This window comes from Dromiciops gliroides, chromosome 2 (assembly GCF_019393635.1).
Source record: "Dromiciops gliroides isolate mDroGli1 chromosome 2, mDroGli1.pri, whole genome shotgun sequence".
NCBI lineage: Eukaryota > Metazoa > Chordata > Mammalia > Microbiotheria > Microbiotheriidae > Dromiciops > Dromiciops gliroides.
This window is the reverse complement of record NC_057862.1, coordinates 24,679,171-24,751,259: the sequence shown is the minus strand read 5'-3', so window position 1 is coordinate 24,751,259 and position 72,089 is coordinate 24,679,171. Positions and strand designations below refer to the sequence as shown.

General features: G+C 42.8%; 1 protein-coding gene across 1 annotated transcript; it reads right to left on the bottom strand.

Moving 5' to 3' along the window:
• Positions 1–31,471: 31,471 nt before the first annotated feature.
• Positions 31,472–61,096, bottom strand: ZNF365 (zinc finger protein 365). The gene is given in 6 exon segments (XM_043983981.1): positions 31,472–32,226; positions 34,071–34,108; positions 39,017–39,171; positions 39,174–39,196; positions 55,433–56,167; positions 60,942–61,096. Coding segments are annotated over 5 exon segments (1,200 nt in total). The 5' UTR covers positions 56,155–56,167; positions 60,942–61,096; the 3' UTR covers positions 31,472–31,964.
• Between the last annotated feature and the right edge of the window lie 10,993 nt (positions 61,097–72,089).

Sequence of the window (72,089 nt, the reverse complement as noted above, 5' to 3'; positions counted from 1 at the left end):
ATCTGGCCAAGCTCTAAGCACATCAGAGAGTCTGTTTCAGCCGCCCTTGTGGCAGCTGGAACAAGTTTGCATGCACCCATTCTACCAAGGAAAGTCATCACAGGCTTAGGGTAGACATCCCCCTAATTCACTGATGGGTTGGAGACCTGCTGGTTACCTGAAACTTGGTTTAGTTCAAATGGAGTATTAAGGGAGGAGTAGCACTTCTGGTGTGAGGGGTTGCTGAGCCCTTCTCAGGGCTACTCATCTACCTTATATGTCCAACTGGTCACCCAACTCTCACCTGTGGCTCCAAGAAGTTGTAGTATACACAGACACCACCATAAAACTGTACCCCAGGACAGTGACTATGCAAAGTCATCAGTCCCAAGCAGAACTGTCTCTGATATATTATAAGAATGGGGCACAATTGAACAATTCAATTCACCAGAGGTGAATCATGTGTGAAAGGGTACCAGTCTTCTGGCCTTGTATCCAGATTACCAACCTTATATGCAGAGTACCAGATGACAAGACAGAAACCCAAGATAAAACTTATCCTTGGGTTTCAGTTTGTACCCACCATTTCAGACAAAGGATTTAAACTGGTTAGAGCAGTAGATATGCAATTGAGAGATGTCAGATTAAATCCCAGGTCCTGTACTTCTTAGGTGTCTAACCATGGACAGGTCATGAAACTCAGTTTCTTCATCTGTAAAATGGGGATAACTATAGTTCCTACTTCCCATGATCAAATGAGATAATGCACATTTCAAACCTTAATATATTATGTAAATATAAGTTGTTATTAATCATAACAATAACAGCAATATTCCTCATTGCTGGTAATGTGATTATATCCTGGTTTCTACCTGAAAAGGTAGATAAAAGCATAATTGAATCAGAGATGAGACCAAGCCCATCCCCACACAGTTTGGCTCAGGAGAGCTAAGGGCAGCCTAATTGGGGAACTTCAGTCCCTGGGGCTACAGGGCGAAAAGGAAAGAACAGAATGATTTTGATTAAGACTGGTTAGATTTGTCTGTTTATATTTAATGTAGTTGACAAGTAAGACTCATGCTCTTCTCAGAAGTGAGAACATGCCCATAAATGAGCACTTGTGGTAAAATAATGACAAGATAGCTTTTCCCAGTCTTAATAATAAATGTTTATCATCATTCAGGATTTTAATGAGAAAAATGCTTTGAGATCTTCAAAGGCAGGTATTAAAGAAGTAAAGTCCCTGATATAATGCTGAATAGTGGAGGCAGTGTGGTTTAAGGGAAGGAAGGGAGGAAAGAAACAAAGAAAGAGAAAGAAAGAAGGAAGGAGGGAAAGAGAAAGAAAGAAGGAAAGGAAGGAAGAAAGGAAGAAAGAGGAAGGAAAGAAAGAGAAAGAAAGAAGGAAGGAAAGAGAAAGAAAGAAAGAAGGGAGGGAGGAAAGGAGGTAGGGAAGAGAGAGGGTGAGGGAGGGAGAGAGGAAGGAAGGAAAGAAAGAAGAGGGAAGGAAGGAATGGAGGAAGGAAGGAAGATAGGCAGGAAGGAAGAATGAAGGAAAGAAAGAAAGAAAGAAAGAAAGAAAGAAAGAAAGAAAGAAAGAAAGAAAGAAAGAAAGAAAGAAAGAAAGAAAGGAAGGAAGGAAGGAAGGAAGGAAGGAAGGAAGGAAGGAAGGAAGGAAGGAAGGAAGGAAGGAGGAAAGAAAGAAAGAAAGAAAGAAAGAAAGAAAGAAAGAAAGAAAGAAAGAAAGAAAGAAAGGAAGAAAGGAAGGAAGGAAGAAAGGAAGGAAGGAGGAGAGAGGCAGATAGATGAAAGAAAGAAAAGAAGCAAAGGAAGAAAGAAAGAAAGAAAGAAAGGAAGGAAGGAAGGAAGGAAGGAAGGAAGAAGGAAAGGAAGGAAGGAGGAAAGAAAGAAAGAAAGAAAGAAAGAAAGAAAGAAAGAAAGAAAGAAAGAAAGAAAGAAAGAAAGAAAGAAAGAAAGAAAGAAAGAAAGAAGAAAGAAAGAAAGAAAGAAAGAAAGAAAGAAAGAAAGAAAGAAGGAAGAAAGGAAGGAAGGAAGGAAGGAAGGAAGGAAGGAAGGAAGGAAGGAAGGAAGGAAGGAAGGAAGGAAGAAAGGAAAGAAGAAGAAAAGAAAGAAAGAAAGAAAGAAAGAAAGAAAGAAAGAAAGAAAGAAAGAAAGAAAGAAAGAAAGAAAGAAAGAAAGAAAGAAAGAAAGGAAGAAAGGAAGAAAGAAAGAAAGGAAGGAAGGAAGGAAGGAAGGAAGGAAGGAAGGAAGGAAGGAAGGAAGGAAGGAAGGAAGGAAGGAAGGAAGAAAGAAAGAAAGAAAGAAAGAAAGAAAGAAAGAAAGAAAGAAAGAAAGAAAGAAAGAAAGAAAGAAGGAAGGAAGGAAGGAAGAATGAAAAGAAGGAAGGAAACAGAAAGAAAGCCTGTGTATATTAGGCAATGAGAATGGAGGGCTTTATGGGAAAGCTCCAGGGTGTCAGAAACCCACTGAGTGAACCTTGGAAGTAAATGAGGGTGTCAAGCACTACCAGCCCAGGCATAGCAGCTATCAGACCAGAATATCCCATGCCCAGATCTCTGAGATTCCTAGTGCTTTGTTCTGAGACAGCAGTGAAGGTCCAGCACTCTGTTCCTCAGAATTCAATGAGGTTGAAATCTAGTGAAGCTAACCACACACACACACACACACACACACACACACACACACACACACACACACACACCCCAGGAGTCAGAGCTTGGCCCTGTTACAGATCCTTAATTCAGAAACTAAGGCTGACAAGATGAGAAAATACAAGAAGATAAAGGCCACTTAAAGAATTATAATCTAGTGAGTTTTAAAAAATGAAACCTAGAAGAAGAGAATAATTCCCTAACAACTGCAAGCAGAGGCTCAACAGAAAAAAATCTATTTTTCTCCAGCAACTGAATAGCTTGGAGAACATTTTAACAAGAAATTTTAAAAATTATATTAAAGTCCTGGAAGGAAGAATAGGAAAAAGATTAAATTGTTCATAATAGAAAGTGGTGAATAATTTGGAGCCCAAATAATGGACTCCCTGAAAATTAGAATAGACCAAACAGAAATCAATGACTACATCCAACATGAAAAATATTAGAAGTAGATAGTTCCCAATCGCTCTCCAGAATGGTTGGATCAGTTCACAACTCCACCAACAGTGGATTAGCGTTTCAGCTTTCACACATCCCCTCCAACATCCAATATTTTCCATTTTTGTTATATCTGAAAGGCGTGAGAAGTATGCTCTTTTTCGCTTTCTTTCATTTTTTTCTTTTAATCAAGTTTTCTTGTATGAAAACACAAATATGGTGATGTTTTACATAATCATACATGTATAATCCATATTTGATTGCTGCCTCAGGGAAAGGAGTGGGGAGGGAGGGCAAAAGGGTTAAAAATTGGAACCCCAAACTATAAAAATATGCTTATTACAAAATAAAAAAGAAGTAGATAGATAGATAGATAGATAGACAGATAAGTGAATAGATGACAGATGCTAGAATGATAGGCAGATAGAACATTCACTGAGCACTCACTATGTGCAAGGTAGTATGCAAAGAGCTGGGGGATACAAATAAAAGCAAATAAAACAGTTCCTGCCTTCAAGGAACTTACATTCTAATAAGGAAAGATAACATCCAGAGACTTGCCCAAGGTCACATAAGTAATAAAGAGCAGAGTCCATTTCCTCATGTGTATGGAGGTGTTCAATGTAGGGGGTGGGGGTGGACAAGATGTGCTTTGAGGTCCCCTCAAGATCTAGTTCTCTGATGTTATGATGCTATTGAAAGGATGGGCTTCAAACCCATTCCAACTAACATCATCATAGAAGACTCAGATACCTTGATATAGCACAGAGCACATAGCAAGTGCTTATTAAATGCTTTACACAGTGATCTATCTTGTTTGAATCAATCTACCAATAAACCGAAAGTATAAGTTAGGTGTGGATTTGTCTTTAATGGTTTGAGGGGATGATGGAATTTTGACTGTTGGATTAAAGGCAGATATATAGCATCACACAGGAAATAGTGTATGACTAAAAGAATTGGACACAGCCCTGGGTCTATGTACAAAAATAGCAGCCAGGCCATCAGTGAGTTGAATTAAGTGGTAGAACAGTCTATTAGTAGAAAAGTTCTAGTTTGGAGGTTTTCAGTTGAACAGCTAGAGCCAAACCTCTGAAAGGAAATCTCTCCCCCACCTCTGTCTCTGTCTCTGTTTCTATCTCATTGTCTCTCTTTCTATGCCTCTGCCTCTTTGTATCTCTGTCTCTGTTTCTCACTGTCTCTGTCTCTCTCATTGTTTCAACTAGTTTTTTAGTTAATTCTCTAGTGTTCTCTAAGTAGGCCATCATCATCTGTGAAGAGTGATAGTTTTGTTTCCTCATTGCCTAATTTGATTCCTCCAATTTCATTTCCTTGTATTATTGCCATAGCTAGCATTTCTAATACAATACTGAATAATAGTGGTGATCATTATTATGTCAGCTTCAGAAATTACAGTGGCATCTGTTCCTTCACTCTCAGGACCTTCGGCCAAAGCAATGAGGGAGCCATCAACAGTGCCCTCTGTCCTGCCGATGATCTTCCCCTCCTCCTCCTCCAATCACAGCCCATTCCTGAGTTCCCTGATTTGTGGATCGTGGAGAGCTTCTCACTGTTGAGGCTAAAGTCCTAGGAGATGATCATGGCAGTGAATGGGGAGGGGGGTGTAACACTAGCCTGGGGGAGGATCAGGGCTATTCCAATAGAACAGCATTTGGGTTCTTTTTTTTAATGAGGCAATTGGGGTTAAGTGACTTCCCCAGGGTCACACAGCTAGTAAGTGTTAAGTGTCTGAGGCTGGATTTGAACTCAGGTCTTCCTGAATCCAGGGCCGGTGCTCTATCCACTGTGCCACCTAGCTGCCCCTAAAGAGATGAGGGTTTTTTTTTTTAATGAGGCAATTAGAGCAGCATTTGGGGCAAGGGGAAAAGGGGAGAGGGTGGGAAAAAGCCAAATCTTCCCTCCTATAAGTACTATCTCATGTGATCTTCATGGCAGCCCTATTGAGATGAGTATGGTAGGTCTTATCATTCTAGGTTTCAGAGATCAGATTTTAAAGATCAGAAAAGTAAGCCTCAGACAGATCCAGTGCCTTGAATATAAATGTTTGTCAAATGGAATCAAATTAACTGGCTGGGGCAGGATCCAAACCTGGGTTCCCAATGCCAAGGCTAGAAAATCAATCGAGTAATGAATGAGCATCTACAAAGTGCCTACTCTGTCCTGGGCACCGTTCTAGGTGCCAAGGGCACAACGACAGATGAAACAATCCCTGCCCACATGGGGCTTATATTCTGTAGCTCAGTGTGCTCCTTCTGCTGCCCAAAAAACCTTCCAAGAGGAATTCCTTGTTTTCTTCATCAGTGGTGACTCTCTCCATTGATTCTTTTCAATCCCTTTTCCCTCTCAGGATATCTTCCCTTATAACAACATGTGCATCTCCATGGCAACTCCATAGCTGACTCTGCCTCCTATGCCTTTCTCTCAGCATTCCCAGTCTTCTCCAGGGAACCCTTACTGGGTTTCTCTTAGGCAGGGACTTTCTTTCTTTTTTTTTTTTTTTTTTTTTAGTGAGGCAATTGGGGTTAAGTGACTTGCCCAGGGTCACACAGCTAGTAAGTGTCAAGTGTCTGAGGCCGGATTTGAACTCAGGTACTCCTGAATCCAGGGCCGGTGCTTTATCCACTGCGCCACCTAGCTGCCCCCAGGCAGGGACTTTCAACCCCAAGATGCAGTCATCAGGAAGGCTTAACAGATTCCCTCCCAATAGCCGTCAGAGAGTCATACGCAGAGAAAACTAGTGTGGGCCGGTAGCATTTTGTCCCATCTCTGAGATGTTGACAGTCCTCTTCAGGGAAGCGCTTCCTCCCCATGACCCTTGGACCTGGTACCTCCAAATCCTCCAGTCTCGCGGCCCCAGAGTACCATTGCCAGGGTGCCTAGTTTTAGACCCAGATTCTTCCATCTTGTCCCAAAGAAAACTCAAGTCTTTTGGCATAGAAGCAAGACTCCCTAGCTATGATTATGGCCATATGGAATCCTAAAGTTAGAATGGACCTTAAGAAGTCACTTCGTGTACCCTTTTGTCTTGAATGGTATATATATATGTGTGTGTGTGTGTGTGTGTGTGTACACACATCTATATATACAAAGATCTCTATACACACATACATATGCATATCGTCTATCTACCTTCCTATCTAATGTACTTTTTTGGTGTATGCCTTATCCCCTCCCCCGGTTGACCCAAGAAAGTCATCTTCCCAGGTCTAAGTTTCCTCTGCTGTTAAATGAGGGAGAAGGAAGGAAGGAGAGAAGGAAGGAAGGAAGGAAGGAAGGAAGGAAGGAAGGAAGGAAGGAAGGAAGGAAGGAAGGAAGGAAGGAAGGAAGGAAGGAAGGAAGGAAGGAAGGAAGGAAGGAAGGAAGGAAGGAGGGAAGGAAGGACCCTGGGTGATTCATTTAACTCTGTTTGTCTCAGTTTTCTTATCTGTAAAATGAGCTAGAGAAGAAAATGGCAAACCACTCTAGCATCTCTGCCCAAAAAATCCTGAATGAGGGGGCACAAAGAGTAGAGCATGACTGAAACAACAAGAAGAATTGTCTACAATACATTCAATGCTTTTAACACTCAATGCTATTAACACACACACCAAAAAAAGATGCTTTTGTTCCCAGAAAAAGCAGAAAACAGAAATAGGCATACACAAGGGACAGCCACCCAATAGCTAGCAAAAGCCAAACTGAAACAAGGCAATGACAACAAAAGGGAGAACTTCCTCACTGAATTATTTGGCCGAAAATGTTTGTCTTCAATATAAACTTTCACCAAGGTCTCATCAGAGCCTAGGCATGACTCTGGACCTATGCCAAGAGAGCCCAAGAGAGCTCTGGGAGGTGGGCCCGGCAGTAAATATGCTGGGAATGGACTAAACAGCGGGATTCAGAGAGTGTCATCATCAGAGTGCTGGGGAGGGACTTGTTCAGTAGAAAGAACCCTGAACCTGAAGATGCGCATCTTGAATTCAAATCCCAGCCTTGGTGCTGAGTGCCTGAGGGCCTGCAAGTCTCAGCCTCAGTTTCCTCATCTGTAAAATGAGGAAGTTGGAATAGATGATCTCCAAGGCCATCTGGTTCTAAGTTTATTTTATGGTTTGATGAACTCATGAGGACCATGTACTACTAATCCAGAGTTCTAACCCCAATTCCAGTAGCATGTTGGAAAAGGACAAAGGGAGAAGAGAATCAACCAATCAAGTTACAAAAGGAAGCCACATAAAGGTATGATGTAGGTCCATAAGGAGATAAAGTCTCTACTGGCCCACTTTTAACTACAGCTCTTTTGCCTTCTAGACTCAGTGCTGACTGAGGGAAAGATTTGCGGCAAGATGGTTGCCATCTCTTAGAATCTGGATTCATGCTCCTGAGATACGGAAAATAATAAAAATGCCAGAGCAATGAAAATGCTCACATTTCTCCCATCATTTAAGATGTAGCTAACTAAGCAGTCATTTAGTAAACAACCCACAGCCACTCCAATGCTAGCTATGGAGGATGCAAATAGAAAGGGGAGACAGGTCCTGCCTCCAGGGAACTTCCAATTTAATGTCAAGGTACCCGACCACCTAAGTCTGAAGAAATAATGCTAAACATCTCCCCTCCCTCTTTTTCTCCCTCCACTTGGTTTTTGTTTTTTTGGTTTTGTGTTTGGTTTTTTTGTGGGGCAATGAGGATTAAGTGACTTGCCCAGAGTCACACAGCTAAGTGTCAAGTGTCTGAGGCCAGATTTAAATTCAGGTCCTCCTGAATCCAGGGCTGGTAATTTATCCACTGCACCACCTAGCTGCCCCCCCCCTCCATTTTTTAAAATTATCTTCTGTATTATCATCTTTTCCACCTTTCTCATGATCATATCCTTCATCTTCTTGGCTCCTGAACAACATAGTCCACACTGCCCAAGTGTTTGAAGTCTTTCCAGCGTGGTAGGACCCTGCCAAAACCTGAGATCCCATAATATAGCTGCTAAGAACCCAAAGTCAGGGCATAAAAAAAGAAAAAGAACCCAAGGTCAACCACGCAGCATAATGAGTCTTTCAAGGAAGACTTCATGAGGCAATGAAGTATGGTGGAAGAACACTGAAGACCTTGAGGGCATCAGAGCCTAGATTCAAGTCTAATACTAACTGTGTAGATTTGGACAAGTTACAACCTCCATGGGTTTTCATTTTATCATATCTAAGAGGATTCAACTGAATGGCCTCTAAAGTCCCTCAGAACTCTGTAACAATGAGCCTAGGAGTCCAACCTAACCCCAAAGACAAAAAGGAATGCCATCTTTGCCTTGGATACTTTCCAATGACTCAGCTTGAGTTACTTTCTATAGAATTCCAACAAAGTTTGATGCTCAGGGATTGGGATTTTTTTTAATGAAATGTTTAAAGGCGATTTAAAAATACACCTATTTTACAACTCAGATCTGAGATTATTATATTCCACACGTGGACTGTGACTCATGCCAAGGACACTGAAACATCCTGGCCATGGTGAGTCAGCCTAAGTTGTTCCAAGCTTGGCCGCAGCACAAATTACCAAAGTTCTGTCATTGTTTTTTTCTGGTATTCCTGGAGTATGGGTTCAGAGGAAGGGCTGTATGTCTATATGTGGCCAGGCACACACCAGAAGCTGCCTTGTGTTGGTGGTGAAGGGAGAACACCGGCAGATGGAGCTTTTGCTCATGTCTTTATGCTCCAAGGCCACAGGAGTCTAGAACATCATCACTGGAAGGAGCTCAGAGAACATTGAGTCTACCCCATCCCTGAACAAGAATCCCCCTGAAGGATCCCTGCCAAGTGATCATTCGGGATTTACTTGGAGTCCTACAATGAAGGACAACTCACTAGCCCCCAAAGCAGTCCATCCCATTTGGAGATCACTCCACTGCTGAGACATTTTTTTCTATCCTGCCTATTTAAGAATTATAGAAGGACTCCATAATAGGAGTCAGGGGACCTGGCCTCGAGACTTGGTATTTCCACTAATTGCTGTGTGACACTGGGCAAGCCATTTAACTGTCAATCCTTTCATCTGTAAAATGAAGGGTTTAGACTACTTGATCTCCAAAGTTCCCTCCAGCCCTACAATTCTGTCCTGAGGGCTCTGTGAGGAGATCCAGTTAGTACCAAAAAATGCAATTTCATTAATTTAATGAGTCTCCTATTGTATACCAGGGGAACAGAATAAGTGAATAATTTCATGTACTAGAAAGCCATAATCCAGGCTTAGACTATGCCTTAAATATACTATTTTTTTAAAGAAAAGGAAGCTAAACAGAAGTACAAGGCACAAACTCACTTAGTGTTTAGTGTTCTTCACCTTAATGTAAATAGTTACAATGTACAGGTATCACAAAATTGAGTGTTTGACCCATCAAATATACTTCTGGAAAACAGTATTCAATACAGTAACTATTCAAACCATCGAGTCAACAAGCATTTATTCATTGCTAACTATGTCCCAGGCATTATGCTAAGGACTGACAATGATGATGTTAATTTTCCAGTTGCATCTGACTCTCCATGACCCCACTTGGGGTTTTCTTGGCAAAGATACTGGAATGGTTTGCCATTTCCTTCTCCTGCTTATTTTACAGATAAGGAAATTGAGGCAAACAGGGTGAAATGACTTGCTCAGGGTCACACAACTAGTAAATGTCTGAGACTCAGGTCCTCCTAACTCCAGGACATGTTCTCTGTCCATTTCACCACCTAGCTACTAAGGATTAGGGATGCAAAGAAAGGCAAAAGACAGTCCATGATCTCAAGTTCACAGTGTAATGGGAGAGACAACATGCATGTTGTCTATGTACAACATCCCATATGGATGGGATAAGTTGGAGATAATCTTAGGGATGGCACTAATATTAAGGAAGACTGGAAAAGCCTTCCCAAAGGAGATGGCTGAGACTTGAGTATTGACTGTGTCCAAGAAACTTTAGTTTCATACTATGTCCTTTGTGTGTGTCCCTATGCTGATACTCTGTTGATTTTCTCTTACTTGTAGCACCTGGCCCAGAACTCCAAGTTCAGGAGCTAGGTTCTCAAGGTTGGGTGAGGACCTTTGGTCCTCAAGGGTTCATCTTGGGGAGTGGCCCTAACACCATAGCTTTGGGGTTTTGTTTGTTTGTTTTTTGTTCTTATCCAGCATTTCCTGAGAAATCTCAGAAAAGAACTCAACTATAATTTCTGTTTGGGTCACTACAGCTGTGAGTGAGAGTCATCAACTCCCATGAAAGCACTCAAGGTAACAAAACATATTAGCTACAGGACAGCCTACACTTCACCACCAAGAAAATGAAAACCTATAAAGGCTTTACAGTAACATAACAAGTGAATACAATTCTTAGATGAATACCAAATCCCGCCTCCCCACTATGGCTTTAGACAGTTAGCTCTGGTCTCATAGTGCCACCTTGTGGTGTGGACTCCCCTTAGAAAGAAAGTAACAATGAGTTTATTCAAGAGGCAATTCTCCCAACATTCCAGTGAGTATCCCTTCCATCCTAGGGATGCACATAGATCTCCAGCCTTGCTGGTATCACCCTAAAAGCTTAGACTTTCTCTAGAAAGGTCACAAGTTGTTGCTAGAAAGGCAATCCACTTTCCCATTGGATTTTTATTGTCCAAATTAACTCCCAGTACTAGCAAAGGGCAACCTTCAAGTCTTTTTATGCTTCCATATGATGAATCAGTTCCTTCCTGCTCTTCCAGCTCCAGGGACAATGATATGACGCTCTTCTCCCCAAAGGCTGGCACTGCCTAGGTACCCCTTCTCTTTCTAGAAGTCTGAGTCCTTAAATGCTCCAAGAACTCAGCATTGTCCATGAAGCTCTACATCTCCTTTAAAAAAGAGCCTGGGTCACCAGACTCCCACCCCTTAGAAACATGGTTCCCCTTCCCTGGGACCACATGATTAAAAACTTGTACAACTATAATGGGCCTCAGCTGCTGGGAACTCAGGACAAGCCAGGGTATGCTGCCATCTCTTGGTCATGAGGCTGTGCCATTTTCCTCCCTGGAGTTGTGGAGAGACAGGTGCTTGCAGAATTATGCACAGCACTCCCTAGAAATCAGTCTACGTTCAGTCCTCTGGTCTCAGCTCCTACTGGATCTCTCTGTAAAGGAGGAAAGAAAGAACCAACTCTTTTCTCATAGGCACAGCAAAAGTGGGGTAGTTTTCATCCAGAACATGAGGAGCAGACCAATTTATTCCCAGTTGAGCCAAAATAGTTGGAGCCAATCAGATAATGCTCAGTTAATGAGACATACAGAGATAGACAGCTTCATCCTCCATGATGTGCTGCTAATGGCTGTGCCCCAGTGGATGTCCCCCAATCTTCTCCAAGTGAATAGCAATGGGCTTGCCCACCCCTTCCATTAATATACAACCAAAGTTCCAACCAAAGACTCACCAACTAAGACCTCCCCATCAACTCCCTTACTTATTCATTGGGGAAGAGTAGCGTGAATTATTTCCAGTAGAGGAACTGCTAACTACCTGTGTGACTGTGGGCAAGTCCCTTTCCCTCTCTGGGTCTCACCTTTCTCATCTGCAAAATGGGGAGGGTTAAACTACATGACCTTTCCAGTTCTATAAGTCTATGATTCCATGGTAATACAAATTCATCAGAGTATTGCTAACTCACACGTCTATAAAGCTTGAAGGCTCAGAAAGTGTGTCACATACCTAAAACCAGTTAGAAATTCCAGGTGTTTCTAGTCTCATACTGCAGAATTGACACCCATATTTACACTAATACAGCACTTGATATATTACAAAGTCCTCTGTGTACATTAGCCAATATCTGATCCTCATAACCACCTTGTTTTGGATTTTTTTTGTTTGTTTGTTTGTTTTGTTTTTTTTTGGTGAGGCAATTGGGGTTAAGTGACTTGCCTAGGGTCACACAGCTAGTAATTGTTAAGTGTCTGAGGCCAGATTTGAACTCAGGTCCTCCTGAATCCAGGGCTGGTGCTCTATCCACTGTACCACCTAGCTGCCCCATCATAACCACCTTGTAAGGTAGAGGGGAATGAATGTATTATTATCCCCACTTTATAGATGAGGCAATTGAGGCACTGAGAGGTTAACCAACTTTCTCAAAGTCACAAAGCTACTTGGTAGCAGAGCAGAGATTCAGACCCAGGCCTTTTCACTCCAAGCCAAGAATTTTTCCACACTAACAAGACACATGCTGGGTATTCTGTAACATACCTGGTTTAGGTCAAACAAACAATTCCGAGTAGTTTGGCCAACTTGACAAATGGATTTATTAAGAAAAGTCAGTTGGGGTTTTTTTTCTCCTTTTCTCATCTATTCTTCAGAGGAGAAGGCAGCTGGCAGAAGAACCCAACACCACATTAGCACATAAATGGGAAAGAACATTTTGTTCATGATTCTAATAGGATCTATTAATAAGAGCCCATTGTGTGCTTTCTCCCCCGGGATTATTTCTGGCAGGAAAAAAACAAACAAACAAGGTCTTGTGGACAAAACACTAAAAAATGCTCCTCTAAGCCGTCCACACAGGATGTACAGTAATCATCAGCATTAGGCTGATGGAAGAGCCAAGAGCAGCCAGTATTGAGTGACGCAAACAAAGGCCTGGAATGGTAGAATTCCGCTCAAGTAGACACAAGAAGTTGACTACCATTGTAGGCGACTTTTAGGAATAACACAAGCGGTAATTTGGTAGGAATGCTAAAAGACACTTACTGATGGCCTTGTCCTCAGATGGGAATAATTCTGCTGAATTATTATCACCAGTGACTCTCAGGATAAACAAATGGCAAAACTGACCTATTAAAGAGCTCCAATAGTCTGAAATTCCCTGGCCGATTGAGATGAAGAGAGGGGTTGTCTCTTTCATTTATACAAGGCACATCATGACGGCGCCTGACCCCATGCACTGTCCTTCACTGCCTACCTCCAACCCTCCAATTTTATACTTTGACTCAAATGTAGCAAGTTGGATGCCTCAATCTCTGGGTATTAGTTGATTTTTTTTTAAATTAGGATATCTCTTATTCTTCTGTCCCCTTCATTTCCCAATGTATACCTCCTCCTTCCCTTCCCCAACAAAGAATAAGAAAGAGGAAGAGGGGGCGTTTTGCCAAAACTAACAAACACCCACCAAGTCTGACAGTGTTCCACACCCATAGTCCCCCATCTCTGGAACCGTCAGGGTCTATGAATATAGACCAGGATAGTCACTGTACCTGTAAGTTCATTCAAATGGGGAACTCCCTCTACCAATTCAGGTCAAAACCTTTTCTTCAATGGATGGTGTTAGAGAGCTCCTTGAGGAATTAAGAGGTTAAGTGATTTGCCCTGAGTCACATAGCCATTCTATATATTAGGGACTGTCTGGAAGCCAAGGCTTCCTGATTAAAAAGCCAGCTCTCTGCCCACTCTGCCATGGCCGCCTCTATGTATGTGGAAGACTGCAGATAATTTGGGACTTGGCTGGCTGTGTTGGTTAATTTTACCAAGTTAATGAACCCCCCCCCCCGCCATTTTATTCTTTGCTATATGGCCCTGGAGTTAGAGGTGGACCTAGAGAGGGTTATGTTGGGAAATACAGCTTGATCCCTATTATTGCAAAGAATAAATCTCCCTAAAACAGTCATATTATTTGAATTCACACTGCATATTCCCAAAGGACTGGAACCAATGACCATATTGTATATCATTTTACCTTCAAATAGTGCAAATTCAAACACATGTGACCACTCAAGGGAATTCATTATTCATACACATTGGAGTCTAGCTCTATAGGTGACGTAAAAAAAAATAGGAGGAAAAAGCAAAGAGGTGAATTTTCTCCTCTCAAGAAGATATCTTAAAAGTCTTTTAACCATCTTGATGAGAAGATTACTGGACTTTGAGCCAGAGGACACGGGCTTCTCTATCACTGTTTTCCTTACTACCTGGGCAAACGATGGCAAGAGTAGAACTGTAGGAAGAGTTCTGACTCCAGACTCAGAGGACAGGAGTCTAATTCCAACTCTGCTATATTCTGCCTCTGTGACCTTGGGCATATCTCTTAGACCCTCTTGGCCTCAGTTGCCTGATGGGGATTGAACTAGATCATCTCTGAGAGGCCTTCCAGATGCCCATCTATAATCTTATTTTCCCTTTATCATCCTGAGCCTCAGTTTCCTCACCTGTAATTTAAGGAGGTTCTAGAATGATCCCTAAGTGACCATCCAGTTCCAAATCCAATGAGAGGCAACATGAATGGATAGAGTGCTAGACCTGGAGACAAAAAGACCTGAGTTCAGATCCTGCTGACAGTTACTAGCTGTGTGACCCTAGGAAAGTCCCTTAACCTGTTTGCCTCAGTTTTCTCCACTGTGAAATGGTGATCCTAAAGTACCCACCTTCTAGGGTTATTGTAAAGATTAAATTAAATAATAATAGTAAAGTACCTAGCCCATTACTTGACTAGTAATAGTTATTTAAACGTTTGTTTCTTTCCTTCCTTCTACAAGTATCCACTCAACCCCACCCTCCTATGTGTGTGAGGCTCAAATGAGATAAGTTAAACAAAGTGTTTCCAAATTTCAAAGCACCATATTGATGGGTTGACTATAAAAATGTCAGTCGGTATCTTTTCTGTCATCTTTTGCCCCTTCTATAATGGGGACATGGACCTTTGACGCAAGTGGCAGGATTGTTACCATAGCTTTGTCCGCTTCTCCCTGTGATGTTTCTAGTATTATCTAGACTGAGACTTGTCACAGTCTCAAGGCAATTTTTAATAACCAGCTGTTATTCACTGAGAAAGGATGATGGGCATTGAATGATCATTGGAAAAGGATATCAAATGAAATACACTCCTGCCTTTCTGACAGAGAGCTATTGGATTAAAGACAAAGAATAAGACCATATAGCTTTGGATATGAACAATGTGAGAATGTTACAAAACGTTTCTTTTTATTTTCAGATTTTTTATTGGGGTAGGAAAGAGATAAAATCAATGTTTAAGTGAAAATAATTTTTAAAAGAGAATTTAAAAATAGAAAAAGATGAAATGTTTTACCCCCCAGCCTTAAAAAAGAGTCAGCAGGAGGTAATTCTTTCCATTAGTCCATTAACATAATATTCGATTAAGACTTGTACTATGTGCAGAGGACCATGCTAAGCTCAGGAGCTACACAGACAGGCAAAAAGTGATCTCTACCCTGGAAGAACTCTATACAAATAATCAGGTGTGTCGAATATATATACATAGTAAATGGAAGTTAATCTTGGAGGAGAAAGGGGGAGGGGTGGGAAAGAGAACCTGGAAAAGTCTGCTGCAGAGGGTTCTAGATGAGCTGAGTTTTGAAGGAAACTGGGGAAAGTAAGAGGCAGAAGTGAGGAAGGGAGGATTCCAGGTATGGGAGAAACCTAGAGATGTTGTAAAGGGAGGAATCATAAGACACAGCAACAGATGGGATGGGCAGGATAAGAACAGATGAGAAATCAAGAATAGTACCAGGGTTGGGGGCAGCTAGGTGGCGCAGTGAATAAAACACCGGCCCTGGATTCAGGAGTACCTGAGTTCAAATCCGGCCTCAGACACTTGACACTTACTAGCTGTGTGACCCTGGGCAAGTCACTTAACCTTCATTGCCCTGCAAAAAAAAAAAAAAAAGAATAGTACCAGGGTGAGCCTGGGGAGGAGGGAGGAGGATGTTGTCCTTGGAAGTAAACTGGAAATTTGGAAGAGGGGATGATTTAGGTGGGGGTGGGGAGAATGAGTTCTATTTGGGATATGTTGAGCTTGAGGTTCCTATGGGACCATGAGATTGTTGGCGATGTGTGACTAGCTCAGGAGGGAGACTGGCTGGATTTCTAGATCAGGTAATCATCTGCACAGAGGTGAGAGCTGATAAGATTGAGAGTGTAAACAGAGGAGCTCATCCAAAGCAGAGATTGAGGACTCTCCATCTTAGTGGCACAGCATGGATGAAGAGCCAGCAAAGGAGGTTGAGGAGTGGCCAGAACCATAGAGGAAATGAAAGAGAGGTGTCATGAAATCCTAGGGAGGAGAGGTTAGCCAGAAAGGGAGGGTGATCTAGAATGTCAAATGCTGAAAGAGGGGAAGGATGAAGTAATGATGATGTATAATGTGATAAACATTTGTTAAGCGCCTTTAGTGTGTCAGGCAGTGTGTTAAGCGCTAGGAAGACAAATGAGAAAAAGCAAGGCAGGCCCTGCCCTCAAGAAGCTTACAATCTGTCAAGAATTAATTGTTATTTGAGGTTTTTATCCCACAAATCTAAAGGTGGAGGCGGGGACAACACATAAAAGGTGAAGGAAAGGAAGATGACCATGATTGTGGAGTCGAAACCAAGCCGAGGAGCCAGTAAATGAAGGTGTGGCCGAGATTTTTGAGCCCTTTTAAAAGGGAACTATGGGAAGAGGTGATTGGTTTTGGTTTTGGTTTTTTGTTTTTCTGGGCTTTTTGGTCTACCTTCCAGCCCTCCAGTCAAAGAGGCAGAAGTGACAGGAAACTGATGAGACCTGAGCTCCCAAACTGAAGCAATCCATATGATGATGAGTTTTCTGGTGATAAGATTAACTGGGAATGGGAGGGAATGATGGTGATGGAGTTGAAACCCAGCAGAGCAATCAAACCTTGTACTGTCTGAAGATCCAGGAAGAGGTAAATGCAATTCAGTCACCCAAACTCATCTAGGAGTAAGGACTAGGGCTATTCTTTTGAGAAGAAGAAAACGTTCAAAGGTCTTATGCCAGCTTGTAGGGCTGCATGGCTGGGAATGTGCTGACTAGTCCCAAGGTATGGTGGCCTAGGGAGGGAGATCTCAATCTCAGAGTGTCTATACTTCCTCAAAAACAACAACAACAAAACAGCAGCATCACTGGTGATAGCAGCAAATGAGAAGGCAGATGGAAGCTGTGGATGAAGGAGCAGCAGAGAGCAATCCATCCTCAACAGAGACATGAACTCAGCCTGTACAAAACATCATCAAAAGATAACAGAAAGCAGTTCACTATGGATAATTGGAGTTATTATCTGGAAGAGCCTAAACCAAGCACTTATAAAATATTTTTTTAAGTCTCTGCTGCCTGATTAGCATGCACAATAAAAGTAGGTTTCCCTACTGTATACAACTATGACCTGGTGTTATTTATTTGCATGCTTGGTCTACTGTATGCAATGCCAATACATGATGCACTATGTGCTATGACATTATATGCTATGCACTATGTTTCTTTTTTTTTTTAAATCAAAAGTATTTTATTATTTTCCAGTTACATGTAGAGATAGTTTTCAACATTTGTTTTTATAAGATTTCTCATTCCAAATTTTTCTCCCTTCCTTCCTTTCCCCCTCCCCAAGACAGCAAGTAATCTGATAAAGGCTATACATTATATACTATGTTTCTGCATGTGTCTCTTGTATCTAGTCTACTGATTGCAAGTCTAATTTGAGTGTTAACTATGTTGAACCTGTATAAGGTCTATACAACTAGGATAATTGTCTAAGATTATATTATGTGCAAATCAATAGCTACCCTGTTGCTGGACAATGAATACTCTGTATCATTTGCAGGACCAATACCTTTTTTTTCTAATTATTGCCTAGAAGATGTAGTAGAAACTAGAAGAATTTTAAGGATGAACCTGAATGAATTTCCCAGTTTTAAAAAAGTCCCATTTTTGTCTTTTTGTTGTTGTCATTTTTCTAGTCATGTCTGACTCTCCCTGACTCCGTTTGGGGTTTTCTTGGCAGAGATCCTGGAGTGGTTTGCTATTTCCTTCTCCAGCTCATTTTGCAGATGAGGAAACTGAGGCAAACAGGGTTAAGTGACAGGGTCACACAGCTAATAAGTGTCTGAGGTCAGATTTGAACTCCCAAGGTTGAGTCTTCCTAACTTCAGACCTGGCAGTCTATCCACTGCACCACCCAGCTGCTCAAAAGAAGTCCCAAAATTCAATTCAATTCAATAAACATTTATTAAGCACTTACTTTGTGCCAGGCATTGCACTAAGTGCTTGGGATACAAATAAGAAAAACAAAGAGACTAGTCCCAAGGTGACTGTCTTCATGGAGTCAGTAATCTAATAGGAGAAGATGACACAGAAAAAAAAAGCAGGGGATAAGGTACCTGATTCAGGGGTATGGTGGCATTGGTGGCAGTGTGGGAGTCCAAGGAATCCCTCCCAAGGCTTTGGGAGGAGTTTTTGGTCTCATTCTCCAGCCCTACAATCAGGGGCAGAAGCTACTGAGGGTACTGCTGAGGTGTGAGCCCCAAAGCTGAAAGGATCTCTGGGATGAGGAGTTTCCTGGTGACGACCTTCTCTTAGGAGCTTGAAGATGGTAGAGTTCAGGGAGTGCTGTTGGTAGGAGATATAGTAAGAATTGATACCTGGGAGTCCAGGATTTCAGCACAAGGAAATAGAGATGCTGGAGCAGAATCACACAGAGACAAGTTGAGTCTGGGGAGTCCTGGAGTAGCCTTGAGCTTCCAAGGTGAGAGGTCAGAACTGGCAGAGCCTGGCATTAAGCAGCATGGTGTGTGGAATGGGGGTCACTGAACCATCAGATGCACTTGCAACATTCCAGTTTGAGAGACTGGACTGGAAGGGAATCCGCGAGTCATGTGGAAGAACATGGCAGTGCCCAGTGCCAGAGAGAGGCTTGGGTCTCATGAGTGCACTTTCCTAACCCTAACCCTAATCCTTATCTTAAAATGCCAGCCAGGTGGCACAATGGTTAGGGTGCTAGGCCTGGAGTTAGGAAGACTGAGTTCAAATCCAGCCTCAGACACTTCTAGCTGTGTGGCCCTGGGACAAGTCACTTCACCTCTGTTTGCCTGTTTCCTCAACTTTAAACGGGGATGATAATACATAGACCTCCAGAGTTGCTGTGAGGTTCAAATGAGATAACATTGGTAAAGTACTTAGCACAGTTGTTGGCAAATATCTGGTGATATACAAATGGTAGTCATTATTGTTACTATTATTATCAGCTTCCAAATTACAACCTCAGTTAAATTAGTCAGTAATCCTGAATTCTAAAGTGAGTGGAAACTGCTCTGCATGCCGTTAAAAGGAATAAAAGGGAATGAACTTAAAAGATCAGACATTTCTACTTCCAACTTAGTGTTAAGAAACATTATGGTTTGGAAAATGAAATAATCTTTTCCAGGTAATGGATTAATCATTACCATTTCCACTTCTTTTCCTGGGGGATATAAAATGTCCTAAGTAGAAATAGCCACCATTTTCTCAAACACATGCATATATCCTGGTGTTTTGATTTTCAGTTTTAATAATAGTTCCTCTGGATCAACTTTATTTGAGATTCATTTACAGACCCACAAACTCCAAGAAGGTTGGATTTTTGTGAGACTTTGTTAACTAACACAGTGAAGATGTCAAAAATTTGAAGTGACTTGAGTGCTAATTAATGAGGATCACGTGCTTGCTTTGGTCTACACAGATGTCTGTAAAACTCTCAGGATCACAAGGACAGAATTAATGAACGAAAAACAAAGTAAAGGAGAGAAAAAAATCTCTACCTGCAAACCTTATGGAAAGAGAGGGAGAGGGAGGGAGGGAGAGAAGAAGAAGAAGAAGAAAAAGAAGAAGAAGAAGAAGAAGAAGAAGAAGAAGAAGAAGAAGAAGAAGAAGAAGAAGAAGAAGGAGAAGGAGGAGGAGGAGGAGGAGGAGGAGGAGGAGGAGAAGGAGAAGAAGGAGAAGGAGAAGAAGGAGAAGAAGGAGAAGAGGAGGGGGAGGAGGAGGAGGGAAGGAAGGAAGGGAGATAGAAAGAGAAAGGAAGGAAGAAAATGAAAGAAAAGAAGAAAATAAATTAAAAAGGAAAGAAGAAAGAAATAAGGAAGGAAGGAGGAGGAAAGGAAGAAGGAAAGGGAAGGAAAGGAGGGAGGAAAATGGAAAAAAAGAGAGGTAGTCTGAATTAACCAGGTTCCTATTATGGAATATTTTTTCTAAAAGGCCATTGGGGAATCTAGTTCACTGCATCCACAGCAGTTTCTTTGAATTACATGCTTTTTGAATAGTTCAATTGAGGTTTAATGAGGTCTCACGATCCAAACACAGCTTTAATGACTGAAAAGTAGGACAAGACACATAACAGCCTTAATACAGGAGAAACGTTTTAATATTAAAGCTGTAAGGACCATAGGCTACACAAAGGAAAAGGTTCTAGCTCAACCAGTAAATAGGATACTTGGAAAGAGCCATGATGTCATCACTCTCAGCTCAGGTCACTTCCTCTCTGTGCATTGACATTCTCTGGGATATTTGTCCATTTTCACCCATTAAGTCACAGGGGATCTGCCCAACGTGCTGGAGACCTTCCTTTGGCTTTTTTTCGTATCTCATGGGTACCAAAGCACTATTCTGGAGGGGGGCCGTCCCTTTCATGTCTCTCATGCTCCCTCTATGAGCGATTGGCTCATCATTTTTTTCATTCTCATTCTCAATCATCTGTTTTAAACTCTTTGCATTCCCATCATCATTGGTAACCTGCTAGACACTGATTGCAGGGTGAAGGAGAATTGAGTAATTAGGAGGGGTCAAAGGATCATCAATTAATTAATAGCTAGAAGATGCCTCAGAGGCCACCTAGTCACTGGATCATAGATTGAGACTTGTAATTTGTCCAAGCCCCTCATTTTAAAGATGAGGAAACTGAGGCTCAGGAACACTTAGGGGCTTATCCAGAATCACAAAGGTGATCGGCATCAGAGACAAGATTTGGGCACAGGTCCAGCTATCAGCCCACTTGCCATTCCTTGAAATTGACACTAGAATTGGTTGTCCATAACCAAAAGGGATTTAAATAACTGGTGGGGACAATGCAAAGGGGAGACCTTTTGTCTATCAGAAAATGGCAGTTGGTTTTAGAAATCTGTGTAATTATATAATTTTATTATCTTGCTGATATGGTACAAAAAAAGTAACTGTCTCCTGTGTCTAGAAGGCTCTTTCCCCATCTTTGTGTCTCAGATTCCCTTCCTTCCTTCATGACTCAGCTGAATTACCACCCCTTCTGTAGGAGTTATCCTTGGTTTCCCTAGCTGCTATTACCTTCCTCACTCAGATTACCTGCCACCCACTATGTATCTGTCTTGTATCTACCTAATTATTTACATATTGTCTCTTTCTCCCATTAGAATGTAAGTTCCTTGAGGGCAGGGACTGTCTTTGTCTCTATTTGTATCCCCAGTGCCTAGCAGCATCTGACACCTAGTAAGTTCTTAATCAATGCTTGTCGACTAACCCAATGACTGACTCCAGAGTCAGGGCTCTCACCACTGTACTATACTGCCTCTGGGGCTCTAAAGAATAAGCTTTGATTCTGTACAAAGTGAAATCTCACCAGGATAAAAATGGCCCAAGACTATGTGAGTTCAAAGAAATAAACCTTTCTTTCATCCAACCTCTACTGACATCTGTTGCAGATCCATCTGGGGCCCAGCTGGGGGGCAGGGTCTTTATTTCTGGTGTTCAGGGAATTTCAGAGCTAGAAGGGACCTTGGAGGTCAGTTAGTCCAACTGAATCTGAACAGGAATCTCTCTATAATCTCTCTGACTTGGGTTCACAGAGCCTTCTCTTGAGGACCGCTAGTGAGATAGAACTCATTGCATCTCAAGGCAATCCATCATCCTTTGGAACAGCTCAAATAGTTAGACATTTTGTCTTTTTATTAAGTCTAAATGTACTCTTGTGACTTTTATCCACTGGTCCTCATTACTTTCTCTGGACTAAGCAAATGAGATCAAAGTAAACTCTTTAAAGTGCTTGCAATCTTGTCTCTGTTTTGTTTTGCTTTTCTGCAGGGCAATGAGGGTTAAGTGACTTGCCCAGGGTCACACAGCTAGTGAGTGTCAAGTGTCTGAGGTCAAATTTGAACTCAGGTCCTCCTGAATCCAGGGCCGGTGCTCTAACCACTGCACCACCCAGCTGCCCCCAAAGTGCTTGTCATCTTTAGAAACCTATTTAAAATGTAGGTGCATATGATCATTACCATGATCATCATCCTTATTGTCGTCAGCCCTGTTACCTTATTCTTGTCTTTTTCAGACCAGAAAAGTCCCTAACTTCTATTTTAAACTATTTTGTGTTCTGTTGACTATCATCCAGGTGGAGAAAGGATTGTTTCTTGTAATCGATGATGAGCATCATCACTATTTGTAGAGGAACTTTGGCACAGTGGATATAGATCTGGCCTCAGTGTCAGGAAGCACTATGTTTCTGTCTTGCCTCAGAGTCATACTGGTGGTATGCCCCTACACAGGTCACTTAGCCACTTACATGTTCTAACCAAGGCAATTACAGGCCTGGCCCTGTACTAGGTTTCTGGAGACAAAATCCAAGCTGTAAGTTGCACAGAAGGTGCTGACCTGCATTGGCCAGGGGAGTTTCCCGACCTGGGAGTTCCCTAGACCAGTGAAATAGGACTGGTCTGGTTCCTATTTTGTTCTCATCTCTATGTTCAGTGGAGTTTAGATAGAAAGGGACCAGGACAATAGGACTGTCCACTCTGCTGTTCTTGTCCTTTCATAGGTGATGTTCAGCAAACCATCGTGCAAGTGGATAAAGTCCATTATTTCAGTAATTGAGTGAAGTCCATGATCCTCTTTTCCTAGGTTTGGGTGTTCTTCATGCCTAGAGGAAGTTTAATTCACATGTCCCAACTCCTTCTGAAAAGGGAAGCCCACGGACACTGATGAAGGTGAGGCCAATTGCATGCTGATGTCACCACTGGCACCTACACAAGTATGTCTGCTGTGTCTGCCCAACCTCAAGGATAATTGGAAAGAGTAGCATCAGACATTGGACTCAGGAGGACCTTGGCCCAAGTCCCAGCTCTGCCCATTGCTAGCTAGGTAAACTGAGGCAGGTTGTTTAAACCCTGCTTGTTCCATACACTTCTTTTTTATTTTCATTTTTTTTTTTGGTGAGGCAATTGGGGTTAAGTGACTTGCTCAGGGTCACACAGCTAGTAAGTGTTAAGTGTCTGAGGCCGGATTTGAACTCAGGTCCTCCTGACTCCAGGGCCAGTGCTCTATCCACTGTGCCACCTAGCTGCCCCTGTTCCATACACTTCTGTTGCTGTGACTTTCTTCTAGCCACAACGTACGTGCTTTTCATCTCTTCCTCTTAGAACCCCCAGTTTTATTTAAGACAGCTCAAACACCCCATTTTCATGAAGCCTTTCTTGATTCCCCACCTCCCAGTTCCCGTCCCCCCCCCCCACTGCTAAGGCAACCCCTTTCCCAACTCCTTCCTATTCATTTTGCATTAATTCTTTTTCTTTTTCCTTTGTTTTTTTTTTTTTTGGCGGGGCAATGGGGGTTAAGTGACTTGCCCAGGGTCACACAGCTAGTGTCAAGTGTCTGAGGCTGGATTTGAACTCAGGTACTCCTGAATCCAGGGCCAGTGTTTTATACACTGTGCCACCTAGCTGCCCCCTGCATTAATTCTTTTTTGTTGTTGTTGTTTTGTTTTTGTTTTTGTTTTTTGCAGGGCAGTGGGGGTTAAGTGACTTGCCCAGGGTCACACAGCTAGTAAGTGTCAAATGTCTGAGGCCGGATTTGAATTCAGGTACTCCTGAATCCAGGACCGGTGCTTTATCCACTGCGCCACCTAGCCGCCCCCCTGCATTAATTCTTAACATGCATATTTTCTATCCCACTACACTATAGATTGATATGATTATATAGACAAATAAATAGATGATAGAGATAAGTATGTTTGTGTTTGAGAGAGAAAGAGAGAGAGAGAGGATAGACAGGCAAATATATGATAGACAGACAGATAGATACATAGATACCTAGAAGAAGGCAAACATGATAAATAGATATAGCTAGATAGGCAAATAGATGATAGATATAGATTGGCAAAGAGATATATAGTTATAGAGAGATAACTAGAAGATAGGCAAACAGATGATCTGTAGATAGATAGATAGATAGATAGATAGATAGATAGATAGATAGATAGATAGATAGATAGATAGATAGATAGATAGAAGATACAGGCAAACAAATGATAAATAGATATAAGCACATAGGCAAACCGATGATAGATATAGACAAGTAAAGAGATAGACATATAGTTATAGAGAAATAGGCAGACAGGCAGATGGATAGAAAACATTCACTAAGTGCTTTAATATCTGTTAAGCACTGTGATCATGGAATAAAAGATCCTTGAGGGCAGGGGCTGTTTTACCATTGTCTTTGTATCCCAGGGCCTGGCACATAATAGGCACTTTATAAATTCTGATTGATTGATTGATTGATTGATTGAATTGGGGTTTTTTTTAATTGATTGAATTATAAACCTGGTGTATTGCCCACCTAAGGGGACTACCCGGAGTAAACCATTTGGTAACCAGACACAGGTCTCTATCCACTGCACCACCTAGTTGCCCAATGTAAGTTTCATGAGGGCAGGGACTGTCTCTCTTGTCAGTGCTCAGCACAGTGAGCCCTTAATGATTTTTCATTCAGTCTTCATTCTTGTTCATGCTATAAATGACCCACCCACCCCAAACAATAGAGGTGTGAGTTGTTATTCTTCTAATAATGGCTTTCTCTTAGTGGTATCATGCAAGATTCCCATTCTTGCGACCCGGGTTTGATTCCTGGGTGGCGCACTTCCTTTGGTTCCAAAGGTTTGTCATGCCAGGGTGGGAGTGGGGATAAGCTCCCACTCTCCATAAAAGGCTCCAATAGTGTGCGTCTCAAATAGCCTCTGACAACCGAAACCCAACTCCTGGCATTCTTGTGGCGGAACTGTATCCACTAACAGGAGAAGGGGCGAAGGCGAGTCACTGGTGCCTTAAAACCAGTCGCTTAGGGCAGGTGGGGCTCGTTAGCCTTGGCAGGCAACCCAACTAAGGGAAGGAAATCCTGATTTTAAACCTTTGCTGCCTTGCGGCTATACCCATATATGGGAAAGGCTTCGGGAGTTAACCCCGAGGAAAAATCAGGAGTCGAGTCCCTTAGGCGGTTGGATGTTGGACATCACAGCCCTCTGGCAACTCCTGCGGCGGCAGTGGTGCCAAACTGTATTGGCTCTGCCTCTCCTTTGGATCCACCAATGTGGAGGAGAGGGAAAACCTACTGCATGGACAACAGCTTGTTTTCCATATTGATCTGCCCAGGCCAGCGCCCTGGAGAGGACACTCCAGCTATTCCTCATGGGGTAGATACAACACAGGATGTGGCAGTTACCGGTTATAAGTCACTCAGGAGCTGCAGCTCCCATATCGGACTGCACAGCCACACTGTGGCCTGTGACTCTTCAAGATGATGATCCATGGTCGTCTGAGACTGGTGGAGGCCTACTACTAATGGTTTTCTCTTTTGTTAGCTTGCTCAGTCTCCTCTGGCCCTTGCTAGGACACAGAACAAATGTCTAAGAGGATGCACACAATGAAACTTGATACTTTTGTGAATGGCCCAAGGCTGTCACCCTAGAATCAGTGTAACCAGGGTCAGAGGAGCTCAATATCCCTGGATTGGAAATGTTGTAAAAAAATATTTTTTTTTTCTTTAGCAAAAGCAACTCGTAAAAGTTATCTAAGACTTGGTGGGGGTTAAGTGCCCACATCAATTAAATCAGGCCCCAAAGGAATCAAATTATGTAAATAATTCTATAGAGGTTAAGGTTTGCAAAGAGCTTTATAAATATTATCGTGTTCTATCCTCCTAACAACACTATCTATCTACTTATATCTATTTATCATTTGTTTGCCTGTATCTTCTTTCTATCTATCTATCTATCATGTAAATGAAAATGCCACTAAGAAGTAGCCAATCTCAGATTAAATATAATAACCTTAGTCTCAGAGGACAAATGATGAGACACATTTCCCTTGCATTGATAGAAAAGTAGGGGACTATGGCTACAGAATGGTGCATCCGTTGTCAGATATGGTTGTTGTGCTACTTCATTTTGCTTAGTTGTTTTTTGTTGTAATGATGAAAGAATGTACGGGCACAGAATCCAAAAGGAAGTGATCGTGGTGTACAAAATAAAGGGAATGAATGACTAAGCGGAGGAGGAAGTTAGGGGAAACATTTTCAAGATGAGGTTTTTACTGAGGACTTTTCAATGTGGACAAACACATGCTTCAAAGTTCCATGATGCCATTGATGTGACATCTTCATTCGTGTAAATGGCAATCCACCCTCTAAGTCTTTTCCATGTCAAATGTCTTATATATGTCACCTTCTTTGAGACTTCTGGACCAAAACTCCATTCCCTGGCCACCATTCCAAATGTGTGTTTTATAAATATTATCTTGTTTTATCCTCCTAACAACACTGGTACGTAGGTGCTATTTTTATGTACGTTTAGCAGATGGGGAAACTGGGGCTGAGGGGTTAAGTAACTTCCCTAGGATTATAAAGAAAGGCTGAGGCCAGATTTGAACTCATCTTCCTCACTCCAGACCCAGGTCTCTATCCACTGCACCACCTAGTTGCCCAATGTAAGTTTCATGAGGGCAGGGACTGTCTCTCTTGTCAGTGCTCAGCACAGTGAGCCCTTAATGATTTTTCATTCAGTCTTCATTCTTGTTCATGCTATAAATGACTCACCCACCCCAAACAATAGAGGTCTTCCACTGGGTCTTTGGTGAGTTCAGAGAATAATGGTCAGACCAGGAGAAGTATGGCTGAAAAAACTGGGGCTAGTTATTCTAGAGAAATCAGGATTTAGGATAGAAAGTGAGAGTTGCCTGCAAAAAGTGGAAGGCAGACAACGGAGGAGGGATGACCAACTCTGCCTGGATCTAGACGACAGGACTAGGATTCATAAGACAAATTTAGGCTTGACATCAGTTTGGACTAGACGACATCTCCCAGGTCTGAATTATGAGTCTGTGGCTTGCCTAGTAGAGCAGAAAATCTAGGTGAATTGGCATCAGAGGATTTAAATCCTCAGTTTAAATCCCAGTTGAGCCACTTATACCCCAAGTAACCTTGGGAAAGTCACTGTGAAAGGGAATGTGCCAACATGGACAGAGCACTCTCTGATAAGTAAAGACCGGGGTTCCAATCTTGATCAAGATATTTACTAGCTCTGTAACCCTGGGCAAGTCACTTCACTTCTCTGAGACTCAGTTTCCTTATTTGTTAAAAAAAATATGAGGTGGCTCCAAGGTCCCTTCTAGCTCTAGAGCTATCTTCCCATGAACTGATACACAGGGAATTAATAGAGAATAATCAGCATAGCTACAATTGTGTAAATGAAAACGCTGCTAAGAAGTATGCTGACCTCAGATTAAATGTAATAACCAACCATCATCTCAGAGGACGAATGAATAAGCGCACTTCCCTCATATTGTCAGAAAAGTGAGAGACTATGGGTACAGAATGGTGCATACTCTGTCAGATTATGGTCACTGTACTAGTTTGTTTTTCTTAGTTGTTTTTTTTTTTTTAAATGAGGAATGTAGAGTCTAATAAGTGATCATGGTCTACAAAACGAAAGGAGTTTTTCTTTCAATTTCATGTATGACACAATTAGATCTGAAAAGAACATTTAGTACAAGCCCCTCACTTTACAGATGAGGAAACTGAGGCAGAGCTCAAGTGATTTGCACAGGGTCACACAGTGTCTGAGGTCAGATTATAAATCAGGTCTTCTTGATTCCAAGTCCACCATCCTAGCCATCACTCCACACTTTTGGGATCCCAGTGCAATTCTTGAGCTAAATATCTTCTATCTTTTAACAGAAATATATGGTAAATTTCACATAAGAAGATAATGACCATCAATGAATACCATTATAAGTTTCAAGACAGCCTCAAGTTTATGGGCATGGGAAATCATAATTATTGTGTATTCAACAAATCTCTTATTCATAAAGAGACAATTCTCTGGGTGTTATGAGACCCAAGATGATAGTGGACTGTGAATAGTTCAAATACTTCATCCATACACCACCACAGTTACTCAGAAATATAGCTTTATTATTAGAATTTCTCATAATCTAAAAACATTTTCTTTTAAAACTCTGGTAACAGTATATTCCAACTTCTCTACAACGGACTGGCCCTGCAGTAGGTTGCAAAACAGTATCTTTAAGTAACCTGAACTTAATTAAGACTTTTGTTAAGCATTAAGACTTTGTAATCCAGTTTAAAAAGAAAAGAAAGAAAGTTCAAGTCTGAACAAATAATAAAAAATAGATTGATTTGTTCAACACTGAACGTTTTCTGCCATGTACCTTTGGTGCCACCTACAAAAAGTATCGAGTTAGCCTCGAATGTCTCCTTTAATATGTATAAACTGGGGCTGGTTACCCTGGGCACAGCCCATAGAGTGACCCCTGACAGGAGCAAGCCAGGCTCCACATTTAAGATTTTTCTTCCTTGGCTAAAATAAAGAAAGAATAGATCCATGGCACCCCACATGCATGACATTTGTCCTTTTAGAGGGCTTAGAATTTAGCTGTAACTTGTTATCCTTTTTAAAAATTCTTAATGAATGTATAGAAGAGACATTATTATATGCCTGTAATACACAAAGTTCAGTTTTGTTCCCCCTAATAGCTGTAGAGAGATGAGGTCTTTCAAGCTGACCATAATGTATTAACTCTTTGATTTGTTGCTGACCCATCCATATAATAAAGCCAGGCAGGAATGTCTCAGAGCAAAGGCCAATATGGAGTCCTGTTGACTTCACTTTGTCCTTCTGTCTTTGCTCTTAAGTTTATTTACCTATCAATCAGTAATAATTATGAGAGCTGAAGTGTTGGGTAGAGTTCATGAAATGAGTTTTAGGTACAAAGACTCACAATCAGGGTTTAAAGGAATTTTCTAATTTTCTAATTCCATGTCAGAGAGTTGGCTGGGGCCAAGGCCTTTTGAGTCAGCACCAAAAGAGAAACAATCAAAAGCATAGACTTAAATCTTAGCTTGTGGATTTCTAAGATTTTTGCTGATCACCTGTCTAGGATTTAGGGGATAGTTTCATGCCAAGAGTAACCTAAAGATCTTTTAATGCTTAGTAGAGGGCTATGAGCACCTCATCTATCCAGACAACTAGCAGAAGCCCATAAGCTCAAATTAAATTTCTCCTGATGCTAACTCCAGTTCCCTTGTCCCTGGTCCCAAATTAGATTTGTAAAATTCCCTTAACTCTCATTAAGTCCCTGATTATTAGTGTAAATCTTCCCAAACCCATTTTAGGGATCCTAGCCCACAAAGCCCCACAGGATTTGTATGGGGGCTGGGGCAAAGATGCCTTCCTCTACTCCAGTAATGCTCCCTGACTATGATGCAATAAACCTAGAGACAAGAAGAAAAAGGCTAGGTAAGACCTACATCCCTGCCTTTAATAAGCAGGCCTGCCAGCAACAAAAGCACTGGTGTTTACTACTTCAGCATGCACAGAGTCACTCACTTCTCTCTACATATGTATGATACTCAGGTGACATTGTGGCACTTTGGGGGATCACTGCTCATCACCTAGAAAGAGAGGGCTATGATTTTCTCTAGATGTGGCGAAAGAAAACTGAAGCTGTTGATTGCCATTAACTCAAAGGGACACAGAGAGATAAGTGTTTCTGGCCGCTCAACCTGCAGCAAAGCATTCATTATGCTGTCATCACATCATACTCACATTACCTGACAGAAAGGAGGGCATGCAATATAGTTGAGAACTCATTGGATCAGTACAGAAATTCTAAAGTGCAATTAGGTTATGAACAGTAAGAATAAATAGTGTCTGGGGCACAACAGAGCCCCAAATAAATATCTATGTTACTTTACCAATTTTTTACAACATGACTTTCAACCTAAACAGTGATACTCATGGGCACTTTATCCACGGGACTCCTTCACAGACACAACATGAACACCCCACCTCCATAACCTCCAAGGTTGAGGGATGGCAACTTTTCACTATGACAGGTGTGAATACCGGGATGTGTAATGTGCACCAACTAGTTACAGCTCTCATCAGACTGCTTTTCCAACTCCAAATGAGGATTTCCAAATCCCCAGTGCCCAATCTCAACTCATGACTAGTCTGGTGTTTATGGCAGTAATGACCAGAGCAAAAGACCCTGACTAATGTTCATTTAGTTAGATTATCATTATAATTATATAGGTCACTTACAAATCACCCCCCCACACACACACACACAAAGACACATATCTTCCCCCTCATCCCCCCTCCCCATGAGTATTTAAAAATAAATTATTCATGTACTTGAGTCATATATACATGGACCTTGGTCTTGTGGACAAGGCTGACCTTGATCATAACTTCAGAAGGATATCAGCACTTATGAGCTCTTTGTGAGGTCTGACACTCTTACTGTGAAAAATTGATGTAAAAACCTGTTTCTGGCAGCAAGGGATGATCCCAAGGGAGCTTCCAAATGGACACACCTTAGGAGAAGTAGAAGTTACTCTCAGAGGGAGGCTCCTAGTGGAATGGAGGGGGCTGGCCTACCCTCATCAACTTCAGGATTACTTCAACAGACAGGCTAATATATTAAGCATATCAAATATTAGGTTCAAGGCAAGATTAGTGGACATACCAATCAAAAGAGTGGGGAGAAACTCTAAGGAATGAAGGACAAGGCATCCTGGGAAAAAAAAAGGGTATCAGAGAAATTCACATCCATTTTCTACGACTGAGAGGGAGCAGGCACTACCGACAGAGTGTGCGCTGTGGGGGACAAAGCCGTGCTGATATTTCTAGCATCTGCAGACCCAGGAAATGGCAATGGTGAAAAAATGCCCACTGGTCAGTGCAGTCAGGCAAACCCCGGGGACTGAGGATTCCAAGAGTTGATTCATTGGACAGTACAGCCACAGGTGACTACGGAGATGCTAGTAAGAACATGCCGGCAGCATCAGGCTATCTGGGTGCAGAATATACAGCCGTGGTAAAGGACAGAAATGAACCCAAACCAGGCTCAATGTGGGGTCAGAGGAGCTGGAAGGTACCTAAGTCCAACTGACAAGGAGAAGTGGCCTGCCCAAAGTCACACAACTCATGAGTAGCAAGGGTGAGATTTGAACCCATATTCTAGACCCCAAATCCTGTGCTTGTATCAACAAATCATGCTGCCTCTCAGCAGAACAACAAGGTTCTGAGATCCAGAAAAATATCACCCTATGACCATTGGTTTCACTTGAGGAAACTAAACAACAGCAAAACCTCAATGAACCAGAAGACTTGGGTAAATAGGGACTCTGGCAAATTGATTTATTCAAATTTATTTTTAAACTGGGAGTTGAGTAGAAATTGTAGGATTGTAGGATCAAAGATGAAGAGCTGGAAAAAACCTCAGAGACCAGCTAGTCCAGACCCCTATTTTAAAGATGGGGAAACTGAGGCCTAGGAGGTTAAGTGATTCCTATAAAGTTAGAAGGTAGTATCACTTTTTTGTTGGCCCAATCTTTCTTGTTAGAGAAAAAAATACTTTATAAAATTCACTTTTTTTCTTAGTAAATCAGGGAGTATAACTGAATATTCCACTGATGGTTAAGACTGCCTTGGGTACAGAAAATCAGTAATCACTGATTAGCACTGGATACTTAGAAGAGGGTGGGGATTAGGTGGAATGGTTAAGAGTCTTCAAGCATATACTGAGAGGAGGGGTTTGGGGCATTAATATGAGTTTGTTTGTTTTTATTTTAGTGATTTTCCTCTAAAGTGATTCGATCCTCAGAGGTGGGTAACTTAATGCTCTGGTTGATAGAGGACTAGTTAACTGAGGTTTTCCTGTTCACACAAAGTTAATCAAGGTACTACAGGATGACTGGCCAAGTGGTTCTTTGATCAAGTTGCTTTCCCTTCCCCAAAGCCCAGGACCTGCAGCTCAGTGACCCCCCACTCTCTTCAGATAATATTCACAATGGCCAGTGGCTTTTTTTTGACCATTTTGGCCTTAACGTTGACTTTCCTGGCTGCACCCAGAGGTTCGCCTTTCTTCAGAGGTCTCCAGAGTTCTCTCGGGGAATCGGCAAGGTCATGGACAAACCTCGATGACTGCGCACTCCCTCGTTCATCCTTGGCTTTCTTCAGGGAATTCCTTCCCTTTGGGTGGAAGTGGGCCTTGAGGTCAGGGTTGTGGCATGCAGGGTGTGGGCCCCCTCGGCACCTGGAGATCAGAGAGAAACATAATGAGGATCCTGCCTCAGAAAACTTTTAGGGATTTTTTTTAACACCTCAGTTCTTAAGTTGGAAAAAGTCAAAGACCATAAGCAGTTAAATAGGGGCTCCAAGTAAAATCAAGGTTTTGATGAATCAAAGAAACTCGGCCAGAATTACACAAAGTAGCAGAGAACTAAGTAAGCAAGACCAGGATAATGATTTACATAATGACCATGATAATGTAAAGCAAAATGAAACTGAAGGACTTTAGAAACTGATCAGTGCCCCAACCCAGGCACAGAGAGTGAAATTCTATCTTCTAGCAGAAAGGTGGGATACTGTATGAGCAGAAGGAAGCCTACCTTGTCAGCTGTGGCCACCACTCTGATTTGTTTCATCCAACAAATGAATTTTGCTCACTTTGTTTTTGTTTAATTGTTAAACAAAATTGCTTTGTTTCTTTCTTACAAGGTACTTTTCTACTTGATCCCTGGCAAGTGATAACAATGTAACACTTAAAGCATCCGTAAAATCTCTAAATAAATAAAGAGTTCCCAGAACTCGGTCAAGAACAGGGCCAGTGCAACAAAGTCCCTTGCAATTTTTCGCAACTAACCTAGGCACTGAGTGGTGCACATGCATTAGACTAAGGCACTGCTGCTGAGGGTGAAAGCTAACATTTTTATACAGTATTTTCAGATTTGCAAACTACCTTCATTAAACATTTTGCCTACTGAGGCTCAGAAAAGATAAGCCATTTGTCCACAGTCTCACAGCTGATATGTCACAGTTAGGACTTGAAGTCCAGTCCAAGTGCTTTTCCCTCTATCCCATGCTGCCTTTCACAGTAAGTACAATAGCAATGAGGACACTAAGAGTGTCTGAGGCAGTACAGTATCCTGAAAGAAAACTGGTTTTGATATCAGAGAACCAGGGTTTGATCCTGACTCTGCCACTTCCTGGCTATGTGACCTTGGTCAAGTCCTTTTCCCTCTCTGGGTTTCAGCTTCCTCGTCTGTTAGTGCCTTCTCTCTGTTGATTATTTCCTCTTATATATCTTACTTTGTATATATTTGTTTGCATGTTCTCTCCCCCATTAGACTGTAAGCTTCCTGGGGGTAGGAGCCTTTAGTACTCTTTGAGGGCATTGTCTTGCTTTTTTTGTATCACAGGGTGCCTGACATATAGTGGGCACTTAATGAATGTTTATTGATAGATCGATTGATGAGATGAGGAGTTTGGACTATTTGACCTTCAGGTTTCCCTTGTTTGGGAAGAAATCTTTCTGAAATCTACTTTCCTGAATAGTATACCATCTGCTAGTATAATATACCTATCACTTTTTCCTGTTTTGGACCTGTACTTTATCATCATAGTAGTTAAATGCTCCCATTGAAGTTTTAAGAAATAAGAAACATGGTGGTAAATTTCTCCCTGATCCCTTCAGTACATGCACTACATGATGGTGTCAATGTGGGTGTTCGTGTATGTCTAATTACACAGAGTTATAACTAGCTATTTTGGTGTCTGAGGGCCCTTGAGACCACTTCTGGGAAAGATATAACCTGGGAGAATGGGAAAAACTCACCGGGATTATAACCACAGGGATGGCCTTCTGTTTGAATTAATTAGCATTAGTGCTGAGCTCAGCTGTTTCTGTGTTGCAAAAGGAAGACTGTGCTTTGAGCACCCTCTAAATTTCAGCACTTGGGGCAGAGGTCTGGTTATTGGATCCTAGTTATGGCTCTGTGTAGACATATCATTTATGTGTCATAAAAAAGGATGCAACATGAAACCATGCTGTATTAAAACCCAAATTAAATGATCAAAAACATAAATATAAGTACATACAGGCATTTGGATTTCCTATTGGAGGCGATGTCTGTAAACTGAAGAAAAACAAATGAGAAAAAAAGCATTATTACTCCCCAGGTGCGCCGAACAGTTCCTCGTTTTTTTGCCTCAAAGGGACTCTGTCCACACTGAGAGGACCCCATTGGGTTGGCCACACTGCTTTCTGTGTGGGTGACTGAGAACATGATTTCTGGCTTGATGCTCTTCTTACATGGGGGTCCAGCCCAATCTCTCTCACCATGCCATGTACCCTTGCTTTGAGACTTATTTCAGAAGGTTATATCATCCCCAGCATGGAGAACTCATAGAAGAACATGGACAAAAGTTATACAGGATGAGAAGGTACAAATGGGTTGCAATCTCCACTGGTGAAGGGACTATCCCATATTGATGAGGTCATATATCCATGGAAAAAAAAATCAAAGTATAGAATCCCCAAGAATAATTCCTACAAGAAAACTGAATTTAAAGCAGAGAAAATGCCCTGTTGCGTTTCTATGGCTCTGGGTTACCTCTACAGACAATTCACTACACTTGCCATGTTCTAGGGAAAAACAGACTACAAGGCTGAGTGTCAGAAATATGGCATTCCTAAAATGAAAACGTACAAAGGCACGTGAATGCTGGGGGTAATGGCCATCTCTCATTCAGGCTGTTTTCTGTTCATCATAAATTACATAAATTGCATTGTTTGGAAGAAGATGAGTCCCATCCTTGTTAGCTCCCGATCCAGCTGGCATCATCCAATGGATGGACACAAGAGCATCGGCATTCACTCCCCTACACCCCTCCCCCAATGTCTTTATGAGGGGGCTCATTCCCACAAGCAGAGACCCATGAGTAGGAGTAAAGTGACAAGAGTGGGTCTGTCTGTATCATCCCCCTTCTCAATAAACCCCAGGGGCTCCCTACCGAGTCTAGCACCAAATAACAAGTCTTCTGATGACTAAAGTTCTCCACAACCTAGTCCCTTCCCACCTTTCTAGGCCCCCCTGAACTCAGACATCCCTCCATATATAATCCGGCTAGACTGGCCCGTGGCTGCTCCACATACACAACACTAGACCTCCTGTCCCAAGGCCTTTGAACAAACCAGATCAACTGAGACATGAGAGGGCATTGGCTCCGTCCCCCCATGCTTGGAATATAATGTGCCCCTCCCTCCCTCTACCTTTCAGAATCCTCTGCTTTCTTCAAGACTCAGCTCATTTCTTTATCACCCAGCTGCTAATGCCTTCCCTGTCAAGGTTCCCTCGTATCTACCTCGTGTGTTTTTATGTACAGGTTTATGTATGTATGCAATACACGTGTGCACATACACTCATACATGTATATAGGTATATGCATGTATGTGTGTTTATGTGCATGTAGAGAGGCATACGTTACCTACATCTTACATTGTGTGCATGTTACATACACAATGCATAAGTATATTACACAGTATGCATTGTACATGCACATAGACATACACATATGTAGGCAATACCTATCTATATTGTGTATATATGTACACACATATGTATGTGTATATACACATGATACATGTATTACAAAGAGGAGAAAGAACCAGTACCTTCCCTCAGGGAGCTTGTATTATAATGGGGCAGGGGGGAGACAACATACTCTTTTTTCTCCTTTGTATTCCCAGTGTCTAACACATAGGAGGTGCTTAATACATGTTTGCTGATGCATGGACTGACATTTGTGGTCGTGATTTCAGACCACAAATAGAGATCCCCATCTAAGGGACATCCTGTCTGCTTGGTATCTTGCACCAATCCATTCGTACATATCTTGTCTCTCCCATTAGAATGGAGGCTTCTTGAAGAGAAGGACCACTTTTGCTTTTTCCTTTGCATCTCCAGCTCTTAGTGCTTTGTCTGGAATAGAGATGCTTGTTGATTGACTGATTGACTGAAGATGAGCAAGGGAGCCTGGAGCAAAGACCACCCCCCCACCCCGGGCATGAGGTTCATACAAGCTAACTGTTAGTTGAAGAGAAGCAGCCTTGTGACACTGTAGTGTTCAGATGCCAAGGCTGCCCTCTGGCAAGATGGGCTGGTCATGCGATGAGAGGGAGGGGTCTGGTAGACAGCCTGTGTGCTTATTGATACGCTCCCACAGCCAAGAGAAATGGAGGACCATGTGGAAGGTCACATAGACGAGTCACACACAGTGGGAAATGGACAACGGACTTCCCCATCATGAGCTCACAGACGCATTTGCACGTGGGAAGCCAGGCTTTGGTTCCACAGATTCATTTGTCCGACCACCCTTGGCTTTGTGGGTCAGGATTTCACTTGGGGAGTATACCAAAAGAAGAAAGTTTGATAAATATGGAGGAATATGCATCAGGAGGAATGGCAGAGATCACAGCCTTCTGATTCCTTCCGTTATCTGTCCGTCATTTTGTCGGCATAGGTGTGCCTTCCCTAATTGGGGAACTCACCACCTCTCAAGGCAGCCTACTCCAGTTTGGCTTCACTATAACTGTTCAGAAGTTCTTCCTGACATCCAACCTAAAACTGCCTTCCTCTGTAACTCCACTCCCCACCCTTGGGTCTCGCTGAACAAGTTTAAACATTCTTCCATGTGTCTGTCCCTCCCCTTTGTCATTTCTTCTCCAGGCTCCATCTCCATCTTCAGATGATCAATGAATCAATCAAAAGCATTTTAGTAAGCTCCTACTATGTTGCCAGGCACTGGGGACATGGCACAAATCACCAGGCAAAATCACCAGGAACCTGTCCCTCAAGAAGCTTACCCGAAAGACAGTGTGCACATACATAAGTGTACACAAATATATTAGAAAACACAAGGTAATTTTGAGGGGCAAAGGCATTACCAGTTTCTTTTGTTTTGGTTGGAGGGTGAAGATAAGGAAAGACTTCAAAACTCAGTTCCTTCAACTGGGTCCTTATAGAGCATGATCTCAGGCACTTTACTACCTCAGAGTTGCCCTTATCTGGCTGTTCTTAATGGAAAGCATACAATCGGCACCTAATAAATGCTTGAATTGAATGAATGAATGAGAATCAGGGCCTTTGACAACCCAGGAAATCTCATGGAGCAATCTCAGACATCAGAGACTTCAGAAGAAACAAGGTCCCTCTTTTTTTAAAAGGACTCGAAAATGAATACGAATCCTTATTTCAAACAAAATCTACCCAGTTATTCCAAGACATTCCATCTGAACAGCTCTGATGTGAGCAGATGGGCGATTAGGTCACTCCTGCCATTTATAACTCCGCAGCATTTTCAGAGGCAAGGAGGAAATGTCCGAGTAAACACATTACATTTTTAGAACAGTCAGGTGAAAAGAACAATGGGGGCTCAGAGGAGACTCCAAGGAACAGAGAAATGGAGAGCAGAAAAGCTCATCTGCAGGCTACAAAAGACTGGAGGAAGGATGCCCAGCCCAAAGTTTCACTTAAGGGTAAAGTTTGGCCACTTGGAGGGAAAGAGAAGACATAGATTATAGAAAGATTCCATATTGCTCATGATTTGGATTTTAATGCAGGTCAGGGGCGGGGAGGTTAGATTGGAGAGAAATTAATTTAGAACTGCCCAGATACTGGCATCCCTCAGCATGATCTATTTGCTAGCCATCATATGGGGAGAGCCAAGAGAGATGTCTTCGAGGGGTTCTGAATAACAAGACTGATACCTTTGGCCTCCAGCGATCACGTTAAGGCAAAAACGTGTCTATTTCAAAGGGAGACTGAAGGGAATAAATGCTCAAAGGGGTGATTGGCCAAAGCTGAGTTTACAAAAAAAAATTGCTGGGGTGGCTATTCCAAGAAATAAATGCCTCCTGCTTTGCATGGCTTGGAAATCTACCTCCTCCAATGATGTTCATTCACATCCAGCCAAGCAGGATTTCTCACTGCCTGTGGGGCACACTCAGCTCATGCCTGCTTACCTTTCTGACCCCTCCCTTTCCCTGGATTAATCTAGGGTTATTTTCTGTGGGTTAATCTTGGCTCCTCAACCAGATGATAAGCTTTTTGAGGTGGGGCCATTTCTTAAACTTTGTTCTTCCCATTCTCAACATTCCCCACCCCCACATGGGCATGGGGCAGGATGCTAATGGTTAGATATTATGCCTCTTTGGGTATCCATTATATGCTTGCTTCCTGCCCTCCCAAGTCTCTATTCCAGATGTCCCTGATTTCTCAAGAATTCCCCTTCCCTGGCTCCACCTCTTGGATCCTCCAACTTCCTTCTAGGCTCAGTTAGTGTACCATCTTCTCCAAGAGGCCATCTCTGATTTTCCTATTGCTTCTTCTCCTCCCCATCCCCATAGATTTGTATTTATCTAGTCTATGAGCACTGCTTACTTATTTGTGGATGCGTATGTTGATTCTCCAGCTTCTGGAGGTCAGAGATGCTTTGCATGTTGGTCTTTTCTATGCCTAGTGGCCCTAGCACAGTGCCTGGCATACAGTAGATGCTTGATGAATGTTGACTTGAATTTTGAGGCATCATCACTGCAGGATTAATCCACTTTTGTTTGTTTGAGGTTTTTTGAGGCAATTGGGGTTAAGTGACTTGCCCAGGGTCACACAGCTAGTGTCAAGTGTCTGAGGCCGGATTTGAACTCAGGTATTCCTGACTTCAGGGCTGATGCTCTATCCACTGCTCCACCTAGCTGCCCTGATTAATCCACTTTTATGTGAAATTATGAGTATATGGGAGAACCAGGGGTAGAGGATGGAATGGAGGGAAGGCTACAAAGAGATTTAACTCACCCACAGGCTTTGGGTTAATAGAGAGAACTTGAGTGGGCTCTAATAAATGATCAGAATTGTCCCCATGATGCACTACTGTTCAGTCCTTCCAGAATTCTCATCTGTTTCTTGTTCACAATCAAAGAGGAGTGATGAGCTGGGCGAGGTGAGGAACATGGTGGGGAAGGGAATGAGGATGACCCTGGGACTCACCAAGTGCTCACTGGTAGCCTTGCCATGGCCTGAGACCTGCTGGCTTTGATAATACTCTAGCTGCTTCTCAGCTAAGTCGACCCGTTGTAACAGGTTCTCGATGAAATTCTGTAGTCTGGCTTTTCCCTGGACTTCCTTCTCGGCGGCCGCTTCAAGAAATGGTTGAACGTGACAACTTCTCTGTAAGGCAAAAATGGCAGAAGAGAGAACAGAGAAATTTGACAAAGTAAATGCTACAGTATCTACCCCGTGGCCTGGTATTTAAAGTCCATCATAAGCTGACTCAAACCTATGTGTTCCCTGTAGGTGACATTTCCTTCCTACCTTCGTGTCTTTGTACAGGCTGTCGTCCAGACATCCCCACCTCTAGGATGTAATACAAACTCCTCCATTTGACATTTAAAGGCCTTCACAGCCTGCCTGCAGCCTACCTTTCCAGATTTATTAGACGTCACTCCCCTTCATGCCTTTTTCAGTCCAGCCAAGTAGCCTCATTGCTTTTTCTCACATACAAAATTCTACCTCGGTTTGTGTTGTTGTTCAGTTGTTTTTCAGTCCTGTCTGGGGTTTTCTTGGCAAAGATACTGGAGTGGTTCACCATTTCCTTTGCCATTTTCCTCTGCCTACCTCAGTTTACTCATATGTCAAATACAAGAATTGGACTAGACTTTATAATAAGGATCTCTTTTCGAAATGGGTTGGGCTCTTTGGAGCTAACAAACACAACACACAAAGCTGGTTGATTAGCAAGTTGGCCTGGGGTCATCTAGGACCAGGGAACAGGCCAGGCAAGTGAAGAACCTGATCCTCCTTAATTCATACCACCTGGGACTTCTGAAGCTTGCAATACTGCAGCCTGGAAACAGTGCCCCACTTTAAGGAGCTAAAAGTCAAGTAAAAGACGTGGGTTGGAGTGCACGGCTGTCGAGGCTCCTTCCAACTGTGGCTCTACAACTTCTCAGTTCCCATGGGTATCATATGGGATTCCACGATTCTATTGGACAGGCTGAGTCAAATAAACGAATAGATTCTCTGAGTTGTACTTACAAGGACACCAAGTTCCAAACCCTCATAAGTGCACCCAAAAGGGCCCAGTTGTTATCCTTCTCTAGTCTTGCTACACGGTTTGGAACTCGAGAAGACGTCACTGTTTGACAACTTAATCGGTGCATGTCCATTTAAGTACTGGAGGCATATTTTTAATCCTGTATTATTTTTTTTTTGCGGCCAAGGTCATTTAAAACAACACCTAAACATTCATAAGAATATACCTTCCAGGGGGCAGCTAGGTGGCATAGTGGATAAAGCACCAGCCATGGATTCAGGAGGACCTGAGTTCAAATTTAGCCTCAGACACTTGACACTTACTAGCTGTGTGACTTTGGGCAAGTCACTTATCCCCGCCCCACCCCCCCACACACAAAATAATATACCTTCCAATTGTAAAGCGTTGTGCCATCCAATAGAAAGAGCTCCTCTTACTCTCACTCAGGCAATTATCTTCTACCCTGTTTCACCCGACTTTGCAAGGGAGCAAATCCTATACCTGTCTGTTCTCCTCAGACACAGTGGCTCAAATGATATACCTGTTGCCCAAGCTGTACTTTTGACAAAAAAGAGTAATGAAACACATCTTGGTTGGAGAGGTTAATAATCCCTGGTGTAGGCATTCTAGATAGTAACAATGTCCCCAAAAGTCACTGAACTGAGCATGCTCTTTGACCTATTGATACCACCAAAGAGATCAAGGTAAAGTCTTTTGGGACAAAAATTTTTAATACACATCTTTTTGTAGTGGCAGAGAATTGGAAACTAAGAAGGTGCCCATCAATTAAAAGTTGGGTGAATAAATGAGGATATGTGGATGTAATAGAATACTGATGTACCATAAGAAATTATGGAAAGGATAAGTTCAGAGAAACCTGAGAAAACTTGTATGAACTGATAAACAGTGAAGTGAGCAGAACCAGGACAATTTATACAAAACAATGTTGTAAAGACAACAACTCGAACAGACTTAAGGCCTACGATCAAGGTAATGATGATGATTCCAGAAGATCCATGATGAAACATGGTACCCTCCCTCCAGAACAAGAGGGCATGGACTCTGGCCATAGGAGGAGAAGACATTGTTGGACATGGGTGATGTAGGACGTTGTTTTGCCTGCTTATGAGTATTTGTTACAAAGGTTTGCAGTTTTCTCTTTTCTTTTCTTTCCTTTTCTTTTCTTTTCTATTGGGAGGGAAGGAGAAAAAATAAAGGCTTAATTGAAATTGTAAAAAATTAAAGAGAGAAGTAAATAATGCTTTGGATATTATTTTAGTTACTTTTAAAATTTTGACCTATAATTTCTTCCAAGTGAGGAATCCCTGGTGTGGGTGTAAAAAGTCTCCACAGATACAGAACAAGTCATCTGTGACTTTTGGTATTAGAGAGCCACAAAATAGTATAGAGGTTAAATGATTTTCCCAGAGCCACCAAGTCAGTACATGTCAGAGGCAAGATTTGAACCCAGGTCTTTCCAACTTCAAGGCTGGCCCTTGAATTCTTGACTCTGGAAAAGTACAATCCATATCAAGAGCCTCTATGATAGGTCTAAAGAAAGGTGTGTGAACACAGCCTTATTTAGGACGGGGGTGAGGCTGATTTGTTTTTTAATAACAAATGCTAGGCAGCTAGGTGGCACAGTGGATAGAGCACCGGCCCTGGATTCAGGAGGACCTGAGTTCAGGTCCAGACTCAGACATTTGACACTTACTAGCTGTGTGACCCTGGGCAAGTCACTTAACCCTCATTGCCCCACAAAAAACCAAAAACAAATTAAAAAAAACAAATGCTAATTTTACACAGTGCTTTAAGGTTGCAAAGTGCTTTATAAATTTTATCTCATTTTATACTCACAACAACTGTGGGAGGGAGGTGCTCTTATTATCTCTATTTTACAGATAGATAAACTGAGGCAGTTAAGTTACTTGCTCAGGATCATAAGCTAATAGATATCCGAGGGTGTATTTGAACTCTTCTTTCTGACTCCAGGTGCAGTGGTCTGTCTATCAGTATTCTGCCTAGAAGTCACTGATACCCACCAACTCATGGTACCTGTTGTCAGAAACTTTTTCATAGATTTCATACGGTCACAGATATTGAGCTAGAAGGGAGTTTGGAGGCCTTCTAGATCAATCACCCCATTTTCAGGTGAGGAAACTGAAGCCCTGGAAGGAGTGAAATTAACCAATGTCACACAGAACTGAAAGTCAAACTCAGGTCCACCAAGCTACCAATCCCTCCCCTGCCCTGGCCCCCCATTAATGCTCTATACCCCGGCTTCTTCCTAGCTTTCCTTTTTGGGCAGCTAGGTGGAACAGCAAATAGAGTCCCAGGCCTGAAGTCAGGAAAACTCATCTTCCTGAGTTCAAATTCGGACTCAGACACTTACTAACTGTGTGACCCTGGGCAAGTCACTTAACCCTGTTTACCTCGGTTTCCTCATCTGTAAAATGAGCTGGAAAAAGAAACAGCAAATCACTCCAGTATCTTTGCCAAGAAAACCACAAATGGAGTCATGATACAACTGAAAATGACTGAACAAGAATAAGCTATAAACACTGTTGTTGTTTGTCACCCTAGCACTTTGCACAATGCTCTGCACACAGTAAGTGCTTAATAAATGCTTCTTGATTGATGGATTGCTCCTGCCATCTTTGATTCCCCAAGGCAAGGCTTTTCTTTTCAAAGTCACATTTTTCAGCAGTTTGTATCCTTTGTTTTTCACTTACAGGCAAATTCTCAGATATATTTAACAAGCCACCCTGGGGATGCTGGTTATTTCTATCATTTGTCCCCCAGAGGTCTTCCTTGCTTGCTGCCACTATAGAGACGCTGAATGGATAGACCTGTTCTCATCCAATCTTCTCTAATCATTTCATCTTCTTTCCCTGTTCAACAACTTTCCTCAATTTCAAGGCTTCCTTATTGATATTGGTTTTCCTTCTCCCACCTGCCTCATTCCGCTTCATCCTAGGCTCTTCTTTGAAATATATACTACCTGGAGTGAGGAAGACCTGAGTTCAATCCTGCAGCACCTCAATTAGTCAGAAAATGCTTATTAGGGGAGCAGTAACAAATAGCATCACTGTTTTCTGACACCTGAGAGATTTTACTCTTTCATTCACTTGTTCGTTTATTCATTCAATCAATTAGGCGCCTGCTGAGTACAGCTCTGTTCTAGGCACCAAGAAGAGAAAGAAGGATTGATTTAAAGGGGAAAAGATCACAAAACCAACTAATCCAACCCCATCATTTGACAAATGAAGATTACTGAAGCTTCGGGGAGCTAAATCTCTTGCCTAAGGTCACAAAGGGAGCGATCAACAGAAGCAGGATTTAACCTCACCACACTGTCAGGGAAGAAACAAGAATGTCTGTCTTTGTGGAGATTCAAATCTAACTGGGGCAGTTGGGGTGGAGTGGAGGTGGGGTGGGAGGGAGATGAAGCAGAATGAGCAGTGTACCTAGAGCCTCAGAGTCAGGAGAGACCCAGTTACCAATCTTATCTCTAACACTTAGCAGGTTTGTGACCACGGGCCAGTAAGTCAATGCCCGGTTCAAATGTCAGTTTCCTTTTGAGTAAAATTGAGGGTGAGAGCCCCTGCCCCGAAGGGCTGTTGTGTGTGATTCAAACAAAAGCCCATCTATGAAGTGCTTCACAAGCCCCGAAGTAGCCCCTGGTGTCAGTGATGACTCAAGCCCATAATTCCTCTGGCAAGACCATGTCCTGAAAACATTCTAGAGAAGAACCCCCAAAGTGCTGTCTCTTCAAAATCTCCAGAGCAATATTGTAGGTAATTATAAAAACAAAAACCAGGAAACTACAAGTGTCCAACAATGGGTAGATAAATTGTGACACATTAATGGAACAGAAAAGAGTAACAAAAGCTGACCCTTCTGGACACTTTCTGAGTGCTTCTGGGCAAATAAGTTCTTTTCTCTCAACCTCAGTTTCTTCCTCTGTAAAATGGAGACAGAGACAATATTCAGAAGCAGATTTTTAAGGAACAGAGTAACAAAGAGAGAGGATGATAGAAGAAAACAGAATAGAGGGAAATGTACAGTTAAAAATCGTAACTGGGAATGGGAATGGGATGAATAAAAGGGAAGCAGATAGAATCCATCAGAAACCAGAATCCAACAATATGTTGTTTACAAGAAACATATTTGAAACAGAGAGATACACACAAAGTTAAAAATAAGGGGCTAGAGCAGAATAAGCTTCAAATCTGTCAGTGAGTTCAGGGGTAATAACTCCCCAAGCATGTAAAGTAAAAAAGGCATGGGTGACAGTCAAATCAAAAGAGATAAGAAGCTAAAATGTATCATAAATAATGAAGTAATATCAATACTAAACATATATGTACCAAATGGCATAAGATCCAAATTCTTAAAGGAAAAATTAAATGTTGAAAAGGTAGAAGTAGATGACAAAACTATATTAATGGGGAACCTCGACTTTTCCCTCTCAGAGCTAGATAAATCTAGCCATAAGATACATCATAAAGAAATTAAGGAGGTAAGTGGAATTTTAGAAAAAATAGATATGATAGGCCTCTGGAGAAAACTGAATGGGAACAGAAAGGGATATACCATTTTTTCTTGGTTATATATGGCACCTTAACAAAAACTGACTCTGTATTACAGCATAAAAACTTCGCAAACAAATGTATAAAAGTAGAAATTAAATGTATTCTTTTCAGATCATAATGCAATAAAAACTATATTCAATAAAGGACCAGGGAAACAGATTAAAAATTAATTGGAAACTAAATAATCTAATCCTACAGAACAAGTAGGTCAAAGAACAAATAATAAAAACAATCAATAATTTCATTAAAGAAGATAATGTAATGATTGGAATGACGCCACCTGCTGAAGACTTACTGTAGAAAAGCTCCGCAATGAAGTGAAGGTCTTTGAGGGCAAGACTAGGAGTCTTTTCTTTGGCGTCAGGAAGTGACGTCTGCTTGTGGGAGGAAGAAGGGAAAAGCCTGGCGCTCTGACTGGAACTTTTTCCTGAGGACTCTGGTGGAGAAGGGAACTAGAAATGCACTCTCCCTTTAATAGATAGATGAATCTAGGCCTTTCTCTCTCTCTTTACCAAATTCTTATTCTCCTTAATAAATGCTTAAAAGTCTAACTCTTGCTAAAGCTTATAATTTATTGGCGACCACTCCTTAGATATTTTAGACAGACTAGCTAGAATTTTAGCCTTAACAATAACAACAATGAAATAACATACCAAAATTTGTAGGACGCATTCAAGGTAGTACTTAGGGGAAAATTTATATCTCTAAAATTGTATATCAATAAAATAGAGAAAGAGCAGATTAATTACAAGTGTAACTTTAAAAAAAACTAGAAAATGAACAAATTAAAAAAGTCCATTAAGCACCAAAATGAAAATCTGGGAAATCAAAGGAGAGATTAATAAAATTGAAAGTAAAAAATTGAATAAATAAAACTAGGAGCAAATTTTATTTTAAAAAACCTATTGGGGCAGCTAGGTGGTGCAGTGGATAAAGCACTGGCCCTGAATTCAGGAGGACCTGAGTTCAAATCCGGATTCAGACACTTGACACTTACTAGCTGTGTGACCCTGGGCAAGTCACTTAACCCTCACTGCCCTGCCAAAACAAACAAACAACAACAACAAAAAAAAACCCTACAAATAGCTAAATTTATCAATTTGGTTTTTTAAAGAAGGAAGAAAACCAAATTACCAGTATCAAAATTGAAAAGACTGAATGTACCATCAATGAAGATGAAATTAAATACAGCTAGATGAGTAAGGAAGAGCTATCTCCAATGCTAGCTAGGTGGTTTAGGGGATAGAGCACTGGGCCTATAGTCAAACAGTGCTAGCAATGTTCACAAAGAATAAGTGCCAAAGGTAAGATTTTCCTTTCTACTTAACCTTTAGAACAGGAATATCTTAAAAGTGAAAATGAAAATTCCCTTAGCATTCAGCACCTAGTTCCTATGCAGATGGACATTAAGTGCAGAAAACCATTTCCTGACCTCTTACCACATTCATTTGGTTAAAAAAAAACAGAGTCAGGGTGACCTGGGTTCAAATCTTGCCTCTGGAATTTATTTATTTATTTGTTTGTTTGTTTTTTCATTCATTCATTCATTTATTTTTTTTATTTTTTGTGGGGCAATGAGGGTTAAGTGACTCGCCCAGGGTCACAGAGCTAGTGTCAAGTGTCTGAGGCCAGATTTGAAATCAGGTTCTCCTGAATTCAGGGCCAGTGCTTTATTCACTGTACCAGCTAGCTACTCCCCTCTGACATTTATTTTTGTATTAGTTGGGTGACCATCGACAGGCCATATAACCTTCTTAAACCTCAGTTTCTTCATCTGTAAACTGGGAATAATAATCCCTTAAGCTTCTTTCTGCCTGACAGAGGCTTAAATGAAATAAAGTAAACAAAGCAGCCATGGGCTTTCAAACATGACATATGTTAGTTCCACTCCCATACCTTAATAGCCCTGGAATCTCATCAGGGAGAGCAGACATCTCTCCAACACTACCCCAAGGCCCACACAAGCCTTTCTGGATTCCACCATTGGTGTTCAGCCCCCCCAAATGACTTTGCATTTACTTATCTGGGTACATATTGTGTTCTCCCTGATCCCCAAGGAATGCAAGCATTTATTAAAGGGCCACTATGGGCCAGGGATTGTGGCAATCACTGGGAATAACAAAGAAAGAAACCAAAAAACAAAACCAACAAACAAAAAATCCAGTTCTTGCTCTCAAAGTTGTTTTCTTTTAAACAGAAAAGCACCTTAAAAATATTCAGCAGCAAACACAAAGGATGCATAGAATGAGACCTATTCATCACAGTTTTGTTACTCCCTTATAACATTTAACACAGCCTTTAAAAACCACACCTAGGTCCACATTTTCTTATGCAGGCCTCTTTCTTGTTCTTTAGATAGTAAATGTGTTGGCTGAGGATTGCTGAATTCCCCAAAATATATTTTTTAAAAGAACGAAAAGTCTGTGGTGGGTGGGGCCCCTTCATTTTTTGCCTTGTCTCTCCACTGCCAAGTATGCTATTAGATAGGTGGCCCTGGATGGATGCTGTTGAACTGAACTGAATACATACCACAGCCTTCCATGGCTGCCGACTGTGGGTAACTTCTGCCTGTGGTCTCTTCTGTTGTAGCCTTCCTACCTTTTCTTGCTATCTGGAAGAGAGCAGTGGACCATGTGGAATGCCCACAATTTAGTCTCCCTCTCACCACTAGGTCCCTAGGTTGATTATTCAGACAATATCAGAGACAGTGTGACACAGTGGTTAGAGAACCAGCCTGGGAAACAGAACACCCTGGATCCAAGTCCTGTTTCTAACACCTATCGGCAGTGTGACCCTGGACAAGTCACCTAACTTTACAGGGCCCCTGGAACTCTCTATGACAGTAAGTTACAGAGCAGGTATCAACCTGTATCAGTTGTTCCCTAGAGTACCTCATACCAATTAAATCATAGGTTCAGACCAAAAATAAAAGAACAAATCATTCAGTTAGGGACTCCCACCCCGCAAAAATCCCTCTTCTCTTTTTATACTAAACTTTGTTAGCTTGCCCCTCACCTCCCTGTAACTAACACATATACACACACATACACAAACATATAAATGGACAAATTAAATAACCACCAAAGTATTTCCAACCTCTTCTGACCCACAGGTTCAAAAACTCGAAACTTAAAAAAAAAATAGGAGAAATCCTGGAGATCAAAATGAATCTGTTTACTGATCACCCAAGTCCTCAGACAGTGGTGAGTTTGGTCACACACTGAAGCTGACTCCTCCCTGGACAATGGAAAGCTGCCACCAAGCTGGTGGCCTCCTCAAGATGGCTAAAAAGAACTGGGGCTCTTGGCCAGTGACCCCTCATAGGGAACAAGTGAATCGTGCACCCTCTTTGTTGATCAGGTTCCAGAAATTCCCTCCGACCCAGAACAATTCTGAAACAAGTCCCACCCCTTTTTTCAGTCAAGTCTGACACTTTAGATCTACCACACTTGTTTGAGGCTGTGCCAAGACGGATCAGATGCAAGATGGAGTTGACGACGCACAATGCTGCCCCATTTGTATAAATACCAGTTAGGAAGAAATAAATACCAGCCCTGCCCAACCAGAGGGGAAGCCAATTAAAAGTGAGATCACTTTTATCACCCTGCTCCCCTGATAGTTACTCTCCACGGGCAGGCAGGCAGGCAGGTCATACCTGCTTCTGTCTTAAACTGATAGGGTATAAATCCAAACTAATTAAGCAGAGAGGGGGATTGGGTGAAACAAGCAAGCTACTCTGTCCAACATTCCCCTGTCTACTCCAGACCCACATGAGCCTGGGTCAGATTACAAAGGAGGGTTTAGTGCTGGGTCCTGGCAGCCGGCCCAGTGATGGAGGCAGAGGACCTGACATGGTGCAGGCAGATACTCTGTGGCCCCATTTGGGGTTTTCTTGGCAAAGACACTGGAGGGGTTTAGTGGGGGATGACTGCGTCTAAAAGAGCCTGGTTCATCATCCTATAATGTGACTGGGTATTGACTGCTGTGAGGATGGCAGTTTAAAGTACTTGTCAGAAAATGAGGGCAATAGCACAACCCAGTCTTCTTTTAAAGTTTCACCTGATGGCCCCACTATTTCTCAACACCTCCGGCATCTACCAGTATCTTCTTCCTCCTCCATCTCTTTCAAAGCATCAGTGAAGGCCATTCTGAAATGAACCAGGCTCAGAATCCCAATTGAGTGCTGGGATAGCAGAGCCAAGGGTCAGCCTCATGGGCTTCTCTGCTCTTCTTCACACTGGGCATTCCACCTCCTGGATCCAGGTGTTTACCCAGGCTGTCCTCGGGCCAGAATGCTCTCCCCTTCATCCTTTGAACCCTTTGTTTCTTCCAAAGCTCAGCTTGGGTGCATGTCCTACTTATGGGAGCTTTTCCTGCTCCCCACCCCCAGCTATTAGCACCCTCCCTCCTAAAACTATCTGGAATTTAATTTGTGTATGTGTGTGCATATCTATTTATCCATCCATCCATCCATCCATCCATCCATCCATCCATCCATCCATCCATCCATCCATCCACCCATGAACCCATCCACTCACTCACCCATTCACCCATCTATCCATCTATCCATCTACCCATGCACTGATGTACCCATCCATCTATCTATCCATCCATCCATCCATCCATGTACATGTTGCCTCTTATAATACAATGGACACTCCTAGAAGACAGAGAATGTTTCATTTTTGTTTTTATATCCCCCAAATTTGGTGCTGTTTAGATGTTTAATAAATGTTTACTGATTGATTTGTAGACTTGAGGTTGTGGTATAAGGAGGTTTAAAGGTGAAAGCCAAGGTTGAACAGAGAATAAGTACCACAATGGGTCTTCCATCCCATGGACTCTGACCTGCTCTGGAAGAGTGGGTTGAAGGACAGCAGGAGAGTAGGAAAAGTCCTGCACTCCCAATCAAGGAAGTCCAGTCCAGGCAGAGCCATAATCAGGGCAGGGCAGCTGGGACCTGCCCCAGGATGGAAAGCACAGTGGGTGCTGTCAGCACCTTTCTGAAGGTGCTTCCTCCCTCAGCCCTGGGGACCTCAGCCACCAGCATCCTCATGCCGTCCCTTATCTCTATCTCTCAGGAAAGGCCCTCACCATGCTTCTCCTCCCTCACAGAGGCCTCAACTCATCCTCCAGACTTTTCCTCCCCCTCCACAGTGACCTTGCTCTCTCACTGCCTACTTCCAGCTTTCTGTGTTTTCTTTTCCCATCGTAATGGAGGCTCCATGAGGGTAAGAACTCTCTTGTCTGTTTGTATTTATATACCCAGTGCTTAGCCCAGTTCATGGTGCATAGTAAACACTTAATAAATGGCCCCTCTGTCATCTGTCTATTTATTATTTAACTATATTGTATCACCATCTATCTATATCTCTATGTTTCTACATATGTATGTATATCTCCATGTATTTCTGTCTTTACATGCATCCATCCATAGATCCATCCATATATCCATGCATCATGCATCCATCCATCCATCCATCCATGCATCCATGCATCCATGCATCCATCCATGCACGCATCCATCCATGCACGCATCCATCCATCCATCCATGCACGCATCCATCCATCCATCCATGCACGCATCCATCCATCCATCCATCCATCCATCCATCCATCCATCCATCCATCCATCCATCCATCCATCCATCCATCCATCCATCCATCCTGTCTGTCTTCCTGCCTATCTATCTCTGCCTGTCATAGTCTTTCTTCCCCTCAGCAGTCATACTACTTTCAGCATAGGATGTCCCAGTTAGAAATTCAACAGCATGCACTTCCTCCTCCAGCAACCAAACCCCCAGTCCCTCCTTGGAGCTCCTGTCTCTCACTCATTGGCCCAGCCCCCACTCTTCCAGCAGTAGAAACTGATCCCCTGAGGTGAGTTACCTCCTCGCTGGCCTTCAGTTTCCTTATCTGTTTATAGACAGAAGGTTGCACTGGATGATCTCTCAGCTCCTGCCTGGTTCTAACATTCGGTGCTATTTCATATCACTTATGCTGCTTGGGTTTTGTTAGGGGTGGGAGGGTAATGATTGGGAGTAGGGGAGAGGGAAGAACTTGCAATTTTATATGAGTGTGGAAATTCTGGTGTAGAAACTCAATCTCTGGATGCTGAACCACAAACCTGTCTTAAAATATTAAGAGAGTTGCCAGGACACTGAAACACTAAACTAACTTGCCCTTGGAACACACTAGTTTGTGTCAGAGGCAGCACTTGAACCCAGGTCTCCCTGATTCCAAGGCCAGATCCCTCGTCTGTGCTGTTGTTCCTCTTTGTCCCCGCCATGCCCTTCTCCCCTGCCCCTCATTAAAATCCTCCCTACCATTTAAGGCCAAGTTCACATTTGGGGGAGAGGAGGGAAATCTGTTATTGAACATTGAAACTGAGAAATCATTTAGCCCAAGACCTTCATCTTATAGAGGGAGAAGCAGAAATTCCAATCAATTTAGGGGACTAGCCCAAAGGCCCATGGCCAGTAAGGGACAGAGGTAAGATCTGAAGCCAGGTCCTGGGAATGTGAGAACAGGGCTCCACACCTTACTCCTTGGAATCTTCTAGTCTACTCCTCCCCAGGGTAACCTCTGCCTTCTTTGAATTTCTCTACCACCAGAACCTGTGGCTCATAACTCAACACAAGTCACATCAAAGCATCAAGGCTTGATAGCTAGAGAGATCCTCTGCGGTCATCCAGTCAAACCCCTCATTTTACAAGTGAGTAAACTGAGGCCCAGAGAGGGAAAGTGACCACTTGCCCAAAGATTCAAAACCAGGTCCTCTGACTTTGAATCCAAGACCCTTCCTGCTACACTCTCAGATGGGGTAAGTTGTAACACTTCCACATCGATCACTTCTCCTGCCCACCTAACAAGTCGGGATGATTCCACCTCAGCCACATCCCTTGTACCTATCCGCTCTCCATTCCTGCTACTCCCAGTTTCGCCCAGTCTCTCAGTATCACCTACCAGCACAATTTCCTCTTAAGATAACTGATGCTTACTAGCTAGCTACATGCTTACTGCTTGGTTGGCTACAGGTGTTCCTGCCACCAAATCTCTGCCTCCTTCAAACCATCCTTTATACATTTGTCTTCCTCCATCACAGCTCTGAGAGTGTCAAAAATCCTATTTCCTTTAAAGAAAGGATTCAAGCATTCAAGGCCACCTTCTACAATCCTGTGCTACTAGTTCCTCCTTTCCCAGCATTATCTACTAACCCTTCTACATGTAACCTATGCTACAGCCACACTCACTGTCCCAATACCTACCCTACACTTCCCCATGTCTGTGCTTTGTCCTTCTTCCTTACACCTGTAATGTTCTCTTGCCCTCTCTTTGTCTACAGAATTCTCACTGAATCTTTAAAGTCCTACTCCCACAGGATCCAAGGATCTAAGAGCTGGAGGGGGGCCCAGGAACCATCTAATTGAACCCATAACTGAGTAAGAGTTCCCTCTGTATCAAAGCCAACAAGGAGTAATGCCATCTTTGCTTGGAATCCTCTAATGAGAGCTTCCCAAGACAGCCCATTCCACCTCTGGTCAACTCAAATGGTAATGAGGTTTTCCTTGTAAATTTCTCCCATTGGATCTGGGACCAAATGGAAGAAGTATAATTCCTCTTCCATATAAGACCACTTCAAATACTTGAAAATAGCTAGCATGTGCCCCCCTCCCAAGTCTACTTTTTTGAGAATGAATATCATTCATTCATTCACTTAGTACCTAACTTGTGCCAGTCTCCATACTATGTATGGGGAATACAAAGACAAAAAATGGAAGTCTCCCCCCACCAAAGAAGATCTGATTCTGTTCTTATGCTCCAGACTAAACATGGTCAATTCCTTTAATTGATCTTCACGTGGCTTAAACTCAAGTTCCTCCGCTATCTTGCTTTTTCTCCTCTGGATAGTGTCTAGTTTATAAGGTCCTTTCTAAAAGGGGCCACCCAGAGGAGCACCAGGTCTCAAAGTATACTCCAAGGTAGGAATCATCAAAATGATGGGAAGAAAAAGAGAAGTTGATGAGCAGAATGGATTCACAACATTCACAAGCAAAGATACTTAGTAGCCTGCTGTGTGATAAGCTCAAAGATTCTGACTACAAGAGTAAGGACCCATTGTCTAACAGAACCTGCTTGGAAAACAAGAAAACAGCATGGCAGAAATCAGGTTTAAATCAGCACCTCACACAATATTTAGGTCCAAAAAATATATATGATTTTTTTTTACAAACAAAAATAATAAAGCTAAAATTAGAAGGGAAAGTCATACTGGGGGGTGAGAACCTTTGCAGCAAGATCTCATTTCCAAAATAGATAAGGAATTAGTTCAAATTTTTAAGAATAAGAGCTATTCCCCAATTGCTAAATGATCAAAGGATGAGAACAGGTAGTTTTAAAAGGAAGAAACTGAAGCTATGAATCAAAAATAATGTGAAAAATTACTCTAAAAATCACTACTGGTTAGAAAAATGAAAGTTAAAGAAATCCTGAGGTCCCACTTCATACTCCTTTAATTAGCAAAGCTGAACACCCCACCCTTAAAAAAACCAAATATTGAAGGGGCCGTGGGAAAATAGTCACACGAATGTTCTTAGAGTAGCTAGGTGGCTCAATGGATAAATTCTTGGGCCTAGAGTCAAGAACACTTGAGTTCAAATCCAGCCTCAGATATTTACTAGTTATGCGACCCTGGGCAAGTCACTTAACCTCTGTTTGCCTAGGAATCACACAGATGATTTAGTGGATAGAGTGCTGGGCCTGGAGTCAGGAATACTTGAATTCACATTTGACCTCAGACACTTACTAGCTCTGTGATCTTGGGCAAGTAACTTTAACCCTGTTTGCCTCAGTTTCCTCATATATAAAATGAACTGGAGAAGGAAATAGCAAACTACTCCAGCATCTCCAAGAAAAGCCCAATTGGGATCAATTGGGATCATGAAGAGTCAGGCACAACTGAAAAACTAATGAACAAAACCAAAATTCGATTGAGCTGAATTTGGATGTCAGATTTTGATTGGCAAAGCTGACCAAAAAAAGAGAAAATGACAAACGTTAAAGGGGCTGTGGGAAAATAGTCACTGTGCTGGTTAGGGCAGCTAGGTGGTTCATTTTCCAGAGAAACCTAATTAACCTAAAGGTCAGTCTCATCAATATAAACTGTTGTACTTTCATGCCTTCTGACTAATCTTGTCACCTGCAGACTATTCCCATCACCTAATTTCATTGCCTGATAACCAATCTCATCACCTGAGGACGGATCTCATCTCCCAATGATGTAATGGGGAGGAACTGAAAGGACAATTATCCTACCTCCTCATTGAACCAGTAAATCAGAAGAAGACACCTATACTGCTTGAGATTTTGCTCTGTCATCTTGTTAATCATTATAAAAGATGCTTTCACCCTTAACTTCGGAGGGTGTGTGTGTGTGTGTGTGTGTGTGTGTGTGTGTTTCTTTGGTCACTGAGAGGCAATTGACCTCATTTATTGACAATTACTAGCTTGGCTAAAAAATGGCTAAAAAATGGATCAGGCTGGGAACTTAGTCTCTCAGAATTTCTTTTTCTATAACCAGTCCAAGCTATTCCAGTGAAACAGTCAGTGGACCGCCTCTACCCCACAATAACATTTCAGAGAGGAGGATTTTTCAAGCACTCTTGAGTGATTCTCAAAGACTATCCAGGAAGCCCCAGAAGTTACAGAATCATAGATTAAGAACTAACAGAGGGCAGCTAGGTGGCGAAGTAGATAAAGCACTGGCCCTAGATTCAAGAGGACCTAAGTTCAAATCCTGCCTCAGACACTTGGCACTTACTAGCTGTGTGACCCTGGGCAAGTCACTTAACCCCCATTGCCCTGTAAAAAAAAAAAAAAAAAGGAAAGAAAAGAGCTAACAGAGACCTCGGGCCACCCACTGTTGGAGGTGGAGGGGGTGTGGATAAGGAACCTGAGGACCACAAATGTATTGAGCAGCAGAAGCAGAATTCTAATCCAAGGTCCCTGACTCCAAACCCAGCTCTCTTTCCTTTGGACCAAACTGGCTATGATTTATGTTAGTAGAAAGAGGACAAAATTATAGGTTTGTTCTCACTATGAGAGATCAAGGGAACCTAGATCTAGTCCCATCTTCTCATTTTAAAGATGAGGAAAATGTTGATGGGGATGGAAAAGCAAAAGGAGAGTGGAACAGTAACTAAGGCAGGGCAACCAGAGCTCTGTTCAAAGGTGTGAAATCTCAAGGCCCTCATGAGTACTACACTGGGAGATGCTTTTGTCCCTGCCCATCTTCTTATTTGAAGCATCAGTCAAGTTGGCCATGTTGCCTCTAGAAAACTCATGATGACCTAGGGGTGTTTTTGTTATTCATTTGTGTCAGTGATGAAAATACCGGTGTGGTTTGCCATTTTCTTCTCCAGCTCATTTTATAAATGAGGAAACGGAGGCAAATGAGCCAACTGAGGTTAAGTGCCTTGCCCAGGGTCCTACAGCTATTAGGTGTCTTGAGGTCATATTTGAACCCAGGTTTTCCCTGACTCTAGGCCCAACCCTGCTCCTGACCTATGAGTATGGGGGATTTATTCCTGCCCACCCCCTCCACCTCAACACTCTGGGTAAATTTACCCATTCCAACCCATGCTAGGTTCAGAAACCGCTAGACTGGGTAGCGTCAAAGAGGCATTGGGTTAACAAGAACATAAAAAGAAAGTCTGCTGGCGGATGCAATTGTCCCTAGGAGCCTGCGCCCTCCCTCTTGCTCCCCCTGTCACTCACTCTTCTTTCCGGAGCAGCTCCTCCTCAGACTCGGTAAGCCGTTGTCTCAGCACTGCTATCATCTCCACCGCCACGTCCACCTGCCGATTCAAAGCCCTCTCTCGCCTCTGCACTTCCTGTTTTTTCTGAGTTAGCTGCACAAAAGCTGCCCGGACTTCCAACAGTTCCGCAGTCTTTTGCGCGAGCTCTTTGGTCAGTTTGTCGATCCTCTTCTCGATGGTCTTGTCCACTGCCTCGACCATCCGATTGAACTTTTCCCTCACGTGGGCCTCAAAGGAAGCTTTGGCATCCGTGGAGGGAAGCCCAGGGCTGGACCGTGGGCCACCCAAGGAGTCAATGGAAGTGTAGACGGGCACGAAAGACACAGGCCTCTCGGCCACCACCTGGAGGGACTTCCTGTCCTTTAGGTTTTCTCGGGACAGGTTACACAAGTTCACATAGCTCGATTTCTGCCTGACCGCTCGGCCGCCGCTCCCCAATTTCAGGGGTTCCGACGATGTGATCAGGTCTGGGTCCTTGAGGGGAGAGAAGAGGCTGCATTTTGTCATGAGGCTCCTCTCTTCATAACTGTGGTTGAACTCCAGATGGGCCCTCAAGGACGACAAGCTTCTGAAGCGGGTATGGTCTCCACACCGTGGGCAGCGGAAGGGGAGGCACACCGCGACATTTTCAAATGACTCCTGCCAGGGGTATCGATTTTCCTCAAAAGCCTTCTGTTGCATTACTCTAAAAATCCTGGAAGGGGGCGGGGAGAAAGACCAGAGAGTTTCTATGTATATTCAAATACCACAGATGTCAGAGCTAGAATAGACAGCAGAGGTTGTCCAGGCCAGGGTTTCTTGAGCTAGAAGCCATGAATTGGATTTTAAAAATAGATTTTGGCAACTATATTTCAATAGAATTGGTCTCCTTTGAAAGCCTAGGTATTTTATGGAATGAATTTAAAAGAATTCTGAGAAGGCCGCCCCTCCCCCCGCCCCAGGCTTCACTAGATTACCTTCGCATCACCATAGGTGTTACCATAGACGTAAAAACAGGTAAGAACTCCCTTATTGATCCTCAGGGGGTATCTAGTCCAGCCCCCTCCATTTGACAAATAGGGAAAAGGCCCAGGGGGTAAAGTGCAGAGGCACAGTTGGGGGTGGGAGGTGTCAGAAGGCTTTGACTTGGGCAGCTGCATAGAATGGATCAACGTCAGTAACTAGAAGCCAGCTTCAGAAACATACGTTTTCCATGTCTCTCCAAAACGGGTTCCTGTTATTGTCTACACAGACATCCTCTCTTCAATTATTTGACTGTTAGGATTATGGCTGGTCCAGACATTTCCCTTATTGGTGCAAGGGGAACTTTACAATTCTGGAAAGCCAAAATGCCCCAGGACAAAGTAGCACACTATGCTGGGGTTATAGCCTTCCTGCTCAAAATGCACCTGTGTATGGGAGACATCAAGGCACACTGGAACTGAGTATGAGACTGAGGATCAGGACTCAAGGTCAAATCCTGGTTCTACTCCTTACTGACTATATGGGGTCCATTGACTAGCCAGTCAGACAATAAACATGTATGAAGCACTTTCTGTGTACCAGATACTTGTGCTGAGCCATGGGGGACACAGAAAAGACGTCAGAGGCAGTCCCTGATCTCAGGGGGCTCACAACCTAATAGGGGACACAACATGCAAACGAGATAAAATGGAAATAATCAACAGAGAGAAGAAAGCACAGGAATGAAGGACCTGGAAAGGCTTCCTGTAAGAGGTGGGATTTGTTGCTGGCACTTGGAGGGAGCCAGGGAAATCAGGAGATGGCAACGAGGAGGGGGCATCGATTTCCTCATCTAGAAAATGTACATTCAATAAATGCCTGCACCTAGAGAGACTAGATGGTACCTTGGAATCAGAAAGACCTGGATTCAAGTCCCGAGTCTGATACATCTTGGCCATAACCTCTACGAGTCCCCAGCTGACTTTCTAAGATGAAAAGTTACAGGTATAGTGGTGAGATCTTACACTGGGGGAATTCCCTACATGGATGAAATCACAGGTCTAGACTTTTCACAGCTTACTAGCAACACCGATATTACAGGGTTATTTTGAGAAGGGATAAGGGACAGGGAGAGAACTGTGGTTTCATTAGGATAAATAGGGAAATCCCAGGGAAGGAAATTCTCTCCACAGAAGGAGGTCAGAACTACTTAGTTCTTAGTGTTTACCCAGGGGACAGAGAAGTGATGGGATTGGCCTCAGGGTGACAGAACCAGCACATGGGAGAGGCAACACCTGAACCCAGGTCTTCTTGGTTTGGAGATTGGTCTCCATCAGCTGCTTCCCATACCCTGATATTTTGAGGACTGAATGAAATGAGGCATATGAAGTAAAATGCATGCTGACTATTATTATTGTGTTGTGAGGTTTTCTCAGTTTTCAAAGTCCTCTTGTTACCATGATCTCATTTTCAATATAAAGGGGCTGTCATCCATCTACCTTACAGATGTGAATGCAGAGGCACTGACCAACAGTAATAATTGTTCATATTTCTATGGCACATGCATATGAAAGGAGGCCTTTGGATGCATACCTTGTTCAATTTGACAAATGTCAATTCAGTATCCATGAACTACTGCAAATAGAGGCAGCCTGCCCACGATCTCAGCAGGGGAATGAATGTAAAAAGGACCCCTTTGGATGGGACACATACTTTGTTCAACTCAGGGCTGGGAGCCCCAGGCTGTGCATGTCCAGGTCCTGGTGTCTTCTATGACACCACCTTGGCAGGGCTGGGATCAGAATCCTAAGTCTCTGACTTCCCAGGTTTCCTTCCTAATAGACAGAAGGCTCCAGCTCACTTTGCTGATCCAGGCTGATAGTCATGCATACGAAGTCAAGAAATATTGGAGTAATGAAGCAGACAAAGTGGGGACAGTTGTCTATGGAAAACACATTTGTTTTCAAAATAGGTCCCAAGAAAAGCAAACCCAGCTGTCTTTTCCAACTGCAAGCAGTGGCTTAAATAATAATAATAAGTAATGAGACAACCAATCAATGGTAATTCCTGAACCTGCAAATTGCATCTTCTCTCCAGCCTCGGGCAAAGTCCGGTTTAGGACAACACAAGGAAAAGCCTTTTGGCCACGAACTTTGAAGAACATCCAAACAGTCTGCCTAAACAGTCCAGAAAGTCCTGATACCCTATTGCTGAATGCTTCAACAAAGGAGACCTTTGGTTGGGGTGCATACTTTGCCCAATTCAACAAATGTCAATTTAATATAGACAAATTATTACAACTACATGCAGCCTAGGATTGAGCACTTTACCTAGAGTTAGGAAGACCTGAGTTCAAATCTGGCCTAGGATACTTACTAGCAGTATGACCCTGGGCAAGTCACTTAACCCTATTTGCCTCAGTTTCCTCATTTGTAAAATGAGCTGGAGAAGGGAATGGTAAACTACTCCAGCATCTTTGCTGAGAAAACCCCAAATGGCGCATGAAGAATCAAATAGGACTGAATGACAACAACAACAACAACAACAACAACAAAAAGCAACCAAAAAACATGCAACCAGCCCAGGATCCTGGCAGGAGAATAAATGTAAGCTTCTTGAGGGATACTCTTTGAATCCTTGGTTCCTAACAGAATGCTTGTGCCATGCAATAGACTTAACAAGTATGCTCATTGAATGCTATGCAAATATTCTGGGAAAAGAGTGCAGTATTTAAAAACAGGAGATGTGGGTTCAAATCTTGGCTTGTTCTGTATGGCTGTAGGCAAGTCACTTAATCTTCTGGAGTGTCAGTTTCCTCATCCAGAAAATAGGAATGACTGTACTGCCTTCTTCATGGGACAGTTGGGAGGGCAGCTATTTGTATATAGAAGTGGTCCTTAACTTCTTTTTGCTATGCATCATTGGGTGAAGTCTATGCACCCTACTGCGAGTAAATATTGTGTATCCTCAATGGTTAAATGCTAATGCCTTCTCCTGGTTGATTACCTCCAGTTCATCCTGCATATCTCTTGTTTCTTCATAGTTATTCCCATTAGACTGTGACCTCCTTGAGGACAGGGACTATTTGGCCTTTTTTTTTTTTTTTTTTTGCTCCCCAGAGCTTAGCAGAGTGCCTGGCACAAAGCAGTCACTTAATAAATACTAGTTGACTGACTGACAAAGGAAACCAAAGATTAGTAATAATAATAAAGTCCTTTTTTAAACCATCTAGTTTCAGGGATCCCCCTGAAACCTATGCACTGAACCTCAGGTTAGGAAGCCAGCGAGGCTTTATAGAAATGGGAACTACCATTAGAAACTCGATGGTTGAATCAGATGACCCCTGGGATTCTTTCCAACTTTAAATATATGCTCCTAATGTAAATCTCCTCAGGTATACAGTTTTTTAAAGGCAGTTCTCCAAGAAGACTCTTAATAACTAGCAGCTCTTGTTTTCTTATAGGAATTAATGGTATTCACCTAGGCAACAATAGCAACCCCAAACTGTTCCCAGACTTCACTGGGCAGGTGAATGGTTTCTATCCCCAATTTAACCTGCATGCAGAGTCTTGGCTAGGGGATGTCATGTTAGAAAAGCACGGATGTTGGGGAGCCCAGCCTCAGCAAGAGTTCCAGAAACACTTAGGGCTGCAAGGGAGCTTCAAACAGCGCGCATGCCACACTCTCCAAACCAACTGACTTCTTGGCATCCAGAGGGAAAGCCGGTAACAAACTCATTTATTGGCTGGCTAGCTTTTGCAAAGGCCCACTGGGACTAATGCCTGGGAGAGGGGAAGGGGGCTGATGATGATAGGGGCGTGATAAGGAAAGTGTCTTCGGACTAAGGGGTGCTCAGGAGGGTACGCGATGGGGGTTAGAGGTTGCTGGATGGAGAAGTAGGAGCTGATGGCTTCTGACCTGACCAGCTGTAGGGGTGAGGGAATGGATTGCTGGTGAAGAAGATAAGCTTAAATAGATGTGCTAAAGGGAAAGCATTCGCTGGAAGGGGGGAAAAAAGGCAGAGGACGTCACATGTTCTGATCCACACAGGAGTGTAAAGAGGGGGGCAGAAGGCAACATCAGTCCAGTGGTTTGATGGCGATTTTTTCCTGGGTTGCTAGAGAAGGGGGAGGAGGAGGAGGGGATGGTGCTGCTGGGAAGGCAGCGGTGACTCTCGGATGCTGGCTGCCCAATCCCCACCTCCTTCCCCCGCGCTGCTGAGTGTGGGCTCGGGTTCTGGGGGGTTGTGAGCCCAGGGGACCCGAATAACCTAAATAGCGCCTTGCCCACGCGTCTGCCGCGACTGTTGCAAGCTGCCCCCAGCCCTGTCCCTCCCCTCCCCCTTCCCCATCAGGGCCCCCAGCTCTCCACCCCACCCCACGCCCCCGGGGAAGGGCCGGCCGGTGCAGGCCATGCCGGGCGGGCTGTGCAGGGCGCCCCGGCGGGCAGGGCGCCCCGGCGGGCAGGACGCCCCGGTGGGCAGGGCGCGCAGCTGCTGCTCGCAGCCTCTGCACCCACCGACTTACCAGACTTGTTGCTGCGGCGGCGGCGGCCGGGTGGAGGCTCGGCTGCGGCTCGGAGGAAGCGGTTTTCAGCAGAGCCGTAAATCAGGCTGAGCCCGGTACCCCGCGGCACTGACGCCCTCCCTCCCCGAACCCCCCCCTCCCCGCGGCGGGGCCCGAGCGGCGCCCAGGGCGGAGCGTGCGGCGGCGGCTGGGGCTGGCTGGCGGGGATCGAGGCGAGCTGGCGGTGGCCCGGGTCGGGGGGGAGGAGCAGACCGGGGGAGCTGGGGGCGGGGGGAGCCGAGCGGGCGGACGGAGCGGGGGGAGGGCCGGCAAGCGGGCGGGCTGCGGGGAGCCGCGCTCGGCCTCGGTCAGCGCGCTGCGGAGCCGGGCCGGACCGGGCCGGACCCGAGCTGAGCCGACCCGAGCGGCGTCCGCGCTCCTGCCCGCCCCCTTCCCGGCGGCGTCCGGCTTCAGGCCTCGGAGGTGATGGGACGGGCATGCACCTGACGGACCGAGGTGCTGAGGCACTGACTGCCGAGCTCAGTGCTTGCAGCACCCGGATGGGCCCCGGGCACTGCCCGGAGGGCACTCAGGATGCCACCCCGAGTGGGGGAACCTGCTAGACCCAGCAAGGACGGGCTGGGGATCCTGGGGGTGTCACGCTCGTCACCGGTCCTAGGGAAGAGGGGGAAAGGGGTGCAGGCCCCCCAAACCCAACCCCGGGGTAGAATGCAGGATTTGGGGGAAGGGCGGGCCTGGACAGCTAAGGGCTAGGTTAACTTCAGAGCCAGCCCAAAGCTAATCGTCGGATGCCTTTTCCCTCCAAAAGCCCACCCGGGGGTCTCAGATACTTCCATCCCCCTCCCCACCCCACCCCCATGTTGTCTGCCTCCTCCAAGAAACCTTCCCAATTGATCAATGCAGTTCCTTAGGGCTTCTTCCTCAGATGACTTCACTTGGAGCTTAGGCCTGTACAGAACATCTTAGATGAAGAGCTAGAAAGGCTCTTAGACGCCTTATTTTACATAGGAAGAAACTGAGGCTCAGACTTGTCTAACGTCGCAGGGTGGTGAGTGGCTGAGCTGGGATTAGACTTTAGGACCTTCTGTATCTCCCTAGAGGAATGTAAGCATCCTGAGGGCAGGAACTTTCTCAGTTTGGGATGCCCAGGCCTGAGAAGGGCAGAAGCCTGGGTATCTCAGAGTTCGGGGCTGAGAGATAGAACCTCACAGGGCATGGAGTCCAAAGCCAATGTTTTACGGATGTGCACTCCGGGCACTGACAGAAACGGGCAGAACTCTGAATTCAGTGCCTCTCTCCACTCCACAGCGCTGCTACATCTTTTTCCCCCATTGGATCTTCCTAATAGTCTTAACTTCAGTGGCCCCCTATGACCTCTTTGTTCAAATATCAGTCCTTGGGTTTGTCATTTGAAGCCCAGCACAACTTCTCCCCAATTTCTCCTTCTCAGGCACACTAAGGTCCAGACAAACCGGCCTTAATTGTTCTTCCATCACCTTGCCTTGGCACTTTCTCCCATGCCTGAGAATATACCCCCTCCTGACCTCTGCCTCAGAATCCCTTCAAACTTCCCTTTCCACGTGAAACATTTCTTGCCTCCCCCTCCCAGTACCTTTCCCCCAAAACTGCTTTGTCTAATTTGTATATCCCCATATATGTCACTTATCCCCAGTAGAATGCAAGCCTCTAGAGACCAGAAACTATTTTCACTTTTGTGGTTTTGTATCCTCAGCATCTGAAGAGTAGGAGCTCCTTGAGGGCAGGGACTGTCTTTTGACTCTCTTTGTATGCCCACGTGCTTGGCACATAGTAGGAACTTAATAAATGTTTGTTGTTTGATTGATTGAAGTGTCTAATAAATGCTTTTTGATTGCTTGATAAAATCTCATAACACCACTTAGGTTCACGAGACTTCCTAAGACTTCTATAAGGATAATAACGAGCATTATGCAATGTTTCCAGAACACTTGATGTATTTTATCTTCTTTGATCCTCATTAAAGCCTTGTGAGAGAGGGTTATCCTATTACTTAGGGGGAAACTGAGGCTGAGAGAATTTAAAGGACTTGCCTATAGTTCCACAGTTAAGTAGTAGATGAAGCAGGATTTTAATTCAGATCTTCCTGACTACAAGTTAGACACTATCCACCACCCCTCCTAACTGCTTAGCTACTAATTGGTTAGTGTGTTATTGGTTGAGACCTCCCATCACAGAGCACTGACCGGCACAACCCGCTGCCTTGCACACAATAGAACTCAATACATTTGATGAAACAAAGTCTCAGTCTAAGGTTTCCCACTGGGGCTTGACATTTTCATCAAAGTTCCTGCTTAAATAATTTTATTAGAGGTGAAGGTCAATCTATATTTTGACTCATTTTTTACGAAATCAGTTGATTTTTAATGGATGTCAGGGGGGTGCCTCTTTTCAGAGACTTCATTATGATTCATTTCCAAATAGTTTAAAAACTTTAAATAGCTCCTTACTCTTTGTGAGGAGCAGCGGCCTTTTCTTTCTTCCTCCTCCGGGAAGCCTTCCTTGGATTCCCCACTTCGTAATGACTTTGTTACCCAGTACTCACATAGCCCTTTGTCTTGTAACTCTTCTATCTGTTATTAATTACAAGTGCACATCCTATTCTACATTATAACTAGTTGTGTTTGTGTCTTGTCCCCTATTGCTACAGAGGGAAGAATACCAGATCTGGAGTAGAGGGATCTAGATTAAAATCCTTCCTCCAATGTTACTTTGTGTGACCCTCCAAGTCACTTCATTTCCCTGGTCCTCAGTTACAGCATCTGTTAACAAAACAAAACAAACAACAACAAAATGAGGGCTAGATGACCTTAGGCATGGATTCTTTTTTTTTTTTTTTTTAGTGAGGCAATTGGGGCCAAGTGACCTGCCCAGGGTCACACAGCTAGTAAGTGTTAAGTGTCTGAGGCTGGATTTGAACTCAGGTACTTCTGACTCCAGGGCCGGTGCTCTATCCACTGCGCCACCTAGCTGCCCCTAGGCATGGATTCTTAATCTGGGGTCCATGAATTTGGGATGTGTGTATACCCCTATAGATGGATAGATGGATGGATGGATGGATGGATGGATGGATGGATAGATAAATAGATAGATAGATAGATAGATAGATAGATAGATAGATAGATAGATAGATAGATAGATAGATAGATAGATGTGTGTCTGTATACATGTACACACATATATGTATTTACCTACATGCATATGTGTGCATGTATTTTGCTATTTCAATATAATTGATTTCCATTGTAATCCTATGTATTTAATTTAGGCTTTTAGTAACAGTATCCTGAGAAAGGCTCTCTAGATTTCACCAGTCTGTCAGAGAGGTCCAAATACAGCCAAAAGGCTAAGAACCCCTTTGCCTTGGAAGTCTCTTGCAGCGGCAGAGCTATAATTTTGTGATGCTAGATTATAAACTCCTTAAGGGCAGGAAGCTTGTGTTAGCCAAACTTTATATTTTCCTCAGCACTTAATGCAATATTCTACATGCAATAGGCAGTTGCTGTGGTTTGTGTTTGTATTAGAGGAGGCCATGTTTTGTATGATTAGTAGCAGTCTCCAAAGAGGTAAAATGTGAATACACTCACAGAACTACAAAAAGGCATATGGCGAAGTGAGCAGCTTCCAACATACAATCGTTGAAAAGCTTCAAAGAAAAAACAATAAAAGATATCAAGAATTGTATGATCCGAAGAGCTGCCAGGCCTTCATCACTTCAGGTGGACCCCCATCCCTTCAAATTGATAAGAGAATGTGGAAGACAGTTACTCCAAATGGGCAGGCATGGATGGGATTGACATCCTTGAAGAAAACTTCTAAAATCATAAGAACACAGATCCAATGGATAGAGTAGGCTAGAGCACTGGACTTGGAGTCAGGAAGGCCAGAGTTCAAATCTTGTCTTAGAGATTTATGAGTTCGATGACTCTACACAAGCCACTTAAATTCTCCAAACCTCAGTTTCTTAATATATACAATAAGGATAATGGTAGCACCTACCTCACAGTGTTGGTATGAGAATCAAATAAGATAATGTGTTTTGCATGCTTTTAAATACTATGTAAATGTCAACCATTATAATTGTTAACAAGGTCAATGGCCTACAAGGGACTAATTAAATATTCAAGGACAATATTCATCATAGAAATTGTCCAAGGAGTCATGGTGGACAAACTCTGACACCTGATGACTTTGTGAACCCTTACTAGACAACTTTCTTAACTTGTCTGTGCCTCAGTTTCCACATTGGCAAAATGAAAAAAGGAAAGGATTATACTCAAAGACCTCTAAGCTCCTTTTCAGCTCCAAATCTATGATCCCATGATGCTGTGATTTGAAGACGAAGTACACTTGAAACAATGTTTCACCTCCCAAACAGTAAAAAAAAAAAAATAGAGATTTTCAGTAAACCTCAGATTGTGCTAGTTTAGCAAAAATTAACAAAAATTACAAATTAAATTCTGGGCAGATTGTGAGGAAATGGGTGCATTTAAATGTACTGGACAGACCTGCAAGTTAATACAATATTTTTGAAGAGCAAGCTGACAGAATATTCCAAAAGTAACAATTTATTTAATAATTACATCGTACATTTCCAGGAAAAAAGGGGGGGAAGACTGTTCAAATATATTTAGATGAATAATAGTTATAATTACAAAAATCTGGAAACGTAGATGTCCAACCATTGAGAATAAAATTAAAAATTGGAAAATCAATACAGTGGAAGACTATGATTCATCAAACATTTATGTGATTACATAAACAAGCTATTGCTCTCTCATCAATGTGGGTCCTCCCTCCCAGGGTTCCCACCATACCTTCTTATTCTATTCAACTCTTGTCAACATCCTTCTATAGCCTGCTTCCCAGGAGGCCCCTCTGTTCTGCTGCAAATTTTCCTCTATCTCTTGACTTTGCCTGAGTTTACCAGCAGAGTGCACAAATTGACCCCCTGTGAAGCTTTGCTCCTAGTATGTCTCAACCACTTTTTCTAATCGTGAATTTTTTTATATGTTTTTATAACCGCTTTGGGTCATTTATTAAAATTAAAATTTCTCTTTTATTATGAACTTAATCATGAACAGATATTTCAATATACAATGAACAAGGAGGCTTGTCTAAGAAACTGAGCTTGTTACATATGGTTTTTAAATGAGAAATGCATATGTGTGCATATGTATGTTTGTATGCTCAATTCAACAAAGCAGTAGCAAAACTGCCTGTTTGTTTCCCTCGCACATTTTTTGCTTTTTCTGTCTATTTTTCAAAATATTTAGGAGATTATCTTTTTATTCTGGCAAATCTCTCACTACCACCACCTTCCAAAGTAAAAGCTCTCCTTTGTAACTAATATGTAGAGTTCTGAAAAGCAAATGAACACATGAGCTATTCTGGAAAGTACAAAGCTCATTGTGCATCTCTAGCTTGTTACCTCCTTGTCAAGAAGTGGGAGGTTCATTTGTCTTCAACCTTTCCTGCTTTCATCAGAGTTCTGAGAAATTTCAAAGTCCTTTTCCTTTGTAGTATTTTGATGGTCACTGCAAACAGTTTTCCTGGTTCTGTTCATTTCAATGTGCATCAGTTCAGAGAAGGCTTTCTGTGTTTCTCCGAATCCTTTACTTTTTTTTTTTTTTACAGCACCATAATGGTCCATTGCAGTTTGCTCATCCTTTCCTCAATTTTGTCCCAATTCTTTGTTATTACCAAAAGCACTACTCTCATTACTCATGTACATATGGGTGCTTTCCTTCTGGTCTTGACTTTGTTGGGATAAATGCTTAATGTTGCATCAAAAGATATGTACAATCTAGTGGATTTGGGGATATAGTTCCAACTTTTCCAGAATGGCAGAACCAAATAAACAGATCTTCCAGTAGTACAGAAATGTAGTTCTTCAACCACAACTCCCCCCACCCCTTTCCCCTTCCCTTCCCACATTTACTATTTTTTTTTTGGTGAGGCAATTGGGGTTAAGTGACTTGCCCAGGGTCACACAGCTAGTGTCAAGTGTCTGGGGCCGGATTTAACCTCAGGTACTCCTGACTCCAGGGCCAGTGCTCTAGCCACTGTACCACCTAGCTGTCCACCCACTTACTATTGCATAACTCTTCCTTGGCAATGCAATACAGTCTATTTAGACCCATTTCATATGTTCTCCATGGTCCTTTGGGGGACCTTCAAAGTTAATTTATATAAACCCATGGTATCTCAAGATTTGGGATCATATTGCATCATCAAACACATATCATTTTTATAGAAATGGCCCTCTATTTCAGAGAGAAGCTTAGGGTCATTCAAAGGCCTGCACAGGTTCCCAAAGGAAATCCAACCTTCTGCTTTCTTTCTAATCTGGACTCAGAGCATTTCTAAGACACAATTTTTAAAACTATAAAAAAATTTAAATCTATAAAGAAATATGGAAAAGAAACTATAAAAATTAAAAGTGAAAAATGAACAGAATCAGAGAATCAATCAATTAATAAGCATCATTAGCCAATTAATAAATGATCAAAAGAGAGAAACAGTAATCAGAGGAAGGCATTGAAGCTATCAACAGCCAGATTTTAAAAATACTTCATTAATAATTAGAAAAATGACAATTAAAGCAATTCTAAAGTTCCTCCCCACATCCATCAGTTTAGAAAAATTAAATAAAAAAAAGAAAATGACAAATGCTGGAGGAGCTATAGAAAAACAGACACAATAGTGCATTGTTGATGGAACTATGAATTGGTCCAGCCATTCATTTCCCCCAAGTTACTAAACTGTACTTATCCTTTGATACAGGAATACCATTGCTAGTTCTATAGCCCCAAAAGATCAAAGAAAGAAGAAAAGATTCCATATGTACAAAATGTTTATAGCAGCTCTTTTTGTAGTCGCTAAGACCTGGAAACAATGGGGTGCTTATTAGCTAGAGAATGGCTGAAAAAAATATGGTATATGAACGTAATGGAAAATGATTGCACTTTAAGAAATTACAAAAGTGACAGTTCAGGGAAACCTGGGAAGATTTGCATGAATCAGTGTAAAGTGAAGTGAAAAGAACCAGAACAATTTATACACTGACAGCATCCCATCTTCTATGAGAAGACTTCCCAAACCCCTGCTGATTTAGTGCCTTCCTTCTGCTAATTATTTCTTCTTTGTCCTATACATTGTTCATATATATTTCTTTGTTGTTTTCCCCATTAGATTGTGAACCCCTTGTAGACAAGTCCTATCTTCCGCCTCTTTCAGTATCTCCAGTGCTTAGTATATTACCTGGCATATCTGTTCTTGTTTTTGAGGCATCTCAGTTGTATCCAACTCCTCGTGACCCTTTTGGGGGTTTTCTTGTCAAAGAGACTGGAGTAGTTGCCATTTTCTTCTCCAGCTCATTTTACAGATAAGGAACTGAGGCAAACAGGGTTAAGTGACTTGCCCAGCATCATAAAGCTAGTAAGTATCTGAGGCTGGATTTGAACTCTGATCTTCCTGACTCCCATGCTCTATCCACTGTGCCACCTAGCTGCCCAACCTGGCACATAGTTATCACTTAATACATTTTTATTGCCTGACTGATTGGCTGCTATGGTTAAACACAAACATCTTTGAAAGATTTAATCCAGTGACCAACCATGATTCCAAAGGACCTATGAATAAACAGGACTACCCACTTCCTGATGGAGAGGGGATAGACTTTGGGTGCAGAGTTAGACATACAATTTTTGGACATGACTGATATGGGAATTTTTTTTGCTTGATTATACTTATTTGTTCTAAATGGTTTGGGGGCTTTTTTCTTCCAGTGAGGGAGGTGAGAGGGAGAAAAAATAAATGCCTGACAATTCAAAAGAATTTAATTTAAAAAATAATCATGGCTCATATCTAGGGTATCCCCAGTAGAGTTTAATAGGGCACCTTCTAGAAAAGTGCACAAAGAGCAAGTACTGTAATAAATATCAGTATGGGATAGCTATTTATTTCCTCCACCCCAAACGAAATGCTTAAAAATTAGAAAGTTAATAAGCACACATTAGCACATACTTAGAGTATTAACTATACCTATAGTCTAAATTTATCATACTGTCCTACTGCCAAGTGATTGTAGCTGCCACAGCTGCTGTTAGGAAGGGAGAGGGGAGAGAAATCCTCTCCTCACCTTTCCAGAAGTCAAAGTGAGAGCAGACATTGGCTGGTTCCCAACAAAAACATGACTTCTCAGGAGACCAGGAACTGGCTCTCTCAGATTATTACTATCTATGGAACAAAGAATCATCATGCCTTCAGCCCCCAATCTTGTGGGAGAGGAGTGTCTCCCCCTCTTCACACCCCAGCTCCCAAACCCTGTGTCCTTGGGACCAAGGGACCGACTAGGGACCAGGAGGAACTCTGATCATGTGTGTTCTTTGGCAAGGAGCCAGAGCACAATTGGCCAACTGGAGAGGGCCAGGAGAGAGGCCCATCCCCATGTCCCCTAGTACGCTGATAATATATACTATAAACAAAGTAAATACAATGTGTTTTGAGTGGGGGAACACCAACAACCAGGGAGGTCCTGGGATCCTGTAGGAAGCCAGAGCTAGAAAGAGCCTCAGAAACCATTTAGTTGACCTGCTCATTTCACAGTTTAGGAAACTGAGGCGAGAGAAGTGAGTACAGAGTGCAAAATGATGAGGTGTTAGAGGCCTAACCCTAACCCCAGTCCTTTTTCCATGACACCCAACTTCCTTACCATCTCCTAGGATTGACTACTAACAGAGATCTTTGAGTTCATTTCATTAAACTCATTCCTTTTTACAGATGAGGATACTGAGACTCCAGAGGGGAACTGACATACCCAAGGTCACTCAGTTAGCAAAGTCAGGGTTCGAGATCCAGGCTTTGTGATTCCAGATATGAAACTCCATGGCTTCTGACCCATGACCCTTCATGTTCAAACGCCATTGCTTTGGAGCTGCTGTCTCCGTGGGGATTAAACACTACTGACATAATCTTTCTTTAAAGGGTTGTGGCTGAAGTTTTAAGATTGGATTTCTAAAGTCCCATCACTGTGGTGAAATAATAAAAATCTCTATTTCAGCCTCCTGTTGTTGGCATGGCAACTACCAGTCCACTCACCAGGAGCACCACAGAGACAGCAGGTCTTGGTTAAAGTAAGAATTAGGCAGGCACTAGGTGGAATCTAAAAATAAGGAATGCATAGGATCAAAGATTTTGAATTGAAAAGGACATTGGAGGGCAGCTAAGTGGGGCAGTGGATAAAGCACTGACTTTGGATTCAGGAGGACCTGAGTTCAAATTCGACCTCAGACGCTTGACACTTACTAGCTGTGTGACCCTAGGCAAGTCACTTAACCCTAATTGCCCTGCAAAAACAAAACAAAACAAAACAAAATCATCTCCAGACAAACAAGACCAACATTTATCAGGGGAGGCTAGGTAGCACAGTGGATAGAGCACCAGTCCTGAATTCAGGAGGACCTGAGTTCAAACCCAGTCTCAGACATTTGACACTAGCTGTGTGACCCTGGGCAAGTTAGTTACCTAACCCCAATTGCCTCACCAAAAAAAAAGAAAAGAAAAGAAAAGAAAAAGGAAAAAGGGAAAAAAAGGACATCGGAGGCCATTTGTCCAACCCCCTCATGTTATAGATCAGAGAAGGGAGCCCCAAGGTCATCAAGTAGTTTGCCCAAGTTCACAAATCTAGGAAGTAGCAGAGCCAAGGCTTCAGCTGAGCCCCCTGATACCTTCTGACTGGAGATAGTGTTTTTTTCACTGTACTCTGTCAAAGGGGTGTCTCCTTTAATCCCACTGCCTGGCAGCCAGGAGGAGAAGCACAGAAATCGAGACTTTGCACAATAAAGAATCTCGTTGGTCTTCTAGTCCAACCCCTTTGGCTTACAAATGAGAAAGCAGACAAGGCCCATGTGAGGTCAATGACTTCCCCAAGGTCACTCAACCAACAAGTTAAAGAGCAGGGGTTTGAACTGGGGTCCTCTGACTCCAAGTCCAGTATCCTTCCCACGGCACCACAATTAACCGCCCCTATGTTAATTGTATCAATCAGCTAGTGTTCAATTAAACAACTACTGTATGCCAGGAACTGGGAATAGAGCTGTTGTTGTTCAGTCTGCCCAGCTCTCTGTGATCCCTTTAGAGGGGCTTTCTTGGCAAAGATACTAGAGCAGTTGGCCATTTCTTTCTCCAGCTCATTGTACAGATGAGGAAACTGAGGCAAACAGGGTTCAGTGACTTACCCAAGGTCATACAGCTAGTAGACGAATTGGATTTGAACTCATGAGATGAGTCTTCTGATTCTAAGCCCAGTGCTCTATCTACCTCACCACTTTGGTGCCCTGGGGATATAGCTAAAGACAATGAAACAATTCCTACTTACAATGAACTCCTGATTGAATGTGGCAAACTAGGAGAAAGTTTGTGTTACAAAAATCAAGAGAGCGTATATAAGAAAATGAGTAACAGTATAAAATGTAGCAAATCGATTGAGAAGGATTGGGGTGAAAATACCATCAGATTTGGCAATTAGCATAAATTTGGAGAGAACCCTTCCAGATGAGTGATTAGATTTGATTGCTGAGTCTCTTCAGGTAAGACAAGGAATCCAGAAATCACCATTTCCCAACCCTAAAGCCACCTTTATTTAACCCAGAAACAAATAACCCAGTTTATGGATTATTCAGATCCAGTGCAATATGGTATCAGGAAACTAGCCCATATTTGGGAAAAATGTCCCACGTTGGTTACTAACTAGTTATATCATCATCATAACAACAATAACTAACATTTATATGTGCTTAATATGTGCTAGAGTCTGTTCTAAGTGCTTTGCAGTTTTGTCTTATGTTATCCTTACAACGACTCTGGTGGGGAGATGTTGTTATTATCCGATTTTATAGATGAGGAAACTGAAGCAGAAAGAGGTTAGGTGGGACAGCTAGGTGGCACAGTGGATAGAGCACTGTCCCTGGAGTCAGGAGGACCTGAGTTCCAATCCAGCCTCAGACACTTAACACTTACTAGCTGTGTGACCCTGGGCAAGTCACTTAACCCCAATTGCCTCACCAAAAAGAAAAAAGAAAAAAGGAAAGAGGTTAGGTGACTTGCCTA